The sequence below is a fragment of the Thamnophis elegans genome, chromosome 12, assembly GCF_009769535.1.
Source record: "Thamnophis elegans isolate rThaEle1 chromosome 12, rThaEle1.pri, whole genome shotgun sequence".
NCBI lineage: Eukaryota > Metazoa > Chordata > Lepidosauria > Squamata > Colubridae > Thamnophis > Thamnophis elegans.
Genome location: NC_045552.1, coordinates 2,248,056 through 2,318,325, shown reverse-complemented (window position 1 = coordinate 2,318,325; position 70,270 = coordinate 2,248,056). Strand labels below are relative to the sequence as shown.

The window sequence follows — 70,270 nt, the reverse complement described above, 5'->3', positions numbered from 1 at the left end:
ACCAGGCTCAAGGTTGACCCAGCCTTCCATCCTTCCGAAGTGGGTAAAATGAGGACCCAGATTGTTGGGCGCAAGAGGCCGAAGCTGTAAACCACTTAGGGAGGACTGTAAAGCACTGCAAAGTGGTATATAAGTCTAAGTGCTATTCAGGAGTGGGATGCTGCCGGTTTTACTACCACTTCGCAACCTGTGCATGTCAGGCGTGTGCGCTGTTCAATGTAAATTGTGGGCATGCGCAGAACAATTTACAGTGAACTGTGCATGCGCAGTCACTGAAATCCAAAATGGCGGCGAGGGAACTGGCTAGAGAACCAGTTCGGGGGCGTGGCGGGCCTGGGTTGCTGCTGGTTCTGCAACCCAGGCCTGACTTCCACTATTGGTTCAGCTGAACCAGGCTAAACCAGCAGCATCCCACCTCTGGTGCTATTGCTACATAGAGATGCTTCTTCAGATGCAAGAAGAAATTGAAGGAAGAAATGAAACAAGATACATCAAGGCTACTTACTGCCAATTCAGCCAGAGCGCCTTGTTTGATGAATGCCTTCTGCAAAGGAAAGAAAAGGCCTCAGTTCTATTCTAATAAGACAACGATCACTAACTATATACCATCACAGATAACTTCAATAGCATATATCAAACTCATCTATATATTTCATTTTCCACCTAGAAGCTGTGCCTTTATCATCAGAAACGGAGTGGTAAATCCTAAAAGACATATGAATTAGCAATAGCAATAGCAGTTAGACTTATATACCGCTTCATAGGGCTTTCAGCCCTCTCTAAGCGGTTTACAGAGTCAGCATATTGCCCCCAACAACAATCCGGGTCCTCATTTTACCCACCTCGGAAGGATGGAAGGCTGAGTCAACCCTGAGCCGGTGAGATTTGAACAGCCGAACTGCAGAACTGCAGTCAGCTGAAGTGGCCTGCAGTGCTGCATTTAACCACTGCGCCACCTCGGCTCTATTAATAACATTATTAATAGCATTAATTAATTATTAATTAATTAATAACATTATGAGGCTTGCTATTATAAACGAAGAGTTTTTGGTGATTTTTTTTTTCATAAAAGGCACATGATTGTGCAGCAGTTCTAAAGGTTTCTTGATATCCTGTTTTAAGCTTTTCTCCTAAGCCAGAGGGAAGACCTATGAAGCCGGAGACTTTCAACTTCCGATAATAGTCAAAATATGCTCTCCTTTAAATATTCCCAAGAGCTAATAGCTTCCTGCTGGAATTATTCCGAATTGTCTGGAGATCCTTTGGGGAGAGTAAGGCTCAAGTATGCTGCTCTCGAAGTAATGAGAGAAGGTAAGTGTGTGTCTACTTACCATCAATTGAGATATCAGTTTATCACCATGTGATAGTCCCTTAAGGACATTTAACATCTTCTGCATGAGATCCTACAAGGAAGGAGAAAAAACATTATCCTCTTTTATGGATTCCTTCATAGCTTATATGTTGTTCCAGTGAATGATATGAGCATCGGGATACGACTTGCCTGGGCCACTGCAATCCATTAAAATGAACTGGTTGGGGACCATAGAAGTTATTGATGTGAATGGCCTTACAACATTAAGGAAGTTACAAAAAGCCACATCAGCCCCTTTGAGGTAGGCAAGGGCAAGAAAAGCCATGGCAGGGATTCCAGGAATGCCACTATGTTGTTGTCGGATTTAGTAGCAGAATCTTCAAAGTCCATCCAAAGCCTTCATTATTCCCTTTTTAAGGACAAGAAAGTTAAGATGGGGCTAGTCTGACTCCCTTTCTCACCCCTTCTACTTACACAGAGCTGAACAACCATTTTCTTCTCCTTCCCTTTCTCAATAGCAATAGCAATAGCAATAGCAGTTAGACTTATATACTGCTTCATAGGGCTTTCAGCCCTCTCTAAGCGGTTTTACAGAGTCAGCATATTGCCCCCAACAATAATCCGGGTCCTCATTTTACCCACCTCGGAAGGATGGAAGGCTGAGTCAACCCTGAGCCGGTGAGATTTGAACAGTCGAACTGCAGAACTGCAGTCAGCTGAAGTAGCCTGCAGTGCTGCATTTAACCACTGCGCCACCTCGGCTCAAGGCCAGAGCTGATTTTCCCTAGAAGCCCTAACCCAAGCTGAATATTAAAACCCTCTTTTTGCCACTCAGTCTTCAATTTGAGTCCAGTATCAACTTCATTGTTGAGTTAAAAGCATCTGGCATTTTGCACAAACAAAAATCACAAAGCAGAGAAAAGAAAATTTGTAGGGACCCTTCCCATGCCAAACATTTCCCCAAGGGATAGTTTCCAAAATGGGTGTATTTAAAGTGGTAAAGCAGGGAGCCAAGCTGCTTTATAAAAACTGGTCCAAAATTTTACCCTTGCCTTCTTCTTGATGCTCTGGGGGACAATGGCCATAGGGGGAGCTGATCACATGCAAGGAGAATATTTCACAAGGGAAGAACAGAGGATGAACAAAGAGATGCTTACCAGGAAATCATCCACTTCACAATTGCTATGTATACATTCCTGAAAAGAAAAGAAAATATCTTACTTCTATTCTGACATGACATCTTCTCTAAAATGGATTCTCCTTCATAACATGGACAACTATAAAAGTCTCTGAAACCAAGAAATAACCATGCCATTATTAGAAAGTTATATGCCGCCTTTGATAACATACATGAGAATCGCTCCATGCTACAGATGAGACACGTGAATTTCTTATCAGAACAGATAGGGTGAAAAAGGCACACGTGGATGAATTGTGTTCTGAAACACAATTTGTTTCGTTCCCTTTTCAATATTCTTCCATTTTCACACAACCAAAAATCTGGAATAACCCTTGTGCTGAATTTCTCTCTCAGAAGGTAAGATAAGCTTTCTGTTAACAGAAAGAGCAGTTAGAGGTTTAAACTGTTTGGGCATTCAATCTCCAAATTTCATATTTGTAGTCCTTGACTTATGACCAATCGCTTTACAACTGTGTGAAGTTGCAACTGACCTTCCTGGTGTACTTACAACTCAGTTCCAACAACTGCCCCCCACCCCCGCCCTGCTTTCACCTCCTCACTTGTTGAATAGCCAGGAACTGGCTGGCCCACATTTATGACTGTATCATGAAATTTGTGCAACACTAAAAGTGTGGACTAATATTTAGGCTGCATTATATTTTGGGGTTTGTTGGGAAAATTGTCCACACATACAACCAATTGAAGTAGATTTGGGTTTGGGATCAGTGTTATTGTAAGATCGGGATGCTTCATTGAAAGCACGAAGTGTATTACTCAACGAAAAGGCGAAGATGAAGAAAGAGCGACTTACCGTTAATTTGTCAAGATCAGATTCGTTCAAAGATTCCTACAAAAAAAGGAAGCACATAAAATTCTATCCTAACAGGATTTAGGATTTTAGGATTTTATTGTCATTTATAGGCTGCCCTTTTCCCTGAGGGGACTCAGGGCGGCTTACAATTCGTGGGAAGGGAGTGCAAGACAGAACATGAAATAATATGTGAATAAAAATAAAACAATAAAACACAACATTCATTCAGCATTCGGGTGGGGCGAATGAAAATCTTATCCCCAGGCCTGACGGGATAGCCAGATCTTAAGGGCTGTGCGGAAGGTCTGGACGGTGGTGAGGGTGCGAATCTCTACGGGGAGATCGTTCCAAAGGGTCGGAGCTGCTACTGAGAAGGCTCTCCTCCGCGTAGTCGCCAGTCGGCACTGACTGGCAGATGGAACTCGGAGGAGGCCCACTCTGTGCGATCTGATGGGGCGAAAGGAGGTAATCGGCAGAAGGCGGTCTCTCAAGTACTCAGATCCACTACCATGGAGGGCTTTATGGATGGTGAGTAGCACCTTGAAGCGCACCCGGAGATCAACAGGTAGCCAGCGCAGCTCGCGGAGGATAGGTGTTATGTGGGCGAACCGAGGTGCGCCCACTATCACTCGCGCGGCCACATTCTGGACTAGCTGAAGTCGCCGGATGCTCTTCAAGGGCAGCCCCATGTAGAGCACATTGCAGTATTCCAGCCTAGAGATCACAACAGAAGACACCCAGGACCTGTCTCTCCATGCCATCACTACAATCTTAGATATAATTTACCATACATGAATTGCTGCTTTCCTCCTTTTAGGAAAAACACATCTGTTATTATAATAGGGAGTCGTAAGATTATAAAAACAAAAATGAATTAACCATGTTCAGCGTCTTTTCTTTTCAATCTCTTTGAAGATCTTCGAGATCTAAAAATCTCTTTTCCAATTTAGTATATCCTGAGTCTAAAAAAACCTTATTTAAGTACTCAAAATACCACTCCCATTCCCCCAAACTTTGGGAATTTTATTTTCCCCTTCTCATCTTTTAATGTTATTTTTCACTGTCGTTATTTTTCTCTTTGTTATTTTAATTTGCAGTAGTTTTTAATGTTTTTAAGCCAGAGTTATGTCTGGACAAGATGGGTGGCGCAGAAATTAAATGAATAAATAAATGAATAAATAAATCCCAAGGAAAGGGGAGATGATGGTAAAAAAATGCTTACCATTACTTTTGTTAACATTTCATCACCAATTCCATTCTAAAAGGGAAACAAAGAGTAGCTATACTTGTACTCAGATACACACTTCTGGTCAGATGCTCTCACAATGAGTAACTTTGAATTCAGTGAGTATTGATTTGGTGTTTAGCAATAGCAATAGCACCTCAGACTTATATACCGCTTCATAGGGCTTTCAGCCCTCTCTAAGAGGTTTACAGAGTCAGCATATTGCCCCCCAACAACAATCTGGGTCCTCATTTTACCCACCTCGGAAGGATGGAAGGCTGAGTCAACCCTGAGCCGGTGAGATTTGAACCGCTGAACTGCTGATCTAGCAGTAGCCTGCAGTGCTGCATTTAACCACTGCGCCACCTTGGCTCTGTTTATTGAATGTGGGTGGAAAAAAGAATCCATAGGTTGATTATAAGTTGTTTTTCACCCTCCAGGACCTGAATAATTGGGACAGTGGTGGGATTTAGAACTACCGGTTCTGTGGGCGTGGCATGGCTTGGTGGGCGTGGCAGGGGAAAGATACTGTAAAATCCCCATTTCCTCTCCATTCCAGGGGAAGGTTATTGCAAAATCCCCATTTCCTCCTGATCAGCTGGGATTCGGGAGGCAGAGAATAGGGTGGGGGGGGGGCATTCAGAGGTGGTATTTACCGGTTTTCCGAACTACTCAAAATTGATCAGAACCTGCTGAATGCCACCTCTGGATTGGGATTACCCAAGTGGAAAGCACAAGAGAAACCAAGAACTACTTACCATAAATTTTGCCATCATTCCACTGCCGCTTTTCTACAAGGGAAATGAAGGGTATCAGTATCAGTCTGATCCTTACATGTTAACATATATGACTTCTCCAACTTGTCCATCTCTGGATAGCAGACATACAAATGACTGCCTTCTCCAAAGGGGAAACACATATTTCTTACTATAAGCAGGAGTGATAAGACCAAAAACCCCAAACATGAATGATTATCTTTCGTTCCTTTTTCCAATTATTCTTCACACTGCCACAACATGCATAAATCAATCTGAGATTTCAGGACACCCAGGATCTCTCTACTGTAGCCATGCTACTATCACTGTCAACTTAGTATCATATACACGAATTATTATTTCCCTCCAGTTAGGAAATACATATTTCTTATCACAAGAGGGACTGCTAGGGCCAAAAGAACAAATCCAAATTAACAGTGTTCTCAAACTTTATTTATTTTTACTTCTTTTTTATTTATTGCATTTATTTATATAATATCGATACTATTATTTCTTTTCATTTTTCTTTTATTTTTTATACATCTATTATGAATTTCTAATATATATATCATGTATCATGTATCATGTATCATATATCATATATCAATCATATATCATATACATGCATATGGGTATATGATGTAAGATACAGGAGAGAATATCTCTTAAGTCTTTCTCCTAAGCCTGTGAAAACCTGTGAAGCTGGATACTTTCAACTTCCAACAATAATCAACACAACACCCTCCTTTCAATGTTCCCAAGACTTTATAGCTTCCTGCTGGAATTTTTCCTGAAAAGTCTGGAGATCCTTTGTGGGGAGTGAAGCTCAAAAGAGTTGCTGAGGTCATAACTAAGAAGGATAACATAAAAGACACGTAAGAAATGAGAGAACTCAACCTTGTAACTTACCATCCATTGATATATCAGAATATCATCCTGAAGCGTTTTCTTAAGAATAGATAACATGTTCTGCATGAGGTCCTGCAAGGAAGGAGAAAAAATCATTTTCTTCTCTTTCCCATTTCTTAAAGCCAGAAATGAATTTCTCTACAAATCATATCCCAGCCTGAATATTAAAACCCTCTTTTTACCACTCAGTGTTCTATTTGAGTGCAATTTGGATCCTAGTTGAAACCATTTGGCGTTTTGCAGAAAGAAAAACCACAAAGCAGAGAAAAGAAAATTTGTAGGACTCTTCCCATGCCAAATAATTCCTCCAGGGAGTTTCCAAAAGGTCTTGATCATACATGCCACGAAATGGAGTTAAGGTTAGGAATCAGAGTTGTATGATTATTACAGCTATAATTTATTAGCCCACCAAGAGAGTACCGTATTTCTCACCTTTGACAACTTTAAGATGTGTGCACTTCAATTCCCAGAATTTGACAGCTACATGCAAAAGGCAGGTGTACTTGAATCAGCTTACATCCTGCGATGATAGCTTTGACACTGTCAAACACTCATGTCTACTTATCCCACGTCCTTGGGAAGGACTTTATCGGTGGATAAAAGTGTCAATTCCAGTCTAAACATCTGGTTGATTGTGTGACCAACCATAACAATAATATTTCCAACATCAGTTAAAGAACAGATTCACATTGTTTTGTACAATATAAATAATGGTATGATAATATATTACATTTATGCACTGCCTGATTTCCAGAGTGCCTAGGAGGTTGGTATGAATTTGTTGGTTGTGTCAGTGCTGTGGATCTCTATCTTAATTTATGGATGTGGTTATTTGGATGGCGGATTGCAAGATAGATGCTAGGTTAAAGATTCTGTGTTGTAAATATACAACCTGTGGGGTCCTTGGTGCTCTCTGAGCTTGGTTGCTTCGCTGCTGACGGTACTATGAATAATAATAGCAATAACAACAATAATGGGTTTATTGGGTCTAATGGGTCTAATAAAGGGTCTCATTGATCCTTCCTCACTTCTGGATACCCTGCTTTACAGCAGTGCAGGCAGTGGGAGTATTTTAGGGAGGAAAGAGGTGACTCAAGCTCCTTCATCAAAACTAGCCCAAGCCCTTTCTCTCTTTTTTGATGCTTTGGGAACAATGGACGCTGAGTTGGAGCAGACTCACAAAAGAGGGACTCCTTCATTACATGGAAGGAGACTATTTCACAAGGAAAGAAGGAACAAAGAAGTACTTACCACAAAATCATTCATTTCACAAACACTCTGTATACATTCCTGCAAAAAAAAAACCTCCAAAAGTATTACTTTTATTCTGACATGACATCAAAATATGACTTCTCTAAGCCGGATAGTGCTGCATAAAATGGGCAGTGTTGTTCTAACACAAGGCAGCTTCATTGCAGGCAAGAACTGCATTACTCAAAAAAAGATGAAGAGCGAGCTACTTACTGTTAATTTGTCCAGATAGTCATCATTCAAAGAGTCCTACAAAGGATCGAAGCAATCAAATTCTGTTCTGACAGGAAGATACCCAGGATCTCTCTAGCCATGCCATCGCTACCATCTTAGATACCTTGTGTTCCCCTCTTCCCCATCTTTTAATAGTATTTATTACAGTTATTTTTTTTCTTTACGATTTTAATGTGTAGTAGCTTTAATGTTTTTAAGCCGCCCAGAGACATCTTTGGACAGGATGGGGTGGGACAATAGATGATAGCTAGATAGTTAGATAGTTAGATAGCTGGATAGCTAGATAGCTAGATAGCTAGATAGCTAGATAGCTAGATAGCTAGATAGCTAGATAGCTAGATAGATAGATAGATAGATAGATAGATAGATAGATAGATAGATAGATAGATAAACAGACAGAGAGATGAGAGCTAATGAGAGATAGATAGATAGATAGATAGATAGATAGATAGATAGATAGATAGATAGATAGATAGATAGATAGATAGATAGATAGATAGATAGATAGATAGATAGATAAACAGACAGAGAGATGAGAGGTAATGAGAGATAGATAGATAGATAGATAGATAGATAGATAGATAGATAGATAGATAGATAGATAGATAGATAGATAGATAGATAGATAGATAAACAGACAGAGAGATGAGAGCTAATGAGAGATAGATAGATAGATAGATAGATAGATAGATAGATAGATAAATAGATAGATAGATATATAGATAGATAGATAGATAGATAGATAGATAAACAGACAGAGAGATGAGAGCTAATGAGAGATATAGATAGATAGATAGATAGATAGATAGATAGATAGATAGATAGATAGATAGATAAACAGACAGAGAGATGAGAGCTAATGAGAGATAGATAGATAGATAGATGATAGATAGATAGATAGATAGATAGATAGATAGATAAACAGACAGAGAGATGAGAGCTAATGAGAGATATAGATAGATAGATGATAGATAGATAGATAGATAGATAGATAGATAGATAGATAGATAGATAGATGGATGATAGATATAGACAGACAGACAGACAGACAGACAACAAAGAAAGGGAAGAAGAGGATGACAGAGCTACTTACTGTTAATTTTGTTAGAGCGTCCTCACCAATTCCACTCTACAGGGGAAACAAAGGGTATCTTCTTACACGGGAACATATATGACTTATCCAACAGAGCTATTTCCTACATGATAAAAGCGATCCCTTTCCTCTTCATAGGCTTTTAAGAAGAAATTGGTCAGTCATTTATCCAAAATGGATCTGCTCAAACAAGGAATTGGACCTGAAGACTTCCCTCCCAATTCTGTTATTTCGTACTTACTATAACTTTTTTCATCATTTCTCTGCCATTTTCCTACAAGGGAAATGAAAGGTATCAGCCTGATCCTCACTTAACAGCATATGTGACTTCTCCGGTTGTTTTATCACTACATCCCACACATACGAATGGCTATATTCTCCAAATAGGGAAAGCTATTTCTTACTAAAAGTATGAGTGACAGGACCAAAAAACCCAAACTTGAATTAATTTTGCTCTGAGACAGGATTAAGTAACTTACTTACTGCAGACTCTGCATCAGTGTCGTTCTTGTTATCCTGAAAACAAAACGAACAACAAAACCTTTGCGGTTAGGATTCACCCCCTTAGATGTTTATAGGTAACTAGCAGATAACCCAGCATTGTCCAGGTATTTATTTATAGGGGGGAAATGTCCAGACCAAACATAATTTCTAATATTGCATTTTCCCCCTTACCAGAGGGAGCCCCCTTGTGGAGTACTGTGAAGCTGTTACCACGGCAACTCCACTGCGCTGTACTGTAGAAGCCATTTTATGGCAGTACAGTAGAACCATTTTAAGGCACAACAGGCTGCATCTTAACAGAGCCAAGGTGGCGCAGTGGTTAAATGCAGCACTGCAGGCTACTGCTAGATCAGCAGTTCAGCGGTTCAAATCTCACCGGCTCAGGGTTGACTCAGCCTTCCATCCTTCCGAGGTGGGTAAAATGAGGACCCAGATTGTTGGGGGCAATATGCTGACTCTCTGTAAACCGCTTAGAGAGGGCTGAAAGCCCTATGAAGCGGTATATAAGTCTACTGCCATTGCTATTGCTAACAGAACACACACCCCGAGGGGTGTTAGAGATATCTTACCCCCACAGTAGTTTTTCCAGAGAATAAGTCATCTATGTACCAAGTTTGGTTGAAATTCCAGAGAGTAAGTCATCTATGTACCAAGTTTGGTTGAAATTGCTTGAGGCGTTCCAGAGTTATGCTGGAACACACACACACACACATACACACACACACACACACACGACATACATACATACACACACCTGGATGGATGGATGGATGGATGGATGGAGATAGAGATAGATAGAGATATAGCAAGATATGATATGCAGCTTAAGTACCAATGAACCTCTGAATTTTGCTCTCTCCTTTATTTCTATTTATCTCAAACGTCTCATACCAACCAAAGAAATGTTCAGCCTTCTTTACTGGTCCATTTCAGTAGGTCCAACAAGAGGTTATCTCTCTAATAATTTTTATGCTAAGGTGAACCCCGAGAAATCTAATGCAGAGAACAGGAAGCCAACCTGAATACAGAAACACTGATACAGTTGAATTCCCGGTGATTAAAAGGCTGAGTACTCAAAGCCCCCTGCCTGAGTTTTCAAACCCTTGATGAAGAAATGTGCAAATAAAAGCGTGGGAAGGAGCTCAACATTTCTGCAGGCACCCCAGCTGAAAGGCCATTGCAACCCACAAAATTTAGCCTTACCTGCTGTGCAAAAAGAGTAAAACTCAAAGCAAAGATTAAAAGGAGATGCATCTCCTTTGTTGCTTTTCACCTCTTCTGGTCCTTGCTGTCCTTCTAAGTGACTTTAATCAGCTCCACTGCCACGTTTTAATATCTTAATCCTTATAGGCTTCATTGCCCAAACCCAATGCCTTTATTGTTATTTTATTTACAAGGAAATGTTGAGCTTCCATTTGCCTCGTGCACAATTATTCTATTGTCCATGCTCAAACAGAAGCTAGAATGCACCCTCTGTGAAGACCTAACCCCATTCAGGTATCATACCTTCCTGAAATTTTTTCATACATACAAAATTGATTGAGAACGACTGAGCCAAAGTCACTTATGGAAACTACATGGCCAAAAGTGCCCCATGACCTCTTCTCGCCTGATTCTACTCCAAGATTTAACAATTCAGTCTGTCTAAAAATAGAGAAAGCCCCCTCCCTCAAAGAATGAAGAGTGTGGGGGGGGTCCATGACTAAATGTAATATGTGTATTTTTCAGCCCTGAAAGTTTAAGAGAAGATGGACCGGGATAGACCCGTGATGGGGAAACCTATGGCATGCGTGCCACAAGTGGCAACCGGAGTCCTTTCTGCAATCATTTGAGCCATCGCCCAGCTAAGCTCCACCAAGCATACACATGCTTTCAGGCCTCTGCAAAACATTATACAAGCCATGGAGAATATAATTATATACATCCAACAGGAACAGAAAGTGCCCCACAGAAGCAGATAGAGGTTCATCCCAGAGAGGTAGGAAATGCATCACTGAACAATGGAGATGAATGCTAGAGAGGAATAAAGATGCATACAAGGCCCACATAACATCTGTAACAGCATAGGCATGCAGTGGGGAGTGGGGGGGGTTGCCCCAGTGCCCCTTTTTTTTGTCCCAGGAGGCTTCAGGGAGGCCTGCTAGATCCAAAACAGGGTCCGCGGGGGGGGGGGGGGGGTTTGCACGCACATGCACAGAGGGGTGGGGCGCACACGCACTGTATTATGGGTGTGCACACACTTTTGCCACACAAGGACCAAAAGGTTAGCTATCCCTGGGATAGACAACGTTGCTAAACAGTGAGGTGTGTTTCAGCTACTTCAGCTGAACTCCTGGTTGCTTCGGGGACATGTTGAATTGTTGAATTGTTAGGTCCTTTGAGCCTGCTTTTCTTCTTGCACAGGTTTCATTCCCAAAACAGCCAATGAAATGTCTGCCAGAAAAGCAAGGAAGTTCGCCCATTCAAAAGAGATCAAGGCTGGTTCCTCTATTTCCAAGCATTTTTTTTTTAAATTTTTTTCCCTTTCAAATTCAGTCATAGATATACAATCTTATAATTGCTATTTAACATTTATGTATTCATCATTAATCTCTATACATGATAGCAGTGTTCCAATATCTCAGGGGTTGCCACAAAGAAGAGGGAGTCAAGCTATTCTCCAAGGCACCTGAGGGCAGAACAAGAAGCAATGGGTGGAAACTAATCAAGGCGAGAAGCAACTTAGAAGTGAGGAGGAATTTCCTGACAGTGAGAACAATTAATCAGTGGAACAGAAGTTGCCTCCAGAAGTTGTAAACACTGGAAGTCTTTAAGAAGATGTTGGATAGCCATTTGTCTGAAACGGTATAGGGTTTCCTGCCTAGGCAGGGGGTTGGACTAGAAGACCTCCAAGGTCCCTTCCAACTCTGATATTGTATTGTATACACATTTGTACACACACATACACAATTCAATTTGGGTTATTTTCTTCCTACGCTCTTCCTCCATCTTATTTTGCAACAACCTTACTCCTTCTATCTTCTCAACCTCCCTTCTCTGCCTTCTTCTTTCCTCCTCTCCTTCCTCCTTTCTTTTCTCCTCCCTTTCCTCCTTTCTTTTCCCCTCCCTTTTCCCCCCTCTCCTCTTCCCTTCTCTTTCTTACCCTCCCTCCTACTCTTAGTTCCTCTATTTTCAAATTGCAAGACTTTCAAGGACTGTTTGCTGAGCAGCATCTGAGATCCTAAAGGGAATCGGAGGCCTTATCGATCCACTTGGATCGTTGCTCCTAAAAACCCCTGAAGAATTCTCCGTCCTTTTCACATCCTTGGGTTTACAGGCTGGGGGATTCTGGGAGTTGAAGTCCACGGGACTTGAAAGTCGCCAAGGTTGAGAAACACTGAGTTTAAAGAACGCATTTAAACAATGGAATTTCTCAGCATATTTGAAAGATTATTCAGATGAGAAACACGAGTTGGAATGGAGAGGATGGATGGACTACATTCAAAATAAATATTGGACTGAGAAATTTCAATTAGCTTACGAACGAACAAGGAATGTTATAATTTACCTAAATTTAGCTTAATAAAAGGGGAGTTAAAGCACAAGAGGGAGGCAGGATGTTATAGTTAAGTTAGTTTATGTTAGTGTATGATTGTTAAATGTTTATACCCTGTATTTTGCTCTGGGAGGTTGGGGGAGGGAGGGCTGGAGGGGGGGAAGGGGAAACATTTGTAAAACTTATTAAAACTTTTCAATAGAAAAAAAAACAATGAAATAAAACAGCCCATTGTGGTTTAGGCAGCCAGGGAAACATGGCTCTTTATTTTGTCACTTATATGTTAACTGCTGATCCAAAAAAAGCCAAGTTAATTTAAGCATTGAAATCTTTATTAAAATCTTTATGTGGAATATATCAATCCAGCAGGACTCGGGAATCGCCTGGCAGACCTCAAGAGAGAGAGAGAAATGGAGGGTCTCTGCCAGCGCTGCCCTCTCCACCCCCTCCCCATGCTTAACATTGGATATAAGAAAGGACCACGTCTCCATCGATATGCAGGGTGTTGATCTGTGGGAAATTGTGGTAACGATGGGCATAGTTGAAGAAAGGCTGGCCGTTGACATAAACCTTGAATCGGTGGTTGCCGCAACGGATAGAGAGCTGGAAAGAGAAGGAAGATGTTAGTGCGGTTGAAGCGGCACATCTGGGTCAACATCGGTCCTGGAGCCTGCATCAAAATCAGAAGAGACCCCCAACACATAAGGAACTTTATTAATATGGGGGGGGGATTTTCTCCTCTCTCCCTAATGCACCAAGAGCAACCGCAAAGAAGTGTAAAAAAGTACAAGGGACTTATTATCACATATGATGGACCTGCCCGGAAACACAAAAATATTGGACAGAAATTTGGAAATGGGTGCAAGAAATTACAGGAGAACAGATAAAATACAAACCCGAAATCTTTCTACTGGGAATAATCAAAGGGAAATATACAAAGAAAATTAAGTACATATTAACGCATCTGCTAACTACAGCTAGAATAGCATTTGCCCAATGCTGGAAATAAAATAATACCCCCTCGGATGAATTAGTGATAAAAAAAACTTTGGATTGTGCAGAGATGGACAAATTAACACTCAAATTAAAAGATAAAGAGGAGTCGGAATATTATGAAATTTGAAACAATTGGTGCAAATGGCTGCAAAACAAGAATAAAATTAATTAAGCCAAAAAAACTATATATAAATATATATCGAACTGTGTATAAAGGTGTATAAATATAGAAGCGAAATATTATATACATCTACAGGTATGATGACACAACAATGTTGATGTAATGACTGTAAGGTGTTGTAGAAGGGAAAAAATAATTTGCTAAAAAAAAAAAAAGAGCAATCACAAGGACAATTTTCCAGGAGATAAATAAAAACGGGATTCTGAATGGCTTTTTGGAGAGGCAGTTCCACTCTTATCCACAATTACAGATTAACAGAGTTGGAAGGGACCTTGTAGGTCATCTAGTCAAACCCCCTGGCCAAAGAAGAGACCCTACGCCATTTCTAACAGATGGCATCCAGTCTCTTCTTGAAAGCTTCCAGGGATGAAGCTCCCACAACTTCCGGAAGCAACTTCTCTTCCATGGGTTGATTGTTCTCACCGTCAGGAAATTCCTCCTCCTTTCTAGGTTGAATCTCTCCTTGGCCAGTTTCCATCCATTATTCCTTGTCCGGCATTCAGGTGCTTTGGAGAATAGCTTGACCCCATTCCTCTCTGGGGCAAGCCCTCAAATATTGGAAGGCTGCTATCCTGCCTCCCCTGGTCCTTCTCTTCACTAAACCAGCCATCCCCAATTCCTTCGTCGTATGTTTTAGCCTCCGGTCCCTTCATCATCCTAGTTGCTCTTCTCTGCATTCTTTCTAGAGTCTCAACATCTTTTTTGATAGTGTGGTGAGCAAAACCACCCTATATTGGGTGATTCATTCCAACATCCTTCCAGAGGTTCAGATTTCAATTCTTCACAGCTGTTGTTTGCTGGGAATTATGGGAGATGGCATCCCACTGGATCTTCTCTACACTCCCCATTGCCTGCCTGCCTTCTCGCTTGTCTGGCTCTTTTCCAAAATCCAGAGATATCTCCATGAGCCAGATAAAATAGGAACCAGGCATCATTTGCCTAGCTGTGGCCGCCATGTTGACTTTTTTGACCTCTCTGCTTGATGAAGACCCCTGGAATCAAAGCCAACTCACCTCAAAGTACTGTCCAGGTTGGAAAGGGTTAAAGGGCACATCCCTTTCCTCAGGACCCCAGCTGCCATTCAGAAAACTGTTGCGCACGACAGTTTGCTCTTGCATGCGTGGATTGATGTGCAGAGCGATATCCTGGCCAGCCTTAAGATTGATGCAGAACCTTGGAAAGAGAGAGGGGGGAAAAAGCGAGCATAAAGACTATTGAATGAAATTAAGGGAAATCTGATTATTCCCCCCTCCCCCTTATCCAGTAAGATGCTTCCATGGGTAAGAGGGGGGGAAAACAGCTCTTGTTCTCCTTTGCAAATATTATTTATTTTTAGACTGCTGCTTTATGTGTAAGTTCATTTAGCATTTTTTGGTATTTATTCATTGTATTTAGCTCCTGCCTCACCCAAATCAACTCTCGTTGGGCTATAAACAAAGCACGCAAATATAGGGGTGGGGGAGAATCTTGCAGTGAACAGCATTCTTCTGATAAACAACAGCCGATTTCTGCTTAATGACAATTCAAGACCTAATCATTCTTTAATGGGGCCTGCAAATTCTTCAGCTTTATCTATCTCCAGCTTGTCTATCTCTTCGTGAAGTTTGAGGTTCTCCACGTAGGGAGCCCTGCCATAAAGTTAGCAGCCCTTGCTTCTCCTTGTGGCAATGAATTCCACAGACGTATGTGTGAAATTGTGCTTTTATTACCCTTAGTCTCCTTCTCCTCTGGGCTGTCCCTGCAGGGGTGGGGAGATGGGAAAACCAGAGAAAGGAGCCGTTGGGCCTGCAGCCATCTTTTCTGTTTGATCTTTGGCCTGCCACAATTTACTCTGCATTTTCTATGGTGGGGAAATGGGAGTTGGGGATTGTACGGAGTTAGATGATGTGTAGCCATAACAACATTCTTTCTAGAAAGCCAAGGTCATCCTTTGTCTCTGCACCTGACCGGAACTGGATGGGTGGAAGCTGCCAGTATGACAACGGGAGATTGGACCATGGGGATGGACTTGTGGGTGTTGTGGGGGGCAGGATCTTGAACTTTCAACTGGGTGGAGAAAACCGTGAAGCCTTCCGATTCGGGTATTCCCAGATGTGCCAAAATGACTCTCTTAATAAGTTGGAACTTTGAGCAATACATTGCCTTGGACTCTGATTTAATTTTGGATGACAGGAGATGAACTGGGAAAAGTCTACGAGGGGCACTAACATTGGTGTTTTGTTGTGCCAAAGCAGAATCCTGGTGTCTTATTTGCAGGCCGGGGGCAAGTTGATGCCAGGGACGCACTGACAGAGTGAGGCCGGTGGCCCTGATTGCAGAAAGGCAGTGATGCCCAATTGTGAGAACAGTTCCATTCCACTGCCCGAATCCCCAACTGCACGCCCAAAAAGAGAGCAGAGACCTGTTGAAGTTCATCGGAACAGAGCCTCGTACGACAATGGTCCTCTTGGCTCCCAGACCCCCAGAGATGTTGCCTGTGTAGGGCACCGTCTGAAATAGACACAAATCCAGGTTACACTCAATGCCCCACACAACCGACCGACTGGCTCTTGGCCCCTGCTAGCAGGGGATCAAGGTAGCTGCAATCCTTCATGTGGTGCAGGAGGCAGCTTGCAGAATCTTGTCATGGATGGGATTATTCCTTGCATCTCTTCCTTCAAACCAGACCAGTAATTTTTGGCCTCAGAGGTAAGGCATGTTCAAATGGTTTGTTTGCTCACCATGGTGAGGTCAATATAAACCAAGATGGCAGCCATCAAAGCCCAACCTATTGGGCAACAATACTTATAGCAACCGGAATACCCGTTGTTGGGCAGAGTTATTTAACTACCTTTGTTGGGCACAGCAGAGTAAACAGTGGGGCAAAATAATTTAACTACCTTTGTTGGGCATAGCAGAGTCAACAGTAGGGCAAAATAATTTAACTACCTTTGTTGGGCATAGCAGAGTAAACAGTAGGGCAAAATAATTTAACTACCTTTGTTGGGCATAGCAGAGTAAACAGTTGGGCAAAATAATTTAACTACCTTTGTTGGGCATAGCCAAGTATACACTTGGGCAAAATAATTTAACTACCTTTGTTGGCGCATAGAAGAGTAAACAGTTGGGCAAAATAATTTAACTACCTTTGTTGGGCATAGCAGAATAAACAGTTGGGCAAAATAATTTAACTACCTTTGTTGGGCATAGCAGAGTAAACAGTTGGGCAAAATAATTTAACTACCTTTGTTGGGCACAGCAAAGTAAACAGTTGGGCAAAATAATTTAACTACCTTTGTTGGGCACAGCAGAGTAAACAGTTGGGCAGTCATTTGAACTGCCTCGTTGGGCACGTACTAGTGTAGTACGATAACTTTGAAATTGGACAAGTATGTATATAAATATAAAGGAACTAATTAAGCTTAGCTGCACACCTGCCTTGCTTTTTGTCCAAATAACACAAAAGCGCTGGGGAAACTCGCATTTTGAGTGGCTTGAACCCAATTTTATGCCAGCGCTCCAAGCTAAACAGCAGGCAATACGAGCCTCCTTCAACTCCACCTCAACACAGGCAGCCCTCAACTTACGACCACAAGTTTAGGTTGCCAAGCGAGACATCTGTCAAGTGAGTTTTGCCCCTTTCACCTTCCTCGCCACAGTTGTTAAGGCAGTGTTTCTCAACTTTGGCGACTTTTAAGTCCTGTGGACTTCAACTCCCAGAATCCCCCAGCCAGCTATGCTGGCTGGGGGATTCTGGGAGTTGAAGTCCACAGGACTTAAAGTCACCAAGGTTGAGAAACACTGTGTTAAGGGAATCCCTGCAGCTGTGAAGTTAGCATATAGCACAATGGTTATAAGTGAATCTGGCTTCCCCATTAATTTTGCTTGTCGAGAAAGTCTTATCACATGACCCCGGGACACGGGTCTCCTTTTTCAGTGCCACCGAACTTTGAATGGTAAGCGAACTGTTGTAAGTCAAGAACTGCCTGTACACAAGACACAGACAGACAGACACACACACACACCAACTAACTCTCCATCTCCTGGTTTCTGCCCCATCCTGCAAATTCAGGCTAAGATAAGGAGAAATAGGCTGGGTTAGAAAGTCTCCTGGTACTTACAGGGTGATAGAGGGCAGGGGATTGCATCATCTGGAGGGAGAGAAATCCAAAGAGGTTTTTGTTAACTCCGTGTTTTTCTCCTAAAATCCCCAGCCTTGAATTTCCTTGCTGCTCCCCTTCCACCCCCCACCCCCCACCTTCTGAGTACTTACGGGAAGATTTTGCGGTGCCCCACATCCAGGATTTGGCATCGTGCCCTAGTGGATAGGAAGACAACAAGGGTGTCAGACTTGGGTGGGTTCTGGAGAGATGCATCTTCTAAGCCCTTCTTGGGAGTTGAGGCCACGCAACGCGAAATAGCCACGTTTTGAGAAATTCTCGTTTTATGGACCTCTGCAAAGGGGGGAAGCGCAGGACCTTGGAGAAATTCTCTCCGTGTGCAGTTGCTGGCCCCAGAGCCGAGGTGGCACAGTGGTTAGGGTGCAGCACTGCAGGCCACTTCAGCTGACTGCTATCTGCAGCTCGGCGGTTCAAATCTCACCGCCTCAAGGTTGACTCAGCCTTCCATCTTTCCGAGGTGGGTAAAATGAGGACCCAGATTGTGGGGGCAATGTGCTGACTCTGTAAACCGCTTAGAGAGGGCTGAAAGCCCTATGAAGCGTTATATAAGTCTAACAAGAGCCGAGGTGGTGCAGTGGTTAGGGTGCAGCACTGCAGGCCACTTCAGCTGACTGCTATCTGCAGCTCGGCGGTTCAAATCTCACCGCCTCAAGGTTGACTCAGCCTTCCATCCTTCCGAGGTGGGTAAAATGAGGACCCGGATTGTTGGGGGCGATATGCTGACTCTGTAAACCGCTTAGAGAGGGCTGAAAGTCCTATGAAGCGGTATATAAGTCTAACTGCTATTGCTATTGCTATTGCTAACTGCTATTGCTATTGCTATTTGTGGATCAGGGGTCTCCAACCGTGGCAACTTTAAGCCTGGCGGACTTCAACTCCCAGAATTCCCCAGCCTGGGGAATTCTGGGAGTTGAAGTCTGCCAGGCTTAAAGTTGCCAAGGTTAGAGACCCCCGCCTTGCATGGTTATCTCTGCTAGCATGTAGAGATGTAAGCCACTCCAGGACCCAGAGAGGCAGCCATTCCTAGGGGGGGGGGGAGAGTGACTGGTGGGGGGAGAGAGAATCTGGGCTCGAACCAACCCAGAATCAATTCCCGAAACGAGATCAAGGATCCGAAGTTGACGACTCGACCATACCAAACCCTTACCATGTTCCCCATCATCGGTCCTCCTAACACGGTGAGAGACTGCAGCTCCAGGTCTCCCTCAGCGCTCACGACCTGCACGCTTTGCGGGGGCATTCTGTGCCCGTAGCTGCAGAACGGGTTCCCGTTCACCACGATCTGTCAATCAGAGGGCAAAGCCAAAGGGATCAATGCTCAATTGGGATCATCCATTTTCTTTGCAGGAAAAAAAACTTGTTTGTTCTTGCCAGGAACACCCCACCCCCACCCCAAAGCTGAGCAAAGTGGCCCAAAGGGGATTAAAAAGATCAACATGTGGACGTTTGATAAAAAAGGGGGCAGCTCTTTATTTCGCCGACAACCTTTTCTTCCCCTAGACCAAAATGTTTTCCTTCAGCTTCAGGTTGTCTCCATTTAGTAACTATTTGCAGGTAGGACACTGATGAAATAGTAGCTCCGCCATCAATCCTGTGGTTAAGAACCTTCACAGGTCTGTAAAGCGTAAGAAAAGCTAGGGTCTGTCTGATCACAAACAGTCATATTTTCACTTAGCGACCTGTTCTGACCCGCCCTTCTGCAAAATCCCCATTCCCTCTCCACTCCTGGGGGAAGGATACTGCAAAATCCCCATTCCCTCCCCACTCCAGGGGAAGGATACTGCAAAATCCCCATTCCCTCTGCGCTCCAGGGGAAGGATACTGCAAAATCCCCATTCCCTCTGCACTCCAGGGGAAGGATACTGCAAAATCCCCATTCCCTCCCCACTCCAGGGGAAGGATACTGCAAAATCCCCATTCCCTCTGCGCTCCAGGGGAAGGATACTGCAAAATCCCCATTCCCTCTGTACTCCAGGGGAAGGATACTGCAAAATCCTCATTCCCTCCCCACTCTGTGGCCAGCCAAAAGTGGTATTTGCCAGTTACTCAAAATTTCTGCTACCGGTTCTCTAGAACCTGCTGAATTTCACCCTTGGTTTGAGGATGAAACCACAGAGTCGAGTAGAGCATTCCAGGCGTTAACCACTCCGTTTCTGAAGTCGTATTTTCTGCCATCGAATTTAGAGGGGTTTACCTTGAGTTTGTATCGATTGTTTGCCCCTGTGTTATTTGTGGTTGAAGCTGAAGGAGTCGCTGACAGTTAGGACATTGTAGCAGACAATTTTGTGTACTACACTTAGGTCATTCCAGGCAAAGGGTGAATTCTGGGGGGGGGGGCAGGGAAGGAAGAGGCCCCCGTGGGCTCCAATGGAGCCTCGGCCAGGTATACCAACCTGGTATCCGGCATCATTGACAACGAAGATGACTTCGAAATGCTCGCCCTTCCGGAAGGGCATCTTGTGAATCTCTTCGTGTCCCCACTTGCCGCCCTGACGGGTGTTGAGCACAATTTTGTCCTTCCCATCAAAGCGAGGGTTGAAGTGGAAGGGAATGTCAGTCCCCTCATGCTGGCTGCAGGCAAGGTTCAGCCGGAATCTGGTACAGAACGAAGGGGGGAAAAAAGGAGAATTAAGAGAAAATCAAGGAACCTCAAGAGCAGAGTTTTGCCCTTCTTTCCCATGAAGCTAGAATCCACATAAAGCCAGGTTTTTTTTGCCTGAAGAGAAGAATCAAGTTTCTAGTCCTCAGGGCTTAGGAACTCCCCGAGGAGTTGGAAGAATCTGCAGAATTAAGAAAGGTCAGAATGAAAACTTTACCCAAGACCCTTGGGTCACATGAGCAGAAAAATGTCCCATTTCTTTGTCTGCAAATGCATCCGTGCCATAGTTTTGGGACAATCTTGGTATCGAATTTGGATTATAAAAACTCCCCATCACAAAATGATATTTTGTTATAGCAATAGCAATAGCAGTTAGACTTATATACCGCTTCATAGGGCTTTCAGCCCTCTCTAAGCGGTTTAGAGAGTCAGCATATCGCCCCCAACAACAATCCGGGTCCTCATTTCACCCACCTCGGAAGGATGGAAGGCTGAGTCAACCCTGAGCCGGTGAGATTAGAACCACCGAACTGCAGATAACAGTCAGCTGAAGTGGCCTGCAATACTGCACCCTAACCACTGCGCCACCTCTGCTCTTATATATATTGTATACTTTTAACAAATATTTTTTTTTAGTTGAGAATTTTGAAAAAAAAAAAAACTTTTACAAATATTTACTTCCCTCCCTCTCCCAACTCCCCCCCAACCTTCCCCCCGTCCGACTTCCAGAACCAATACAGGATATAAATCTTTAACAAAAACATTCTAAAATAAACTTAAAAAAAAGTTAATATCATCTTTCATTTGAGCTTTAACTCCTCTTTGCTAGGCTAGCTCTAAACAGATTGTATCATTCCTTGTTTCTTCAGTCATAAACTATCTGGAATTTCTTAGTCCGATATTTATTTTGAGTATAGTCAATCCATCTTCTCCACTCCAGTTTATATTTCTCGTCTGAATGGTCCTTGAGATATGCTGATATTTTAGCCATCTCTGCTAGGCTTGTTACTTTCAATGTCCATTCTTGAATAGTAGGCAAATCTTCCTTCTTCCGGTATTGCGCCACCAGCAGTCTTGCTGCGGTTATTAAATGCAAAATCATATTTTGAGTAACTTCTTGCCCTTCCCGCGAGACTCCAAAACACATTACCTGTTGGTATGTTTCGGCACCGTGCCTTGCACATATACGGACATCCCTGGACGGAGTCCACCAGGGACAGGTTGATGGTAAGGGAGTTTCTGGAAGACAGAAAAGGATGAGCCAAACCAGGGTAAACTTTATTGCAAATAGCAGTTAGCAATAGCAGTTAGACTTATATACCGCTTCATAGGGCTTTCAGCCCTCTCTAAGCGGTTTACAGAGTCAGCATATTGCCCCCAACAACAATCCGGGTCCTCATTTTACCCACCTCGGAAGGATGGAAGGCTGAGTCAACCCTGAGCCAGTGAGATTTGAACAGCCGAACTGCCGAACTGCAGTCAGCTGAAGTAGCCTGCAGTGCTGCATTTAACCACTGCGCCACCTCGGCTCTTTAGTTAGCAATAGCAATAGCAGTTACACTTATATACCGCTTCATAGGGCTTTCAGCCCTCTCTAAGCGGTTTACAGAGTCAGCATATCGTCCCCAACAATCCGGGTCCTCATTTCACCCACCTCGGAAGGATGGAAGGCGGAGTCAACCTTGAGCCGGTGAGATTAGAACCGGTGAACTGCAGATAAGAGTCAGCTGAAGTGGCCTGCAGTACTGCACCCTACCCACTGCGCCACCTCGGCACAACTGTGACTTTTGGATCAAGCAACCACAACTTGTGTGTTGTATCAGCTTCTCCATGAGGTTCTGAGTCAAATAAAGACCTCCTGGGAGGGCCTCTGCTAAGGATTAATCCTCCCCAACGTGGCAGGGGAAAGAAGGCGTGGAGGAAGCACCATGGACCGGTGCTCTGTTAACTCTATGGGTGCTCAGTGGATTGAACAAGACTGGCTCAATCCAGCCTCTTTATCAGATCTCTCCATGCACCGGAAGAACCCCGAAGGCAAAGAGTAACATTGCCAAGTGCCAACTGGGTCAGGCTGGCGAGGCCAAGAGAGACACTGCCTTTCCCTCTGCGTTTCTGGAGCCTTTTTATAGCAGAACTGTGTTTCAACTGCAGATGGGTGAGAGGCTACTGCGTTGGTGGGAGGAATTGTATTGAAAAGAGGAACATTTGAGTTTTAGGATGTTCGGCCAATGTATTTTGAGAAATAACAGACAAATGTTTTCATTTCTTCCAATAGAACAGTGGTTCCCAAACTTGGCCACTTTAAGACTGGTGGACTTCAACTCCCAGAGCTGGCTGGAGAATTCCGAGAGTTGAAGTCCACCAGTCTTAAAGTTGCCATGTTTGGGAACCACTGCAATAGAAGAGAAGATCTGAAGCTCAGGATTTCAACTGTGGAGTTCTGGGTAGTGTCTGAACCTTTGGAGTTTGCTTGGTGATATCCGCAAGATTGTCTCATTATAAGAAAGAGGTCTTCAAACGTGGCCACTTTAAGACTTGTGGACTTCAACTCCCATAGCTGGCTGGAGAATTCCGGGAGTTGAAGTCCACAAGTCTTAAAGTGACCACGTTTGAGGACCTCTGCTATAAGAAACAGTATTTCTTCAGTTTCCTAGTCTGGTCTACTTCGAAGGGCTGACCTCCGTCTTCCCAGTCTGAATGCGTTTCCCCCTCCCTTCCTTTTTTTCTACTAGAGGAGGAGGAAGCAGCTTGGCTCAGCCGGTTTCTCACATTAAATTTCTACCGCAAACTCACATTTATTTTATCCCCTTATTTTTCAAGACAAAACTGGAAAAAAAAACACAGAAAAGTGAGGGAAAAGACAAAAAGGAAAAGGAAAAATGAGCAGGGGGGGGGGAAAGGAAAAAAGGTGGTTAAATAAGGGATTTTCCCACCTTCTATAGGAGTTTCAAACCAACCTATTATCCCACGAGAAGAAAATATATGTAGCTCAGGGTTCAACTCAACTCTTGGTGGAAGGAAACCACCAAGTTCAGAAACCACCCCAAACTCCGCCAATTGATTCTCTCTCCTCCTCCTCCTCCTTTAATATTATGTGACAATATCCCACATTCGAGCCATTTTTCAATCAGCAAATCCAGATGTCCTTTCCTCTCGTCCGTTTTTAGCAAAAAGTCCACGTAACACACGTCCAGTCTTTTACAAAAAGTAGAACTTACCGTTTTATATCCCTGATTCAGACAGGTCAGTTCCTCCACCTCTATTATCTCCATAGAAATTTTTTATTTTTATTTTCCATTTTCATAGCATATAATCACATGTATACTATTACATAGTCAATATCATGTTGTATTATTAAGTAATTACATCAATTCATCTTACCATCAACCACCAAAGGGGGGAAAAAAACAGTTATTGGCTCTTCTGCTCTCCATACACCGTATTTATACCTTATCCGACACTTTCTTCCCCCTCTCTCCTCCCCCTTTCTACATCCTTTCTTCCCTCCATCATTTTCTACTCTACTTCCCCTTCCTTTCTTCCTCTCCTCTCTCCCCTTACCACTCCTCCTTATAGACCTCATCTTCCCCCTTCACCCTCTCTCCTATCCCTCTCTTCCTATCTTTCTTCTCTCCTCTGCTTCCAACTCTTCTACATCCTTTCTTCCCTCCATCATTTTCTACTCTACTTCCCCTTCCTTTCTTCCTCTCCTCTCTCCCCTTACCACTCCTCCTTATACACCTCATCTTCCCCCTTCACCCTCTCTCCTATCCCTCTCTTCCTATCTTTCTTCTCTCCTCTGCTTCCCACTCTTCTACATCCTTTCTTCCTTCCATCATTTTCTACTCTACTTCCCCTTCCTTTCTCCTTCTCCTCTCTCCCCTTACCACTCCTCCTTATACTCATCTTCCCCCTTCCCCCTCTCTCCTGTCCCTCTCTTCCTATCTTTCTTCTCTCCTCTGCTTCCCACTCTTCTACATCCTGTCTTCCCTCCATCATTTTCTACTCTACTTCCCCTTCCTTTCTCCTTCTCCTCTCTCCCCTTACCACTCCTCCTTATAGACCTCATTTTCCCCCTTCACCCTCTCTTCTGTCCCTCTCTTCCTATCTTTCTTCTCTCCTCTGCTTCCCACTCTTCTACCTCCTTTCTTCCCTCCATCATTTTCTACTCTACTTCCCCTTCCTTTCTCCTTATCCTCTCTCCCCTTACCACTCCTCCTTATACACCTCATCTTCCCCCCTCACCCTCACTCCTGTCCCTCTCTTCCTATCTTTCTTCTCTCCTCTGCTTCCCACTCTTCCTCTAATTCACTTGGTGTATTTCAGCTTCTGAGCAAACTCCCTTTCGTGTTGATGGTATTTATAATTCCATTTCAATATACATAAAAAAGAAAAAAAATAGCAGTATACATGTACAATCATACCACCTTAAAATCCAACACCCGTCCTCCAACTTAGTAAACTCTGCTCCCTCCCCCCCAACCCCCCCAACCTTCCCCCACCCCGACTTCCCAGAACCAATACAAGGTGTAAATCTTTAACAAAAACAGTTCAAAATATACTTAAAGAAAAAGTAGAAAATTAATAACGTCTTTGAATTGAGCCTCTATTATCCATTGCTCCAATTTTCAGCATTTCTCCATCCGGGGGGGTGTATAATGGCTTTCGTTGCGAAGGTGTATAGTGAGAGTAAGACCAGGTGGGCGAGATACTTACCGGGTTATAAGTAGGCATGTATCCGGGTGCTGGGAAGTAAGTCATGCTGATCCTGTTTGAAGGCGCTGGTCCAGATCAATGCCCAAATAAGAAGCGAAGCAACCGAATCTATTGCTTTTATAAAAGAAGGAAGAATGGGTGGAGCACAAGGGAGGTGGCACCCAGTCCACCTCTCCCAACAAATAAGAGGCCACTGCTTTGGTAGCTCTGCGTATCCAGGGCGAGGCAGGAAAAATCTCATGGACCTTTCCCGCAATGGGAGGGAGAAAGGACTGTATGGAGTTAGATGCTATGTAGCCATAACAACATTCTTTCTACAAAGTCAAGGTCATCCTTTGTCTCTGCACCTCTGCACCAGACCAGAACTGGATGGATGGAAGCTGCCAGCATGGCAGTGGGAGATTGGAACCTGTGATGGACTTGTGGGTGTGGGGACAAGATCTTGAAGTTTCAACTGGGTGGGGCAAAACCGGGAAGCTTTCAGCTTCGGGTTTTCACAGACGTGCCTAGAGAATGCAGTGTCAACAATAGAGGGTTCCACCACAAAACCGCGGTAGACTAAAGCACACTCGACGAAAGCGCGTACCTGACGTCATCACAGCGCGACGAAAACATCACGCTGTGAGCGGTAAAGTTAAAATTAACGCGAAAACCTTACCCTAACCCCCCAAAACCTAACCCTAAACCTAACCCTTAATCTAACCCTAAACCTAACCCTAAACCTAACGCTAAACCTAACGCTAACCCTTAACCTAACCCTAAACCTAACCCTAACGCTTAACTTAACCCTAACCCTAACCCTAACCCTAACCCTAACCCTAACCCTAAACCTAACCCTAAACCTAACCCTAAACCTAACCCTTACCTTTACGTGAATTGGCTTGCTTTAAAAGCGCTTTTTAAAGCGCCCTTTTTTCTCCGCGGTCGTATTTGTCGCGCTGCTGATGACGTCAGGTACGCGCTTTAATCGGGCGTGCTTTAGTGGACCGCGGTTTTGTCGTGCCACGCAATAGAGACCTTCAGGTTTCTAAGTTCCGTCCTATCTCAAGACTTAAAATGGACACGTCATTGAAAAAAGCACCACAAAGAATGTTCTTCCTGCGCCAACTCAGGGAGCTCAAACTGCCCCAGGAGCTGCTGATTCTGCTCTACGGAGGAACGATTTGTCATCTGCACCACCTTTACTGTCTGGGGTTTGGTTCTGCAACCCAACAAGACAGACACGGCCTTCAGAGGAGAATCAGAACTGCAGGAAAAACAATAGCAATAGCAGTTAGACTTATATACCGCTTCATAGGGCTTTCAGCCCTCTCTAAGCGGTTTACAGAGTCAGCATATCGCCCCCAACAACAATCCGGGTCCTCATTTTACCCACCTCGGAAGGATGGAAGGCTGAGTCAACCTTGAGCCGGTGAGATTTGAACCGCTGAACTGCAGAACTGCAGTCAGCTGAAGTGGCTGCAGTACAGCACTCTAGCAATAGCAATAGCAGTTAGACTTATATACCGCTTCCTAGGGCTTTCAGCCCTCTCTAAGCGGTTTACAGAGTCAGCATATCGCCCCCACAGTCTGGGTCCTCATTTCACCCACCTCGGAAGGATGGAAGGCTGAGTCAACCTTGAGCCGGTGAGATTTGAACCGCTGAACTGCAGAACTGCAGTCAGCTGAAGTGGCTGCAGTACAGCACTCTAGCAATAGCAATAGCAGTTAGACTTATATACCGCTTCCTAGGGCTTTCAGCCCTCTCTAAGCGGTTTACAGAGTCAGCATATCACCCCCACAGTCTGGGTCCTCATTTCACCCACCTCGGAAGGATGGAAGGCTGAGTCAACCTTGAGCCGGTGAGATTTGAACCGCTGAACTGCAGAACTGCAGTCAGCTGAAGTGGCTGCAGTACAGCACTCTAGCAATAGCAATAGCAGTTAGACTTATATACCGCTTCCTAGGGCTTTCAGCCCTCTCTAAGCGGTTTACAGAGTCAGCATATCACCCCCACAGTCTGGGTCCTCATTTCACCCACCTCGGAAGGATGGAAGGCTGAGTCAACCTTGAGCCGGTGAGATTTGAACCGCCGAACTGCAGATAGCAGTCAGCTGAAGTGGCCTGCAGTACTGCACCCTAACCACTGCGCCAACCTGCCTTCCATCTAAAACCTGTACACTGCACGAGTCAAAAAGAGGGCCGTGAAAATATCTACCGATCTGTGGTGGGTTGCCAATTATTATTTTTTTACTACCGGTTCGGGTGGGGAATTCTGGGAGTTGAAGTCCGCCAGGCTTAAAGTTGCCAAGGTTGGAGGCCCCTGGACTCGTCTGCAGCCTTTCCTCCTGTGTCTCGGGATCAGGCCCACATCGTTACAGAAGAGCCACGTCAAGGCAATGGTCAGTGAAGAAGGGGCTTGAGCCCCTCACCCCGGGAAGTCATGAGAAAAGCATCTCAGACAAACCCCACCTAGTTCAGCAAAGAAAAAAATGGAGGGGGAAGCCAATTCGGATGTACAAGATTCCACTTACACCTTTTTTAAGTTGTAATTTTACTCAATATAAAGAGCAATAGCAGTTAGACTTATATACCGCTTCATAGGGCTTTCAGCCCTCTCTAAGCGGTTTACAGAGTCAGCATATCGCCCCCACAGTCTGGGTCCTCATTTTACCCACCTCGGAAGGATGGAAGGCTGAGTCAACCCTGAGCCGGTGAGATTAGAACCGCCGAACTGCAGATAGCAGTCAGCTGAAGTGGCCTGCAGTACTGCACCCTAACCACTCCGCCACTTCAAGATTGATTGATTTCGTTTCTTCGTTCAATCTATCCGATTGGGTTGACTTCCTTCTTGGTTTCCATCCCGGTTTTCCCCGCCAACTGTGAAGGCGACCGAGGGCTTTTTCGGCATCACTTGCATTTCTTCCTGAATCTTCTATGGAGATTCTCAGCCATTCCAGGTCTGAGTTGTCCCCACAGGTGATTTTTTTTCAGGAGGCAACTAGGCCAGAAAACACCCCACAGCCAAGAAGGTTCCACCCCCATTTTCACCACTCAAATGACCCCCGACGATACAGATGAACCTCCAAGGGGCCTCAACGACCCTCTCGAAAAGGATGCAAATGAAGTCTAAATCCTTCCCTTCCCCACCATCCAGTCAGAGTGAGAGTTCTTGGGTGAGAAGCGAAACATCTTCCAACGGGGGAAAAAATAAGAAAGTCCCGTTGCCTCCTGAAAAAGCCGTGACCCGTCAAAACCGTGCTGGACTAAGCCGCGCCCGATTAAACTGCGTCGCTGACATCATCAACAGGGCGACAACAGCGAGCGCGGAGAAAGAAATAGCGCTTTGAAAGCAAGCCGATTCAAAGGTAAGGGTTAGGTTTAGGGTTAGGTTTAGGGTTAGGTTAAGATTTAGGATTAGGTTTAGGGTTAGGTTAAGGGTTAGGATTAGGTTTAGGGTTAGGTTAAGGGTTAAGTTTAGGTTTAGGGTTAGGTTAAGGGTTAGGATTAGGTTTAGGGTTAGGTTTAGGGTTAGGGTTAGGTTTAGGTTTAGGGTTAGGTTTAGGGTTAGGGTTAGGTTTAGGGTTAGGTTAAGGGTTAGGGTTAGGGTTAGGTTTAGGGTTAGGTTAAGGGTTAGGATTAGGTTTAGGGTTAGGTTTAGGTTTAGGTTAAGGGTTAGGTTTAGGGTTAGGTTTAGGGTTAGGGTTAGGTTTAGGGTTAGGATTAGGTTTAGGGGGGTTAGGTTTAGGTTTGGGTGTTAATTTTAGGTTTAGCGTTTACAGAGTGCTTCTGTCTCCGCGCTGTTGTCGCCCTGTTGATGACGTCAGCTACGCGGTTTAGTCGGACGCGGTTTAGTCGAGCGCGGTTTTGTGGTGGAACCGAAAAAGCACCTTTGGCACAACCATGACCTGGATGACTGAGAATCTCCCCAGACATTTAGCTATACAATTTGAGACAAACATCCTTTGAAAGGTGTGGGAGCAGGAATGGATTCCCAGAGGGGAAAAAATCACAGGCTACAGGAATCAGGAGCACCATTCGGGTGACCTTGAGGACACAGATAAATCTCCAAGTGGCCTCAACGACTCTCTAAAAGGATGCAAATGACCAGCTTTTTGCAAGAAGCATAAATCCTTCCATTCCCCACCATCCAGTCCCGGTTGAAGAAGCTTCTGGGATGAGAAGCGAAAATGTCTTCGAAGAAAAAATAAGAAAGTCCTGTTGCCTCCTGAATAAAGCACCTTTCGCACAACCATGACCTGGAGGAATCTCTACAGACTTTTTAGCTATACAATTTGGGACGAAGACCCTTGGAATGGTGTGGGAGCAGGAAGGGATTCCCAGAGGGGAAAAAATCACAGACTACAGGAATCAGGAGCACCGTTCGGGTGACCTTGAGGACACAGATAAATCTCCAAGTGGCCTCAACGACTCTCTAAAACAGTGTTTCTCAACCTTGGCAACTTGAAGATGTCTGGACTTCAAGTCCCAGAATTCCCCAGCCAGCATTCGCTGGCTGGGGAATTCTGGGACTTGAAGTCCAGACATCTTCAAGTTGACAAGGTTGAGAAACACTGCTCTAAAAGGATGCAAATGACCAGCTCTTTGCAAGAAGCATAAATCCTTCCGTTCCCCGCCATCCAGTCCCGGTTGAAGAAGCTTCTGGGATGAGAAGCGAAAATGTCTTCGAAGAAAAAATAAGAAAGTCCTGTTGCCTCCTGAATAAAGCACCTTTCGCACAACCATGACCTGGAGGAATCTCTACAGACTTTTTAGCTATACAATTTGGGACGAAGACCCTTGGAATGGTGTGGGAGCAGGAAGGGATTCCCAGAGGGGAAAAAAATCACAGACTACAGGAATCAGGAGCACCGTTCGGGTGACCTTGAGGACACAGATAAATCTCCAAGTGGCCTCAACGACTCTCTAAAACAGTGTTTCTCAACCTTGGCAACTTGAAGATGTCTGGACTTCAAGTCCCAGAATTCCCCAGCCAGCATTCGCTGGCTGGGGAATTCTGGGACTTGAAGTCCAGACATCTTCAAGTTGACAAGGTTGAGAAACACTGCTCTAAAAGGATGCAAATGACCAGCTCTTTGCAAGAAGCATAAATCCTTCCGTTCCCCGCCATCCAGTCCCGGTTGAAGAAGCTTCTGGGATGAGAAGCGAAAATGTCTTCGAAGAAAAAATAAGAAAGTCCTGTTGCCTCCTGAATAAAGCACCTTTCGCACAACCATGACCTGGAGGAATCTCTACAGACTTTTAGCTATACAATTTGGGACGAAGACCCTTGGAATGGTGTGGGAGCAGGAAGGGATTCCCAGAGGGGAAAAAATCACAGACTACAGGAATCAGGAGCACCGTTCGGGTGACCTTGAGGACACAGATAAATCTCCAAGTGGCCTCAACGACTCTCTAAAACAGTGTTTCTCAACCTTGGCAACTTGAAGATGTCTGGACTTCAAGTCCCAGAATTCCCCAGCCAGCGAATGCTGGCTGGGGAATTCTGGGACTTGAAGTCCAGACATCTTCAAGTTGACAAGGTTGAGAAACACTGCTCTAAAAGGATGCAAATGACCAGCTCTTTGCAAGAAACATAAATCCTTCCGTTCCCCGCCATCCAGTCCCGGTTGAAGAAGCTTCTGGGATGAGAAGCGGAAATGTCTTCGAAGAAAAAATAAGGAAGCCCACTTGCCTCCTGAAGAAAGCACCTTTGGGACATTTCTTCCTGAACTTTTACCAAGCAACGGCCATTTGGTGGGCACCGACAGCTGTGCCCTGCAAACCTCTGAGCCCTATCCAGTTTGTTAAGTCAGCCCCATAAAAACTCAAAACTGGGTTAGGGTGAACGGGTGGCTTCTGTGGTTTGCAGAGGCCGAGGCAGGGAGCGGCGCTGGAGGGAGAGGTCAGCAAACAACTTTGTAGGGTTTAGAAGAGTCAAGGATACGCTTGACTAAACAAGGAGGACAGTTTTATGGAGTGTAATGTGGGAGACAGAGGGCTGGGCAGCTTGATGAATTGGGAGAGAGGGCAGGATGAGAAGTGAAGCCATAAAAAGATGCAACTACGCCCTGCCAGTTGGACTCTGGCCCACCTTTGTGCCCAGAGGACAGGAGGAGGAGGAGGTGGCAAGATGGAAGAAGATATCGCGAGCCTGTGTCCACCCCAGCTACAAAGCGCTTAATTTCTCCAATGCCCCCCAGATTATTCTTCAATTGAACTACAGGACCATTAAACACTTGTATTTGTATTTGTATTGTATTTAATAGATTTATAGGCCGCCCAATCCCGAAGCGTGGCACGACAAAACCGCGCTCGACTAAAGCGCGCCCGATTAAACCGCGTCGCTGACGTCATCAACAGGGCGACAACAGCGAGCACGGAGAAAGAAGGGCGCTTTAAATAGCGCTTTGAAAGCAAGCCGATTCAAGTTAAGGTAAGGGTTAGGTTTAGGGTTAGGTTTAGGGTTAGGTTTAGGGTTAGGTTAAGGGTTAGGGTTAGGTTTAGGTTTAGGGTTAGGTTTAGCGTTAGGTTAAGGGTTAGATTTAGGGTTAGGTTTAGGGTTAGGTTAAGGATTAGGTTTAGGATTAGGTTTAGGGGGGTTAGGTTTAGGTTTAGGGGTTAATTTTAGGTTTAGCGTTTACAGTGTGCTTCTGTCTCCGCGCTGTTGTCGCCCTGTGATGACGTCAGCTACGCGGTTTCGTCGAGTGCGCTTTAGTCGAACGCGGTTTTGTGGTGGAACCATCCCAAAGGACTCCGGGCGGCTTTCAGCAAAGAACAAATCATTAAAAAAACAAAAGAGTTAAAAACAAAGGAGACAGATTAAAAACCTCATCATGCACCCAATCTGGTCGGGGCTGGACCTCAATCATGAGGTCAACAGCCCCGGGCCTGCCGGAATAGCCAGGTTTTGATAGCCTTTCGGAAGGCCATGAGAGTGGGCAGGGTCCGGATCTCTGGGGGTAGTTCATTCCATAGGGTCGGAGCAGCTACAGGCATTTACTCTGTTCTCCCAATCACAATTGTGCCCCCCTCCCCCGTAGGTCTGGGCTCCATTCCTAAAGTTAGCCCCAAGCCCCAAAACCCCCATGTTTCCCTCCTGCTCTCTAATAAAGCAGCAGCAGCAGCAGATAAATGGCCACGAATTAGAATCGCTTTAGTCATAGGATGAAATAACTGTTGCAAAATAAAAAACCAAAACAGACCACGTCGCATAACGAAAACAGGATTTAATCTTTGTTAAAAATCAGCTTTTTCGGCATCTACATTCATCTGCTCTTCTGCTCCTAACCTGCGTGCTTGAGGAAACACTCCCCCCCATTTAAAAAAAAGGGGAGGGGGTTCTCGCTTCGCAGCACCCCAAAAGAAATCGGCAGGTAAGCCAGAAGGGAACAGGTAGACGGTGGGTGATTCAAAGGCACTCCATGTTGCTGTCCTGCTTGGCCTCTGCAAAGCCACTGTGTGTGACCCCCCCCCCTCATCTCCCCTTGCTTCGGGGCAGGTTGCCACCTACAGTTTCGAAAAGACCACCTCCTTGGGGGTCTTCTTCTCCATCGCAGCTTGGGCGGATTTGATGATGTCCTCCGTTTGAAGCATGCCCATATTCCATGCGGCCTAAAGGGGAGTCAGAAGGCAGGCAGGAGTCAGAGGAAGTGACTTTCGCTTCCGTGCCCCAGAATCTCAAAAGCGTGAGGGACGCGTTCACCCCTCACCCGGGAAAACAGCCTCTTCCTGACTCCGCAAAGCCAGGGAAAATCCATACATTAGAAATTACGTTTGGTCCGGACATTTTCCCCTTATAAACAAATGCCCAGGCAATGCCAGGTTATCAGCTAATAGAATAACATAGAAGATCAGAATGGAATGGAATGGGATAGAATAGGAAATAGAATAGGAAATAGAATAGGAAATAGAAAATAGAATAGAAAATAGAATAGAAAATAGAATAGGAAACAGAATAGGAAATAGAATAGGAAATAGAATAGAAAGAATAGGAAATAGAATAGGAAATAGAAAATAGAAAATAGAATAGAAAATAGAATAGGAAACAGAATAGGAAATAGAATAGAAAGAATAGGAAATAGAATGGGAAATAGAATGGGAAATAGAATGGGAAATAGAATAGGAAAAATAGGAAATAGAATAGGAAATAGAATAGAAATAGAATAGAAATAGAATAGGAAATAGAATAGGAAATAGAATAGAAAGAATAGGAAATAGAATAGGAAATAGAATAGAAAATAGAATAGGAAACAGAATAGGAAATAGAATAGAAAGAATAGGAAATAGAATAGGAAATAGAATGGGAAATAGAATAGGAAATAGAATAGGAAAAAATAGGAAATAGAATAGGAAATAGAATAGAAATAGAATAGGAAATAGAATAGAAAATAGAAAATAGAATAGGAAATAGAATAGGAAATAATAAAATGGGAAAATAGAATAGAAATGAACGGAATAGGATAGGGATAGGATAGGAATAGGATGGAATAGGATAGGACAGGAATAGGAATAGGAATAGTATTGTGGCCCAGCAGGTGCCGTTGGAGCTGCCACCAGACTCCGACAGCGAGGGGCCCTATGAGTCGGCTCTGGAAGATGTGGAGGACCCTGGACAGGGTTCCGACTCCGAGCAGAGTGCACAGAGGCTGGTTGGCCACCAGGAGGTGCCTGAGCCTTGGACCAGTGGGGAGGAGACAAGGGAGAGTGAGCCGGAAGCCAGTAGTGAGTTGTTCCTGGATGCACGCCATCGAAGAGCTACCAGGCGTCAGGAATAATTACACAATTACAGGAGGTAATTGCGCTCAGCTGGTGGTCATTAGGCTCTGCTCCAGACTATAAAAAGGCTACTTGTGCACACGGCCCTCTTTGCAGAAGTCAACACAGAATCGAATGTCGGAGAACTTTGTATGAGCTTGGCAGGCTGGATTGCTGCCAAGCCTTATCTGTGTTTATTGCTGCCCAAGCTTGTCTGTGCTGGGTTGCTGTCAAAGACCTGTCTGTCTGTTAATTAAATGCTGTAATTTATCTCTGACTCAGAGTGTGCTTTGGTGTGGAACGAGGTGGGTCAGAATAGGATGGGATGGAATAGAAGAGCAGAGAAGGAAGGGACTAGAAGACCTCCGAGGTCCCTTCCAACTCTGTTATTCCCAAATGCCCAAGACGTTCCGATACACAGTCCACCAGCTGCACGTATAAAGACGCCCACCACTCACCATGTATTTCAAGCCATCGGGCACCGAGTGGTCTCTGGAGTAAACCAAGTTCATTTTTGTCCCCTGCACCGCGACCGGGCTCTTGCTGGCAATTTCGGTGGCCAAATCAAAGGCGCTCTGCAGCATCGTCTCGTGATCGCGGAACACCCGGCTGGGAAAGGAAGGCAGAGGGATTTCTGAGATTTTTGGACGCTTCCTCCAGCCCAAGCCTTGGATTTGAGGGAAGAGTCTAAATAAACTTTAAAGGCCCCCCAGGCAGGGAAGGGCTGCCAATCCTCCTTTTCTTTCTCAGTCCGAGGGAAGTCGGAGAAAAAAATTTACGCTCTCGCTCGAGAATCTACTTCAGCTCATTGTTTCTGAAACTTGGCAACTTTTAAGAGGGATGGACTTCAACTCCCAGAATTTCCCAGCCAGCAAAGCTGGTGGAATTAATTATATTTCTCCTGTTTGCAGTTGTTGAGAAGATGATGGTGTTCGCTCAACTTTGCTTGGTCTGGAAAGCTAAGCCTGTTTAGTTCCTGGATGGGGAGAATAGCAATAGCAGTCAGACTTACATACCGCTTCATAGGGCTTTCAGCCCTCTCTAAGCGGTTTACAGAGTCGGCATATCGCCCCCAACAACAATCCGGGTCCTCATTTTACCCACCTCGGAAGGATGGAAGGCTGAGTCAACCTAGAGCTGGTGAGATTAGAACTGCTGAACTGCAGATAGCAGTCAGCTGAAGTGGCCTGCAGTACTGCACCCTAACCACTGCACCAAAAAACAGCCAGGAAATCTTCTACAGAAAAGACGGGGAATGCCAGACAATTGTGGGAGAATGAAAAGCACACAGCTCTGGGGGCGCCTCTGTGAAAACATCTAGAAAACATCGTGGCAGGAGGTGAGGATCTTTTGCAACTGGGCAAGGAAGACTCAAGATAATATTTAGGATTTCATTTTTTTAAAAAGATGGGGGCTAACTAATTGGAAACTAATCAAGGAGAGAAGCAACCTAGAACTAAGAGCGGAGGTGGCGCGAGTGGTTAGAGTGCAGCACTGCAGGCCACTTCAGCTGACTGCTATCTGCAGTTCGGCGGTTCAAATCTCACCGGCTCAAGGTTGACTCAGCCTTCCATCCTTCCGAGGTGGGTGAAATGAGGACCCAGACTGTGGGGGCGATATGCTGACTCTGTAAACCGCTTAGAGAGGGCTGAAAGCCCTATGAAGCGGTATGTAAGTCTAACTGCTATTGCTAACTAAGGAGAAATTTCTTGCCAGTGAGAACAATTAATCAGTGGAACAGAAGTTGCCTCCAGAAGTTTTGGCTGCTCCAACACTGGAGGTCTTTAAGAAGACGTTGGATAGCCATTTGTCTGAAGTGGTGTAGGGTTTCCTGCCTAAGCAAGGGGGTTGGACTAGAAGACCTCCAAGGCCCCTTCCAACTCCGCTATTCTGTTTCTGTTTCAATTTTATTCTATTGGAGAAAATATTTCCCAGTTTCCTGCCCCAACGAGATGGGAAAATCAGGGAGCTGGTTCTGACAAGGGGGCTCTCCGAGTGGGAACTACAAGACTGAGAAACATCCACAGCCCCCAGACTCGGCTTCAAGGCAAACCCACCTGACAAGGCCACAGCTCTCCGCTTCTGGAGCCATCAGTTTCCTGGCAGTGAAAGCCAGCTCGTTCACTAGGCTGGAAAGAGATGGTCAACAGTGGGTTAAAAGAGACCTCGGTCACGTCTTAACGGAAAAAGAACTGGAGGGGGAAAAAAAGAACTTTGTCAACTATATAGGTTGACAGCAGCAAGACTGCTGAATCCACAAAAATGGAGAGACACTTCGATTCCTAACGTAGATGAATGGTTGCAGAAGTTGATGGATGGCAAAATCGGCCACTTTGATTAAAGAGAAGAACATAAATACTTGTGTTTCCACACGGAAACCACTTCTGAACCTCGTGCTTTCGAAACCACTTCTGAACTTTGATCTTGGGTTTTACCGATTGCTAAGAGCTTTACAGAAATGGCTCGTTCATATTATGATGAAAAAGCAAAAAGTTACACGATCAGCAGCACTTAAAGAAAATATATACAAAATGTTTTATCGTTGGCATTTGTCACCAACAAGATTGGCTAAACATGAAGCCGACCTGCTGGAAGTGTAAAAAAGGACAAGGGACTTATTATCACATATGGTGGACCTGCCCGGAAACACAAAAATATTGGGCAAAAATTTGGAAATGGGTGCAAGAAATTACAGGGGAACAGATAAAATACAAACCCAAAATCTTTCTACTGGGAATAATCAAAGGGAAATATACAAAGAAAATTAAGTACATATTAACACATCTGCTAACTACAGCTAGAATAGCATTTGCCCAATGCTGGAAACAAAATAATACCCCCTCGGACGAATCAGTGATTAAAAAAAACTTTGGATTGTGCAGAAATGGACAAATTAACACTGAAATTAAAAGATAAAGAAGAGTCGGAATATTATGAAATTTGGAACAATTGGTACAAATGGCTGCAAAACAAGAATAAAATTAATTAAGCCAAAAAAACTATATGTAAATATATATAGAACTGTGTATAAAGGTGTGTAAATATAGAAGCAAAATATTATATACATCTACAGGTATAAAAAAAACTTTGGATTGTGCAGAGATGGACAAATTAACACTGAAATTAAAAGATAAAGAAGAGTCGGAATATTATGAAATTTGGAACAATTGGTACAAATGGCTGCAAAACAAGAATAAAATTAATTAAGCCAAAAAACTATATATAGAACTGTGTATAAAGGTGTGTAAATATAGAAGCAAAATATTATATACATGTACAGGTATGATGACATGACAGTTGATGTAATGACTGTAAGGTGTTGTAGAAAGGGGAAAAAATCTGCAAAATAGGAAAAGGAAAAGCAGAAAGTTGCGATTTGATGTTAACGCCTTATTTTACTGCAACAGAGTCGGATAGCGAATGCTTCTTTTTCTTTTTTCCTAATCCTTCTACACTTCTCTTCCCTCTCTTCCTCCCCACCTTCTTCCTGTTTACTTTGGCATTTTTTATATCTTGTAATATTTTATAACTCAATAAAAATGTTAAACCAGGGAGAACTGAGTCACAAGCAGGCAGGGTTTGTTTGGACAGAAGGAACCGCGGAGACCCGATTGTTTGCCCATCCCCAGACTATATTTGGGGAATTGACCTCTGACCCCCACTTCCAGCACACGTAGCGGGCTTCCCTTGATGTGCTGAGGTGGCGGTTCATAGGGGGCTTCCAAAATACCCCAAATCTCAGATGCAGATCATCTGCGCAAATGATGGGCTCGATGTGCCTGGCTCTTTTAGGCCAGAGAAAAATTCCAACGGCCCCTTTCCAAAGTAGGGGAAGACACACTTCCTGTCCTGCAAAACCCGGAAGACGGCCGAGCCGACAGGAAGCGAAGGCCTCACCTCCGATTTCCAATGATGCGTGGCAAACGCTGCAATGTACCAACGTCGGCTGCCAGCCCGACATCCACTTCCTGAAGAAAGGAGACACAAGGAGGTGGTGATTCCGTGACCCGTCAAAACCGCGCTCGACTTAAGCCGCGCCCGATTAAACCGCGTCGCTGACCTCATCGACAGGGCGACAACAGCCAGCGCGGAGAAAGAAGGGCGCTTTAAATAGCGCTTTGAAAGCGAGCCGATTCAACTTAAGGTAAGGGTTAGGTTTAGGGTTAGGTTAAGGGTTAGGGTTAGCTTTAGGGTTAGTTTAAGAGCCAAGGTGGCGCAGTGGTTAAATGCAGCACTGCAGGCTACTGCTAGATCAGCAGTTCAGCGGTTCAAATCTCACCGGCTCAGGGTTGACTCAGCCTTCCATCCTTCCGAGGTGGGTAAAATGAGGACCCGGATTGTTGGGGGCAATATGCTGACTCTCTGTAAACCGCTTAGAGAGGGCTGAAAGCCCTATGAAGTGGTATATAAGTCTACTGCTATTGCTATTGCTATTAAGGGTTAGGGTTAGGTTTAGGGTTAGATTAAGGGTTAGGATTAGGTTTAGGGTTAGGTTAAGGGTTAGGTTAAGGGTTAGGTTTAGGGTTAGGTTTAGGTTTAGGGGTTAATTTTAGGTTTAGCGTTTACAGCGTGCTTCTGTCTCCGCACTGTTGTCGCCCTGTTGATGACGTCAGCTACGTGGTTTCGTCGAGCGCGGTTTTGTGGTGGAACCAGTGATTCATCCGCTGATTTACTCCCAAGGGTGATGTGGACATCCACCCCGGCCCTTATAATACCCAGGTGCCACTTTGCAATGCCAGCCCAAAGGGTGAAATCGGCTGTTTTTCCCATCTGAATAAACCCGTATCTGGTAAGCCTGTGGCCTGGAATAAACATACGTGTATTCATGTATGTTCTTTGTGTGTACGAGAAGAAAAAGACAAGAGACCGAGGAAGGGAATCCAGCAGATTGGGCAAACCGGTAGTAGCAGCGGCAGGAGGCTCTGCCTCCCTGCCCGGACGCTTCTGCGCATGCGCATTCTTCTGAATGCGCAGAAGCATTGTGTGCGCACAACAGCGCACCAGTAGGAAGCAATTTGGAAACCCAGCAGTCTTTTGAGTTACCGCTCATTTCGGGACGATTCGAAGTTACAACGGAGTAAGGGAGTTATGACACATTTTTCACACTTGGCCTCATTCCCCCCCCATCATGTGATCAACATTCAGACGCTTGGCAACTGGTTCATACTTATGACCGTCGTTGTGTCCCCAAAGTCACGTGATCCCCTTTTACGACCTTCTAACGAGCTAAGACAACGGGGAATCCAGATTCACTTAACGACTGGTTTACTAAGTTATCAACCGCAGGGACTCCCTTAACAACGTAGGCAAGAAAGGTCGTCAAATAGCAATAGCAATAGCAGTTAGACTTATATACCGCTTCATAGGGCTTTCGGCCCTCTCTAAGCGGTTTACAGTCAGCATATCGCCCCCCACAGTCTGAGTCCTCATTTCACCCACCTCGGAAGGATGGAAGGCTGAGTCAACCCTGAGCCGGTGAGATTTGAACCGCTGAACTGCTGAACTAGCAGTCAGCTGAAGTGGCTGCAGTACTGCACTCTACCCACTGCGCCACCTCGGCTCTACCCACCTCTGGGCCGCAACTCGCTTAACCAATGTCTCACTTAAGAACAGAGATGTTAGGCTCAGCTGTCGTCCCAAGTTGAGGACCGGCTGTATATCTGTGCCTTGTTAGCGTCATTGGTGCTTATCAACCAGACGTTTCTAAACTGTGCCTGGGGCAAACCCACCTTCACCTGGAACCAAGCGTCTTGTGTGCAGTAGCGAATATCGCAGGCCGAGATGAGATCCACACCTGGGAAGGAACAAGAGCCAGAGTTCGTTTTCCACTTTTCTATCCCCTCTTTCTTCCCCTCCCCCCCCCAGCAACACAAGGCGAAGGAGGGGCCAGGCTCAGGGCCCACCCAGCCCACCTTCCAGGAAGATCCCGCATCACCTGTCCTCTGCCTACCCCCAGGGACTCAAGTGCGGTGACAGCTTGGAAGAAGACTCAGTAGCCCATAATGCTGCAGCATCAAAATGGCCCGAGTTGCAGGGCATTCGCCTTTTTGGGAAACTGCTTTTAAAAAGCCGAGGTTCATAGCAATAGCAATAGCAGTTAGACTTATATACCGCTTCATAGGGCTTCCAGCCCTCTCTAAGCGGTTTACAGAGTCAGCATATCGCCCCCAACAATACGGGTCCTCATTTCACCCACCTCGGAAGGATGGAAGACTGAGTCAACCTTGAGCCGGTGAGATTTGAACCGCCGAACTGCAGATAGCAGTCAGCTGAAGTGGCCTGCAGTACTGCACTCTAACCACTGCGCCACCTCGGCTCATGACGAAGGAGGAGGCAGGGGTGAAATTCAGCAGGTTCTGGAGAACCGGCAGCGGAAATTTTGAGTAGTTCGGAGAACCGGCAAATGCCACCCGTGGCTGGCCCCGCCCCCATCTATTCTCTGCCTCCCAAGCCCCAGCTGATTGGGAGGGGATGGGAATTTTGCAGGATCCTTCCCCTGCCACGCCCACCAAGCCACGCCCACAATTTTTTCAAAAAAAAATTGAATTTCACCCCTGGGTAGTGGGGTATCTAAGAGGCAGCGTTCCTTTCTTCCGTGAGCAGGAAGAATAAAACACCTATTAAAACCCCACATCCCCGATGCGTCAGCCAGGAAAAAAACCAACATCCTTCTCCTTCCAGAATTCCAATTTTACTCATAGATTAAATGAGAGCAGAATTCCAGCAAGGCCGACACTAAAATCACACAAACATTCTTAGTGTTGGCCTGGCAAAGAGATAACAAGATGAGGCTTTATATTCTTCCCAACAAGGATAATTGTAATTTTTTCCCAATTTTTCATCTCTCTCTATATGCTACGCCATAGTGGCTCATAATCATACTTATATAGTTCCCCATTTGAGATTGAGATGTAGACTCCTAGATATTTAACCTTTTTAAATATCTCACATCCTGTCATTACTTCTAATTCTTCCCTTTGATTAGTATTCATATTTTTAACTAGTATCTTTGTTTTCCCTAAATTTATTTTAAATCCAGACACTTGGCCATCTTGATTAATCATATTCATGTTTTAAAAAGGAGCAAGGTTAAGAAACACTGAATTAATGGCACCAGTTTAAGACCTGCACCCCTTGTGCAAAGCAAGATCCTACTGTTTAGCTCCTGGAATTCAAACAGTGCAGAATCTGGAGTTTGGCCGATTCCGCAGCCCCGTGACCCGTCAAAACCGCGCTCGACTAAACCGCGCTCGACTAAACCGCGTCGCTGACGTCATCAAGAGGGCGACAACAGCCAGCGCGGAGAAAGAAGGGCGCTTTAAATAGTGCTTTGAAAGCAAGCCAATTCAACTTAAGGTAAGGGTTAAGTTTAGGGTTAGGTTAAGGGTTAGGTTTAGGTTAAGGGTTATGATTAGGTTTAGGGTTAGGTTAAGGGTTAGGATTAGGTTTAGGGTTAGGTTAAGGTTTAGGTTTAGGGTTAGGTTTAGGGTTAGGTTAAGGGTTAGGTTTAGGGTTAGGGTTAGGTTTAGGGTTAGGTTTAGGGTTAGGTTTAGGGGGGTTAGGTTTAGGTTTAGGGGTTAATTTTAGGTTTAGGGTTTACAGCGTGCTTCTGTCTCCGCGCTGTTGTCGCCCTGTTGATGACGTCAGCGACGCGGTTCAGTCGGGCACGGTTTTGTCGGTGAACCCCGCAGCCCACCTCTGCAGCCCAATTCCAGGAACTGAAGCGACTTGAAGTTCCAGGTTCAGACACGCCCTGACTGAGGTAGGGGGCTCACCTCCTCCGATGCAGGCCCCGTGGACGGCCGCAATGATGGGCTTGGGACACTGCAAAGCAGAGGGGACAGTAAGTCCGGGTGGAAGCGGTTTTCTGGCACACCGGCCCAACCCCAGCCCCTCAACCCAGGCACCTTCTCCAGGACCGTGAAGGACTCTTGGTAGTCACGGATCTGCTTGTGGATGTTCCAAGCCTTCCGAGCCACGTCGTCACCTTCTGCCATCAGAAAAACGCTGCCCATCTCCATGAGGTCGATGCCTGTGGAGGGGCAGGGATGGAGAACAACAGGAGTGGCTCTATGTTGTGGCTCACCAGCGGCCAATGGAGCTAGCGGCAGATTCGGACAGTGGGGAGGTTGGGGAGGAAGATGGGCCAGTCCTGGAGTCTGGGGAAGGCTCGGATGAGGGCTCTGTGTCGGAGGCAGAGAGGGGGCCAGGGCCGTCTGACAGTTATCAGCTGCCTTCGGAGTCGGACATCAGTGGGGCAGAAGAACAGCTGGAGCCTGTTCCCAGTGTGCCCATGCGCAGAGTGACTAGACAAAGGGAACAGCTTAAGAACAGGGGTCGACTTGGGAGTAAGGCCACAGGTGGACGGTGAATGGCCCCTCCCAGAGGAAATAAAAGAGGAGCAAAAGGGGAGTGGCGTTTGCAGGAGACCATTAGTTCTCTTCATTGGTTCGTGACTCTCCAAGACTCCTTGCCAAGTTTTGCAGATATCGGCCTGGCAGCTCTCCAAGCCAGATAAGGTCTGTGACTGTAAATCCTCCCAAGCCAGATAAGGTCTGTGACTGTAAATCCTCCCTTGAAAGACTTTGCTGGATGTGAATGCGCAGAATTCACAATCAATTAATAAAAGGGACAAGGAGTTTGCTTCATGCTCTTGGGAAGCCTCGGTCAGAACACTCTAGACTTCTAGCTCAATCACTGAACACCTGCCTATTCACACTCTAAGCCATGTTTACCTGGCAGCCCTCAGCTAATTAAGCCCCCACGGACTGCGTTATTTGTTAAATGCATTCCTCAACTCCCCAAAACGAGGCTGCAAAACTTTGGGACCTATCTGGGAGATCATTGGACCCTGGAAGTTTCTCCAAAGCTGGTGGGACCAAATTTTGCATCCAATTTTGCTACTTATTGGACTCACTCAGCAGCACAAGCAAAATTGTGACTGTATCTTGCAGGTGTTTATTAAAGTACTCACATTTCTCCTTAAAACTCGGGATTGCCTTCCCCACCCTCTCTCTTTAAACTTTGGAAAGAATCCCTAAATGTGATTTGCAGTATAAACTGCAACTTCCCAATACGCAGAACTGAGCTAAAGGATCACTTAAGAGTCATTGTGTAAATTGAATTCTGATAGCATTTAAAGTTTGATCTGAAACGGCTAGGGCAGTGTTTCTCAACCTTGGCAACTTGAAGATGTCCGGACTTCAACTCCCAGAATTCCCCAGCCAGCGAATGCTGGCTGGGGAATTCTGGGAGTTGAAGTCCAGACATCTTCAAGTTGCCAAGGTTGAGAAACACTGGTCTAGGGGGATTCTCAGCCCTCCAGGTCAATGGCTGCCCCAATGGTGCTTTTATTTTCAACTGGACTTTCTTGTTCTTTCTTCTGAAGATGTTTCGCTTCTCATCCGAGAAGCTTCTTCAGCTCCGACGGGATGGTGGGGAAGGGAAGGATTCATTCTCCTTGCAGACAGAAATCCTTTCCAAGAGAAAGACCCCAAGAGGTCTACCCCAGGGAGCTCCTTGCTAGATTTTCCTGATCTAAGGAGGAGGGCTCGCTCGGATGTAACGCCTCCGTCCTTCTTACCTGAAGTAAACATTTTCCCAGCTCCCGAGATCACCACTGCATGGCATTCAGAATCCTGGGCAATCTTGTTGAAGCACTCCACCATCTCTCTATGACAAGAGGAGAGCACGTCGGACTGAGAACCTTGGAGGTAGAGGGCTGGCTTAGATTTTTCACAAATACAGACTTATGGCCGCAACATTTCTGTTGCCGAGTGAGAAATCTGTTAGGAGAGTTTTGCCCCGTCGTACGGCTTTTGTGAAGCGAATTGCCACACTTGTAAAATTAGTAATGGCAGCTACTGAGGATTTAATAGCTGCCAGCTGATGTAAGGTTATAAGCTGTAAACCGGAAGCTGATGCAATGAGGGTGATTCAGCAATATAGGTATCACCAGTTTAAGGCTCTGATGGGGTCCACACAAGTCATTTCCCTTTTAAGAGGCGTCTATATATATAGGTGGCCATTAGAGGGCGTTTCTTTCTCGTCGTGTATCTCGTTTCTCTCCTTGTGTCCGTAGCTGAGTGGTAAGGGATTTATCTACCGTATGTATGTCTGTATATATGTACTGTATATATAAACCACTATTAATTGTCTAAAGGCTGTGTGTTGTATTGTGCTCCTGGGCTTATCTCATATAATAGTCACGCTGCCAAAACTCTGACATTGTTGTTAAGTGAATCTGGCCTCCCTTTTGACTTTGAAGGTCGCAAAAAGGAGATCACGTAACGCCGGGGACACGGCAACCGTCATAAATATGAACCAATGGTGAAGCATCCAAATGTCAATCACCATGGGGATGATGATGCATGGTCGTAAGGGTGAAAAACAGCCATAAATCACTTTTTTCAGTGCCTCTGTAAGTTCGAACGGTCACTAGGTGAATTGTTGTAAATCGAGGACTACCTGGACTTGAAACAGTGTAGTGACCAAAGGCGTTTATCTGGGACACTGAAGGCCCAGGACCAATGGGGCAGAGCAATCGTGCCTTAGTCTTCCCCGATTAATCCTCATTAAAAAAAAAGAAGTACCACCACAGGTAGTCCTCACTGAGTACAGTTCATTTAGTGACCAAAGTTACAACGGCACTGAAAAAAGGGACTTATGAGCATTTTTCACACTTACGACCATCGCAGCACCCGCGTGGTCACATGATTTACATTCGGATGCTTGACTGATTCATATGACTGATTCCTATTTATGACGGTTGCAGCGTCCCGGGGTCATGTGATCAATCTTTGCGACCTTCTGACAAGCACAGTCAACGGGTAAGCCGGATTCACTTAATGACCGTGTCACTAACTTAACAACCCGCGGGGATTCCCTGAACCCCTGCGGCAAGCAAAGTCATCAAATGGGATCAACCTCACGTCACCCATTTCTCGCTTAGCGACATAAAATTCCGGGCTCCATTGCGGTCGTAAGTCGAGGACCACCTGTGCCTCATTTTCGGTTTGGCTACTCCGAGCACGATAAGGATGGCGGGTTAAAAGCCAGGCCAGACGCCTCCGAGGCTTCTCCCGCCGTGCCTCCCTCCGTCCCAGAACTCCTGTCAGCGCCGCAACGAAATCCGATTTCCCGTTACCTCCAAAAGGCGACATTCATGGCGTTCCTTTTCTCCGGCCGGTTGATCTCTACGTGCAGCACTTTCTCGCGGACCCGTTCCAACTTCAAGGTCTCGTAGGCGGGCAAGGAATTAGGCGGCGGCTGTTGCTGCTGCTGCTGCTGCGGCTTTGAGGCCATGATTCTGAAGCCGCGGCAGGAAGCAGGATGAACGGAGAGATCTGGGAAGATAGCAATAGCAATAGCAGTTAGACTTATATACCGCTTCATAGGGCTTTCAGCCCTCTCTAAGCGGTTTACAGAGTCAGCATATCGCCCCCAACAACAATCCAGGTCCTCATTTCACCCACCTCGGAAGGATGGAAGGCTGAGTCAACCCTGAGCCGGTGAGATTTGAACCGCCGAACTGCAAATAACAGTCAGCTGTAGTGGCCTTCAGTACTGCACCCTAACCACTGCACCACCTCGGCTGCAGTGGCGGGGGGGGAATGGACAGTGGGTGAATGGACGGTGAAAAAAGCAACTGAGGGCCGAGCTTCGTCCCGAAAGGAAGGTCCTCGAAGGAATCCACCTGTACTCAGGTGCAAACTCCATGCGTGCAGGCAGAACGGTGGGGTCAGGTTGAGTTTTGGCTGCCCAATAAACCAGTGTCATCTAGACTGGGGGGGGGGTCTCCAACCTTGGCAACTTTATGACTCGTGGGCTTTGCTGGCTGAGGAATTCTGGGTGTCAGCCTCTGCTTTGCTGTTGCTTCGACTGCCATGAAACGGGGAGGGAGGGCATGGTATTTGGGAGGGGTTACTCTTTGTGCTGGAGGAAGGTTCTGGAGTTCAGCTGCCTGTCGGACTACGCCTGCGTAGGAGATTCCCGCCAGGACTAACGGCACCGACATTCCATCTTCGTGATGCCTTTTGAAGTTATCTCACACCTGACACTTGAGAGAATTATGATTGGACTGTAACTGTGATGCCAAGGGGTGGGGAATGGGCTATTCTATATATCCATCGCTTTCGCGCCTAAATACTCAGACTTCGCTTCGCTATGCCTTTAATCATTTATAATTAGTAAAAGTACACTTGATTTCTACTCATGGAGTCTCGTGGTCTTTCTTTCCTAATTATCTAATGGAGAGGATCTGACACTGGGAGTTAAAGTCCAGAAGTCGTAAAGTTGCCAAGGTTGGAGACCCCCCCCAATCTAGTGCGAGAATGAGGAGCAAAGCTGGCCTGAGGAATTCTGGGAGTTGAAGTCCACAAGTCGTAAAGTAGCCAAGGTTGGAGACCCCAGGGTAGAGGAACCCTTTCATAACTTGTGGACTTCAACTCCCAGAATTCCAGAGCCAGCCATGCTTGCTGATGGATTTAAAAAAACACACACTCGCACACACACAGAACTTGCTGGCTGGCTCAGGAATCCTGGGAGTTGAAGTCCACAAGTCAGAAAAGGGCCCCTGATCTAGCGGGACCTCTGGAAAGGGCTGGCCCCAGAGATCCAGGGGCTTAAAATCCCGTGTCCTTCGGGAAGCTCCTTCCTGAGGACTTGGCTCTCCTCCCAGGCTCGGGGTCAGGATGATGGTTGAGCTTAAAATGGATGGATGTTTCGTTTATATTGTCGTCCCTGGGAGCCTCCTGACTTCCTTTCTACTGCTGGATTATTCAACACCTGGGAATAATTAAGACTTAGGCAACCTCTAAATCTCGGTTTCTCAACCTTGGCAAGTTTGAAGATCGCTGAAGTTGAGAAACATCGATTTACAGGTTTGGCATCTTCTACCTGCCAAAGGTGAGAATCAGGGCTCTCTACTGGTATCGCAAACCAACAAAATAACTCCCTGGTGAATCCAGTGGGGCTGAAACCCTGAAATGCGGGAGGTCTGACTTACCGTATTTTTCGGAGTATAACCTTTTTCCCCCCAAAAAAGAGGGTGAAAATATGGGTTATGTCTTATACACTGAATACAGCATTTTTGGCCTTCCGAAATCCTGCCCCCTTTGCAAAAATGGACGTGCAGAAGCTTTGGGAGGCTTGCAAAGTGCTCCTGGGGCATCAGGAGAGCAAAAATGGGCAAAAAAACCGGGCTGGTTTTGCCTGTTTTTGCCCACCACACCCCCTCCGCCAGCCCCCAGGAGCACTCTACAAGCCTCCCAAAGCTTCTGCATCCCCCCCCCCCTTGGTTTTTTTTGCAAAAAATGAGGCGTGTAGAGGATTTGGGAGGCCTGCAGAGTTAAAAAAAACTTTTTTTAAAAATTACCTCTTCAAAATCGTGGTGCATCTTATACTCCGAAAAATACGGTATGTCGTGGTCATATGAAGACCCCACTTCCCTGCCTCCAAGCCTTGATTCTATCTAAGCCCCTCTTCCCCCCCTCACCCCCTGCTCAGCCACAGAAACTCCCTGGGAGATTTCCAAGAATCCTAAAGCCTTAAGATTCTTCCCCGCAGGAGCACGAGGGACCTACCTACAGGGAGTCCTCGAGTTACGACCACAATTGAGTCCCAAAATTTATGCCAAGCGAAACCGTTGAGCGAATTTTGCTAAGCGGAACAGTTGCGAAGTGAATTTATTTATTTTTTTGCCCCGTTTTGCAACTTTTCTTGCCACTGCTGTTTGGTGAATGCCTGCCGTTGGTAAATGAGTCCCACAATTGTTGTTTAATGAATCTGGATTCCTCCATTGATTTTGCTGGTCAGAAAGTGACCCCCGGGGACGTTGCGACTGTCATAAATACGAGAAAGTTGCCAAGCATCTGAATTCGGATCGTGTGAGTGTGGATGCCGCAACAGTCTTCCGTGGGAAAAACAGTCGTTAAGTCTCTCTTGTCTGTGACGTTGTAACTTTGAACGGTCATTAACGGGGGCAATATGCTGACTCTCTGTAAACCGCTTAGAGAGGCCTGAAGGCCTATGAAGCGGTATATAAGTCTACTGCTATTGCTATTGCTATTGCTATTAAATCATGTCTCTTCTGTCTGTGATGTTGTAACTTTGTACGGTCATTAAATGAACTGTTGTAAGTCGAGGACTAGCTGTACCTTTCTGTTCTCTTCAAGACACACTGCTGTGGCCGGGACACCCCAAAGGAGAGATGGGACCACATCTAGAAACCAAAGAATTCTTCAGGAAAGTTCCAGCACAAGGGATTGGGCTGAAGAGCCGAGGTGGCGCAGTGGTTAGGGTGCAGTACTGCAGGCCACTTCAGCTGACTGTTATCTGCAGTTCGGCGGTTCAAATCTCACCGGCTCAAAGGTTGACTCAGCCTTCCATCCTTCCGAGGTGGGTGAAATGAGGACCCAGACTGTGGGGGGCGATATGCTGACTCTGTAAACCGCTTAGAGAGGGCTGAAAGCCCTATGAAGCGGTATATAAGTCTAACTGCTATTGCAAACCTCGCTGAGGAGGAGGAGGAGGGAAGGGGCTTTTTCCCTGCAGAATAAGAAGAGTTTCTGGCGAAGGAGGAGATCCCAGGGAAGGGCAGACCCTGATGGCTCTTAAGCCCACCCACTCGCATTCCCAGCCTCCCTCCCTTCGCAGGCGCCCATGCACTTTTTTTTCCCTGGGAAAACATCCTGCCTGTCCTGTTCCATGTTGCAATTCCACCACAGGCAAAAGAGATAAACAGAGCAGCCTGATTCCTCACAAGGGAGAGAAGCTGCAGGTTGCACGTAGGCAGAAAAATATATATATGGGGGTGGGAAGAAGAGCAGGGTGGGGCAGCAATGGAAGCAGGAAGGAGCAGAAGGGGGTGGGGGGGGCATCAGCTCCAAAAAGGCTGCAAATTCAGAGGGGTTCAAACAGCAAGGTCAGCTGGTCCTCGACCTACGACCCCAACCGAGCCCAACACTTCCGTTGCTAAGCGAGGCATTTGTTAAAGGGAGTTTCGCCCTGTTTTCCGAGGCACCGTCGTTAAGCGAAACCTTTCACCACCATCGTTAAGCAAATCACTGATTTGCTGATTCAGTCAGTCACACGGTGAAGTTGGAAGTGAATCCAGATGCCTCATTCGACTCGTCAGAAAGTCGCCAGAAGGGGAATCGCCTGACCCAGGGTGACTGCGACCGTCATAAAGAGGAGCCAAGTGTCTGAAGGTTGACCATGGGGGGGGGGAAGCCGCAACGGTCAGACGTCTTTAAAAGAGCGATATCCCTTTGTTTTTCAGGTGCTGGAAAACGGTCACTAAACGAATGGTTGTAAGTCGAGGACTACCTGGAGAGAGGAGGACCCTCTCCTGGGAATTCCTGGGAGGGGGGGGGCTCAAAGACACCTGCTGGGGATTTTGGGGGGGTATGGGAGGGGGGGGGCAGAAGGAGCCAGCCAACATGGCTTGCAGAGAAGGTAAGGGAGGAACCCCCCCCACCCTGCCCACTGCCCCACTTCCAGAAGCTGCAAAACCCCTGGCAAGCTGTGCAGGGGCCCCTCCAGAGCAAGCTGGCTTCTCCCTGGCCGGCTGAGGATGATGGGCACTGAGGTCCAAGGCCTTGGGAGGCTGAGTTGGGGTGAGGAGGGGGGAGAGGGGCAGGGAGGGTTTGGGGGGGGGTCAGCAAGAGAAGCAGGGGAGTGGGTGATGGGACACCCCCCCCCAGGGGGCAGGGGGAAGAAGGGTCTGAAAGCGCAGGAAAGGAGCGGGGAGGGACCGGGGAGAACAAGCCCACTCACGCCTCCGAAGCAGCCCCCCGAGGACCCCCGACGCCGCCACCGCCATGGCTCTCGGCTCTCTCCTACCGCAGGCGAGGGCAGAGGGACGGGCGCCACCAGTGAGCGGCTGCGGCTAGACGGGCTCCGTTCTCCTCTCCGCAAGGAGGCGCCGCTTCCGCGCTCCGCCTCTGTAGCCGGATAGGGAAGGAGCCGATCCTCCTCGGCCGCCCCCTCGTGGCCGAAAGTAGGAAAGCCGCGTCCGCAGACTTCTGTCAAGCGTGGCTGGCAGGGAGGCTGCTGGGAGTTGTAGTCCCATTTAAAAAAAAAAAAAAAACAAGTGGCGCAGAGACACACCCCCTCCCCGCCTCCTATCCCATGAACCTCAGCGATTTTAAGATGGGTGGCCTTCAACTCCCAGAATTCCCTTATCTCAGAAGGCTGGAAATTATTTTTCGATCTAAAAATGGCTTAAATCTAACCCAAAAAATTGGAAACTCCATGGAGGAAAATAATCTTCCCTTGTAAAAAAAGGCCTTTAGACTAGTGGTTCCCAAACTTGGCAACTTTAAGACTTGTGGACTTCAACTCCCAGAATTCTCCATCTAGCTCTTCTGGCTGGAGAATTCTGGGAGTTAAAGTCCACAAGTCTTAAAGTTGCCAAGTTTGGGAACCACTGCTTTAGACAAAACTTCCACTCATGCAAAAATGTTTAGATAAAAAGGTCCAAAAACGGCAGCCAGAGACACACGACCACATCCTTCCTCTTTGGAAGCATTTTTACCCTCTTCCCCCTTGGCATAAGCATTGGCAGCTCTCAGACGTTCAGGAGTTTTTTTTGCCATTCCCAAAATGTTTTAAATGCTGGTTTTGAAGGAAGTCAGTGTAGGGTGTTTTTATTTTTAAATAAAGGTAGCAAAGATGCTCGGCCTTACATTCCGTGGAGATTCTCTGTCATCCAGGCCAGGGTGGTCTCAAAAGGTGCTTTTTTCAGGAGGCAACTGGACTTATAGACATAATCCTAGCCCAGTGGTTCCCAAACTTGGCAACTTTAAGACTTGTGGACTTCAACTCCTGGAATTCTCCAGCCAGCTCTGCTGGCTGGAGAATTCCGGGAGTTGAAGTCCACAAGTCTTAAAGTTGCCAAGTTTGGGAACCACTGCAATCGAAGAGAAGGTCTGAAGCTCAGGATTTCAACTGTGAAGTTCTGGGTAGTGTCTGAACCTTTGGAGTTTGCTTGGTGATGTCCGCAAGGTTGTCTCATTATAAGACAAGAGGTCTTCAAACGTGGCCACTTTAAGACTTGTGGACTTCAACTCCCACAGCTGGCTGGAAAATTCCGGGAGTTGAAGTCCACAAGTCTTAAAGTTGCCAAGTTTGGGAACCACTGCCCTAGCCCTATCCTGTCAGAGCTGAACAGAAGCTTCTTGGATGAGAAGTGAAACACCTTCAAAGAAAAAACAAGGAAGTCCAGTTGCCTCCTGAAAAAAGCACCTTTGGGACTTCGTTCTTTAAGCCCAGAAAAGCTAAAACTAAGCATGAACGCTGCAGTAGCGTTCGACACTGCATTGCATAATGTGGCATATATTTAGTAACATCTCCCTGCTCCCTTCTTTAAATTATAAAGCCGCCCAGCAGACAATGAAGCCGGGAAAAGAATAAAAGGTTTGCATTCAACAACGGTTAAACGGTACCTCCCTTTTTTAAATTTAGCCTGGGCTTCCATGGGAACAAGGTAAGGGATACCCAGACCCACGTAATTCCCTTCAAGAAAAAATGAGCCTCAATGCGGACTTGACTGCCCCACTTCTACAAAAAAACAAATCACACAAACACTTCCCGAAGGGGTTTCCAGGTTCAGTTTTTACAACAATTTATTGTCCAAACAGCTTTATTAAATGTGCCAACTAAGCACAGGCAGCACACATTGTATGAATGGGGGTGGGTGGGGGTGGGAGAACATATCACAGGTACGAGCTTTTTTAAAATTCGATGTCCTCAGGATGGCCACGGGGCTTCTCTCTTCCCAGCTGACCCAGCTGCAGGCAGCCTCTAATTAAGCTTTTTTTTTTTTAATTGGTTTCTTTTTTTACAAAAAAAAAAACACAAAGGGAGACCGGAGCTTTGCCAAACGACAACCAAAAAGAAAAAAAAATAGATCACACACACAAGTAAGTTAACGGAGCAGTCTTCTTCTTGGTCGGGAAGCGAAGAGCGATTAGGAAGCGTGCTGGGCGGTTGAGAAGCAGAGTTTCAGGGTGTAGGGGTAGGGCCCATCTAGGAGAAAGCCAGACTATTTACTCGAAAACCGAAACGTCATCATCCACAGGGGGGGAAAAAAACCCCATTTCTCCAGCTTTCCCCCAACGTCTCCCACGGTGATTCACTTTGGGCTGAATAGTCCAGAAAACGAGTCTGAACAAATGAACCTCTCACAGAATTCAGATTTAGAGCAAAAAACATAGATTGTGGGGGCAATAGGCTGACTCTATAATCCGCTTAGAGCATCGTGAAGCGGTTATATAAGTCTAAGGCAGTGTTTCTCAACCTTGGCATCTTGAAGATGTCCGGACTTCAACTCCCAGAATTCCCCAGCCAGCATTCGCTGGCTGGGGAATTCTAGGAGTTGAAGTCCGGACATCTTCAAGTCGCCAAGGTTGAGAAACACTGGTCCTAAGGGCTATTGCTATTATAAGTAACCCTCAATTTATGAGCTCACAACTTGAGCCTCACATTTCTGTGGCTAAGCAAAGACAATTGGGTTTTGCTCCATTTTAAGACCATTTTGCCCCCGTTGTTAAGTGAACCCCTGCTGTTGTTAAGTGAATCTGGGAGATGAACTCCGCAGGCCTTAAAGAGTTACCAAGGTCTGATGAGCCACAGAGTTCAGAACGTGCCCATGGCTGCTTTTTCCTTCCAAACCGATTCATTTAGCCAGGTCTCCAACACGGTCAAAATCGGTTGGTGTTTTTAAGACCTACTAGCGTCTCTTCCCTACCACCACTGACATTAAGCCAGAGGAAGGGGAAAGAGCAGGGAGACCCCCAAATCCTATCGTCATCAAGGCCTCCCCTCCTCCTTCAGCACCTACAAAAGGCGACAGGGGCTTACTTGGGTTTTTCATCTGATAATGGTTGAGGAAAGCCAGAGTCTCCAGTGCATCCCCTTTGGTTTCCCACTCCAGTAGTCCCGACGAGCTCCTTTCACCTGCAGGCGTTTCAAGCAAGACACGGGTTAAGCTGGAGCAGGCCCACTTCATTGGAACACGGGCGGGCCAACTCTCGAGGGACGGACTACAGTTCCAGTCCCCCTGAGCCACTCTGCATGGCCCTCGGTCCCTGCTTTCCAAGCAGCAGCGTCCTCAAGACAAGAGGGATACTTACTCTTCCCTGAAAACACCTTGACGGACGCCGGTCTCTTCACTCCCAGCTCATCGCATATCTGAAAAATGCCACATGAGTAATAGGAGCGTTAAGCCACTATCCTGATCCCAACAATGTATACTTTAGGATTCGCCTCTTTGGTCAAGTCCCATTCCCAGGGGCTCCTGCAGACGCCACCGCCTTCCCCGTACAATTTTCAGCCATTGTGGAACTGTGTTTTACGTATATCTCTGTGCTGGGTTGAATATATATTGGTAGGAGTCCAAAGGAGAGGGGCTTCTAAGCATTATCAGACAGCAAAGGTGCTCATTTAAATGGTTGGGTCAGTGGGAAAATAATGAACAAGTCACTGTTGTTTGGGGCCAAATGTTTGTTAGAATCACTTCACAGATGCTGCTTCTTATTCGCACTTCTGTCAAAAAGGAGCATTAATCCAGAAAATATACTTATGTTCATTATTATCCTTGTACTTCATACGTTCAAACAGAGATCTTATTCCTTCATTTTTCAATAAAACGTCACTACATATATATATACCAGTTTTCAATTATTCCCTTATTAAAATGCTATATGTAATGATGGTTTTTTCACGGCGTTGTGTGTGTGTGTGTGGTTTTTTTGTGTGTGTGTTTTTTTAATTGTTGTGCGTATTATATATATATATAAAACGGAGAGATATGGGGTGTGTGTGTGGGGGGGGAAATGTAGTTGGGATGGATTGCCACAGGTAGGGGAATAAGAAATGATACTAAATTATAACTTATTAAATGAAATAATAAATGTATAAGAATGATAAATGTTAAAACACCTGTAACCAATCGACATGCTGTATGTGATGATGGTTTTTTTTTTCTTTTTTGTGTTTTTTTTTCTCTTTTTCTTTTTTGTTTTTGTTTTTCCATTGTTGTGTGTATATGTTGTCTATGTAATAAAAAAAAAATCTTATTAAAAAAAAAAGAGCGTTAATCCGTTCTCATCTTCTAGGGCCAAATGAAGAGCAGCTCAGGACCCGAGAGGGGCCCACTGAGGGGGACCAGCAAAGGGGCCCAACTGGGTCCAATCCAGTTGCTACTTCTAGGCACACCAGAACCTCTGCTAGTATCATGTTAAAGCCTGTTTCCCCTCCCACCTTTAACATTACTGCTTCCTGCTTTTTGGAATGGAAGCTACATTTGGGAGAGAGACGCTGTCTGAATCCATTAAAGCAGAATTCCGGGAGTTGAAGTCCGCCAGGCTTAAAGCTGCCAAGGTTGGAGACCCCTGCATTAAAGTCATCATCATCACGTCATACATTAAGGATAGCAAGTTTTGCTTATCCTCCGATTCTTCCTAAACCTTCTAAGGAAGAATGAGCGCTTAAGAAACACAAAATATAAACAAATAAGCAAACTATTGAATTATTCCGCCCTCCCTCCTAATTATGGCCAACTCCAGGTCCCCATCCTCACCTCGTAGAAGTTGTCTTCCGTCACTTCCAGAGGCGCGTTGAAGAAATGGAGCACGTTGCTGGGATGCTGGATTCGGTTCTTGGCGGCTTGCTCCGGGGTGGAGAACCGATTGTTCCGGGAGCCGCTGAAATCTTTGTAGCTGCAGGAGCCGTCCTCGAGACCGTAAGACTGGCCGGGCATGATGGCTTGTTGCTTGGACACGCTGCGGGCAAAGCGAGGCAGGCTTGCTCAGTCGCGCCCTCCTGGCTTTAACCCGAATGCCTCAAGGCGGCCTGGGAGTAAAGCAGGGGGAACTCACCAGACGTTCAACTTCTGATCAAACATGAAGTTATTGTTGAGGTGGGTGATGGCTCGGTCCACCGCGTAGCCGTCTGCCATCTCCACCATGGCTGCCCCGGGCTTGCTTTTCATGAACTTCACCTGAAACAAAAAAAAAGGATTATTATTAGATTATTCAGAAAATAATGGAATGTGCTGAAATGAGTAAATCGACATTTGGAATTAGAGAACAAGCAGATAAACAATATTACAAGATATGGGATTTATTTTATCAGTGGTTAAGATAAAAAAACATGGAAATGAAAGACACGAGAGAATTTTATAATGTAAGAATTATAGAATGATACAGAATACAATATAAAGATACATTATTATTGGATAGATTTAAGATGATGTAATGAATTGTTATAAATGAATCCAGTATCTAGAATATCTCGTTTAAATTGATGGAATAAGTTATAGTCAAATAAATGACGTACAATGATAATATGCATACATATATATTTGATTGATAATATGTGATTTCATAGAAGTTGTGAGGACTAAGGAAAGGATGCACAAAAATCTTGTAACCAATTGACACGCTGTACGTAAGTGAAGATGGTCCTATATTTTATGTTTTATTTGTCTGTCTTTCTAAAAATAAAAATTCTTTAAAAAAACCAAAAAAGGATTTGATTCAAACCACAAAAGAGGGCAGAAGAGCCAAAAGGCAGGTATCCAGAGATGGTACCTGGGCTTTCCAAACAACGGATGGGAGGATCTCAGCAGCACCTTGGCCAAAGGAAGCAAAACTCTCTCTGTTTGTGTGGGGGTGACTGCGGGAGGGGTTCGAGGCTGGGATTCTACGAAGGCCAAACTGGGCTCACCAGAAGCTCTGCCACCACCAGAACCGGCCCCTCCCTCAGTTGCTCACCTTCTCCACGTTTCCATAGAGGCAGAAGACGTTGAAAACACGATCGCAGTTCATCTTAGACTGGTCCAGGCCGTAGACCATCAAAACGGGGCTGTCGGCGTGGGGGCCGTACTCCGGAGGGGGTGGCGGAGGTGGGGGGTGCCCATACTGAGGCCCGTAGCGGCTGGGTCCTCTGTGGCGGCCCCCCACGGGCGGCCCCATCCGCCTCCCTTCGTAATGAGGAGGAGGAGGGCCGTAGCCCTCGTCGTGGTAGTGGCCGTGGTAGCCCCCGTGAGGTCCTCCTGCAGGCGGAAGCCAAAGTCAGCCGAGGCAAAGTAAGACGAGGGCCAGAGATGCCCCACCCACCGACCGGGCCTCACCGTATTCCGCAGGATGATCCCCGAGGAGAGGAGGCTGCCTCTGGCGCTTGTTTGGATTCCCGCCCGGCTCCCCTGTCAAAAGCAGACCAACGTTAGAAGCTCCTGGAAAAGGCTCAGTCGCCTTGATTTCTGGGGCTGGCACCGGGGTTGGGAGACCTTGGTTAGGCCATGAAGCCGGCCCGAGGCATTCTCCATATTAAAAAGTCCAGATTCCTCAGAATGTGTCTCTTTTCTTTCCACCACGGGAGAAAGGGGAGGGGGGCAGTTTTAAAAACACTTCCTTTTCAGGGGCACACTGTACGACCCACTCTCCTCCCAGTCCACCCAGTTAGCCGAGTGCCGGAAGAGGCCCTTTGGGACAGATCCTGACACTACCTCGAACTGACGTGTCTTCCGGATGTTTATTTAAGCAGCAAACCTGATGAACTAGAACTCTCTTGCACGCCAAGCCTTGCTCTCAACCATCTACCTGGCTTAACAAAGGTTCTCCTCCATCTTATCTTAAAGCCTGCCCCCCTTTCCTCCCGAAAATTTAACCCTGTAGCAGGGAAGGCTTAAAAATATATATATATATATATATATATACAAGAATCAACAGAAGTCAATTTCACCACCAGTTCGAACATTAGGGCAGCGGGGAAGAGGAAACGAAAGTCCTTGCCAGCCCACTCCCCACCTCTAGCAGAGCTCAAAAGATTAAAACAAGACCAAGAAGATGGCAAAGCAAAGCAAAATTTGTCCAAGTTTTAAACACAAATCGATCTACAAAAGACAGAAGAATTTAAAGCAAGTCATACAAATCTTCCCATATTTTTTTTAAAAACAAAAAAAAAGTAAAAGAGCTTCGCAGTTTATTTCAACAGGCATTTTTTACAAAGATTGAAAAGGGCTACTTACAGCAGGAGTTTACAGTACAACTGTCCCTTGTCACAAATATATTCTGCATTTCTCTTACCATTGGACGCTTCAACAGTGTGTAAGCACAGTTCTGAAAGATGGCGTCCCATCAAACATACACTGCGACCCTGCGTTACATGGTTTCAGAGTCAAAGTCACGTCAAAAGGCACCAAACTGACACAAATCAAATTTCTTTTTAAAAAAAATGTAAATGAAAAAGGGCTCACAGATTTTTGTTTTTGTTTTTTGTCTTCAGATGGTATCAAGGAAAAAAAGGACATGACAAAAGGTGTGAATGCGTGTCCCTTCCGTGTTGCGTCTCCTGATGTTTTTTTTGTCATGTGCTGTTAACAGGTTTTGATTATTTTTTTTTTTGGTGCTTCTGGCTGTGTAGGTCTCCCGTGTGCGTGTCTCTCTCTCTCTCTCTCTCTCGCCTCTGTTAATGGAGTGTGCCTTGAATCTCAAGTGCCCCTGAAGCGGAAAAACACGCCCAGTCTCTAGGGAACTGGGGGCTCTCGGGGACTTGGGGGTTTTTTTGGTCTGGGGTTTTGAATCTCTCTCTCTCCGCTTGGCGCTGATAAAAATGTCGGCAGCCGAGGACTGCAAGAAAAGAGTAAATGGGAGGCCCTCCCAAACCAAACCAAGTTGATATGGAGAGCGTCTTATGTCTTGAAGGGTCTCGGGGATCTACTCCGTTCTCCGTTAAGACCGCTGGCGCGCTTTGTCTGAGACCCCTCGGGTGTTTTTTTTTCCTAGTTTCTGTGTTCCCTTCTTGGGTTCAAGGTTTTTTTTTGTCTGTTTTTGTTTTTGTAAGCATGTCGTGGCCTGGTGAGCCTCTCTCTGTCTCTCTCTCTGTCTCTCTTTTTCTCTGTCTCCCTCTGTGCTTGTAGATGTCTCTCGGATGGCGGTGTTGTGTTCTTGATGTGAGGACATGAACTCAATCTGTTGCCTTTCGGGTGACACTTAAGATGCTGCGTGTTTTCTCCAGGAAGAGCTAATGCAAAGTTGAGCTTTGTTTTTTTTGTTTTTTTGCTCCTACACTGTGTAGTGTTGTTAAAGAGAGTGTCTAGCAGAAGGCAGATCCCAGGCAATTCAGAACTTCCACGGCAGCTGCGCGCGAGTCCCCCGGGGTCATGTGGGAAATCGGTTCAGAGCTGGGGAAAGGCCAGATATATCGCCCCTCCTCTTGTGCCCAGCCCGAGGGAGAGGGCAGAGAGCCGGGAGGCAGCTTCTGAACTGCCCAGCCCTGCCAACTTAAGCCACTGCCAATCTGCACAGCGCCTAAGTATGTACCTTGGAGGAGAAAGTGAGTCATGTTCATGTCAAGTCATGTAATGCCATTGCTTGCTTCGCCAGGAGGGTGGGGTCAAAAGTGACCTCTGTTAAGAGCCTCACCCGCCTGCCCCCACCCACCCACCCACCCCCACCCGTAATCCAACCGCTTCCCCAGGATTGTTTGGTCCATGGAGCCAAGCAACTCAACCGCCAAGCCCGCAGGCAACACCTGCTGTCAAAGCCCAGCCTGGTTTTAAGCTGCAGTCGTGCTTGGAGGGGCAGCGCTGCCCCCACCTCACAGAAGGAATGTGCTTTTTTTCTGCACATGTGCAGTAAACAGGGCAGATAGCGACCCCCCCTCCTCAGTCCCCCTCAAGGAAATGGCATTGGAGACCCCCCTTTAGCCCCCAAGCCCAAGAGTCTGCATGCAGAAAACATTTCCCTTGAAGCGCTTTTCCCTCTGCCCACCACCCCACCCCAGCCATGGAGTGGAAGAAATGCAGTATCTGCTCCAGACCCACAAGGGAGGTGGCTAGATTAGCGCCAGAGCCAAAGGCTGCACAAGGCCTAAGACTGGCGGGAATTGTCATCTCTGGACCTTCCAGGAGTTAAAGCTCCCCAGCATCCATCCTGGGATCCCCCAGAACGTAAAATCAGAGCGCAGCCTGCTTTTCGACTCCTCTCTCCGCTGCATCCCCAACCCTCCTAGTAGCTGCAATACACACACACACCCTAGAGATGCAATACTGGGAGGGGAATACTTGACCAGATGCAACCAGGGAGACGGAGCTGCCCCAATTCCCTCGCGGCTGTTCTCGACCCACCCACCCCCACTGTGCCTCCAGTCAGGAGGCTCGGGAAGCCCCCTGTGCTGAAGCCAGGATGCGGCTGCCCTGCCCCTCCAGGCTTCCCCAAATCAGGCCCCATGTTGGACAGCAGGCAAATGGCATTACATCACACAATTCAGCTGGAGGAAGTGTGCTCTTCAACAGGAAAAGAAAGGGTTTGTGTCTAGCTTGAGAGCAGGCGATCAAGGTTACCTTGCCCACTGAGGTTGGGGTTGGTATAGTCCCAGGTATCCTGGTCATTCTTGAAGACATTCAGGCGAGTCGGCTAAAACAGAGCACAAGTGTTCAGAAAACAATAGAGGGAGATCAAGAGAGGGAGAGGGAGAAAGAGAGCAACAAGGCCACACGGTGTGATTATACGGGCCTGTGGTTATAAACCTAACTGGCTTATAACCATAGACATCTCATTATCTGTTCCAGTTTAGCCCATAATATATGAGACTTAGCACAACTGTTATTAAAGCAGAAGTAAATTAAGCTACGGGCTCAGTCTTGATCCGCTTCCTATTAAGGATGCTGGACTTACAACTTTTGTAACATCTCATTTACGTTTTTGCTGGCAACCAGAAGTCCTGGAATTTGCTTAACGACTACTGCACGACAGATTGTCAAATCGGGTTGGTCACGTAATGACCCAACTGGGAAGACTTACAACTGGAACGTGCCGGCTCTATTATCCCCATTAACTGAGGACTAGATGTATTTTACAGATTAGCTGCCCTACTGGTAGGAATTCCTGCCATTCTGTAACTTAACAGAGAGGAAATGCCAGACAGGTTTTCCCAATTTTTCAACCCATACCAGATGCCTTGTCTCTACTCGCAGGGTTATCTTACGCAAAGGAGTAACGTCAAACAGCTACAATTGTGCTGTTTGGTATCAGGACTATTGTTGGGAAGAGCCAGTAACCTTCGGAACAAGGATATGTAGCTAATTAGGGGGAATCTGTGTGAAGCAATTTCGTTGGGGCGGTTTGTAAATCCCTTCTGATTCAGAAAAGAAGCATTTGCTGATTTTCTTTGGGAGTGGGTGGAGGCCGCAGACTCTCCTGTGCAACCCAGGGCCCCGCCCTCTCTACTGCAACCCCCACTCACCTTGGCATATTCAATCTTCAGTGTACAGCAGCCAGAGTAAATATCAGCCCCGTTCAAAGAAGCTTTTGCCCTCTGAGCACTTTGCACAGAGTCAAATGTTTGCAGAATTAAGGAAACCTTGGCTGGGTGTTTCCTAGTCAATGCTCTCCAAACTATGAGCCTTCCTTCTTCCTTTACCCCAGGAGCTTTCTAGCCCCCCCCCCCAAAAAAAGTGCTCCATCTCCCCTAGCCCATGCCGAGGCAGACGGTTCTGTTTCGTTCTGCTCAGCTATCAAAAAGAAAGGATATTCCACCATAGCTTGGACCCCATTTTTTCTAAAGATAACAATGCGCTGGACTGGACCACACGGGTTGCAGATGGTATACAGGACATCCTACAAGACAAAGACTGTAAAGCCAACAGGGCCTCACCAGAACGGCCCCTGCGAGTCTCCTAGCAGCCCTGCCCGCCACAGACTCCAATGCCCAGTTTATTGAGACAAGGAGGCAGACCCGCAAACCATTCAGACATGATCTTAACCCTCGGTCTGCTCTTCCTGCCTGGTCTAAAGCATGCTTGGAGGCCCAAGCCGGAACTGCCATGTCCTAGATTTGGTCCCCCACAATAAAGCCGCCTCGTAAACGCACCGTCGTAATGGAGTAGATGGGGTTCAGAATGGTGAAGAGCAAGACGTTGTTTACTCCTCGCGAATCATCCGAGTCTCCGGGTCGTGAAATCTTCTGGCTGGTAGAATAGTTGACAAAGGCCGGATGCCCAGCAATGTAGATCTGATTGTCCGCTGCATAATTCACAGCATTGCATGCTCCGAGTATGTCCTCAAACTCTACTAGAGCCTGCCTCTTTTTGGGCATCACCACCACATAGCTTTGGAGGGGGGGGGGGGTGAAATGGGGGGAGAGAGAGACAAGAACTAAGTCACTGAACCTGCACGATCTGTCATGATATCCACCCCTCTGGATGTTCTGGCTGCCCCTTCCTCACCTGATAGGGCCAAATTCTTGCAAGGCCTCCACCAGATCAGCTTCCACCACACCATCAATCAGACCCCGGATATGGACCACAGGAGAAGCTGCCGGCTTGTGCGGATCATCATAGTTCTCCTGCGAGAGAAGAGGAGGTCATGTGACACTTCCCTGGGAAAATTCTAGTGCAAAAGCAAGTGAATGGAGTCTTTCACAAAAAGGTGTTTCTGGGGGACTGCAGACTGTTAGGCAACTTAGCAGGACGCTGTTCACATGGAATTCCCCGTCATCAGAGGTAATTAAGCTATTCCTTTATTCTTCTAGTGGGTCTAGGGAAATTAACCAGGAAAAGATCATTCTTGGCTACTTTTATACGTTGATGGGAAGCAACAGAAGCAGCCATTGGTTGAATCCACCCCAGCTCTTCTGCTCCCAGCTTATGTTAAAAGAGCACCAGTTACATTTCTTTGGCCAATTCATGCTCAAAATCCCCCCCCCCCCTAAATCTATGCAAATGCTTCTTGTTCAAGAGAGAAATATATGCCACATATCCTTTGACTGTTCCAGTAAATTTGACCCCACAATCTAGATGTTCTGGGATCGACAGTTAAATTCAGTAATTGGTTTATTGAATTTATACGCGGCCCATCTCATTATGCAAAGCGACTCTTGCTTTACAATTAAACCACGCTACCCAGGGAAACCGCTACCGAAACCCTGCAAGATGCACACACCCAAACTGGGGGGGGGGGGGGGGGAGGCAGGCAGCTAAGAAACCATTTTCTCCCCAAAAGGAAAAAGGGCTCGGCCACACATCCCAACCCTTAAACAAGATTAAACGACTCTCCCTGCAGACGGAATTGGATGCTGCAGAATGAGTTGCTTTGATCCTGATCCTGGCCCTTAATCTGGGCACCAGAACCAGAGTGTGATAAATCATAATTAAGCACGCAAACAAACCACTCCTCCCCAAAACTAAGGAGCTTTGTTCACAAGGTAAATACACCCAGCCTTTCCGTTCCAGGGAATGTGAAAGTAATGACTTCCCTGGGCTGAGCCTCGGAGGCTTTGTGGATCCATAAGGCTCTGCTAGTCAAGGGCATCCTTTCCTTGTCCTGACTCGAACCCAGGGCAAACCTAAGTCTGCCCCCCTTTTAAAGGACCGCTCAAGGCGGTCATGTTAAGGTTATGGATGGGCATTGATCTGGGGACTTCAACTCCCAGAATTCCTGGCTCAGAATCCCTTCCTGGAATTCTGGGAGTCGAAGTCCCCAAGGTCATAAAAGGGGCCTTAGGGGCCCAGCCATGTTAAGGCATCACAGCACAAGGAAGGCATCAGCAAAACAGGCCCATTGTCCTTCCTCGCAGCAGGCTGGTAGAGAAAGCAAGCTCTGCAGGAAGTCCTCGACTTACAACAGTTCGTTTTAGTGACCGAAGTTGCAAAAGCACTAAACGTAACGGAGGACCATTTCTTCAGACCAGTGTTTCTCAACCTTGGCGACTTGACGTCCTGTGGACTTCAACTCCCAGAATCCCCCAGCCAGCTATAGCTGGCTGGGGGATTCTGGGAGTTGAAGTCCACAGGACTTCAAGTCGCCAAGGTTGAGAAACCACTGCTTCAGACTACACAGCATCCTCCCAGGGTCACGTGATTCAAAATCCAGACGCCTGGCAAGTGGTTCATCCTTACGACCGTCACAGTGGTCCCAAGGTCACGTGATTTCCCCCCTTTTGCGACCTTCCCACCAGCAAAAGTCAAGACCCGGGGGGGGGGGGGGGGGGGAAGAACGGGACAGGACCCGATTCACTTAACAACTGTGCTACTAAACCGCAGGGATTCCCTCGAGAACCGTGGCAAGAAAGGTCGTAAAACGAGGCAAAGGTCACGGGGACCAATGTTGGCCTCCGTTGCGGTCGTAACGTGAGGACCGCCTTTGAGGTCGTAACTTGAGGACCGCCTTTGAGGTCGTAACTTGAGGACCACCCCCCCCCACCCTCGGATGACGTCACCGCTTTGGCCCCTCCCATCCAGGGAGGGGGGGGAAAGGGGCGGGAGTCTTAACGGTAGACTGCGCCTACCCGTGGAGGCTCCACGCCGGCCCTTGTGGTCCCGTGCGTCAGGACTACAACTCCCATCTTTCCAAGCCACCACGCAGGGCCCTTTATATGAGGGACGATGGGAGTTGTAGTCCAGCGCCAGGGGCCGGAAACGCCACCCTTCTCCCCCCCCCCCACGCCCCGGGACCTTTTCTTCTCTTTTTTTTTCCCCTCAGCCCGGCGGCCGCTCTCTCACCCCGCCTCCGCCGGCCGCTCCCCCCGGCCCGTGGTCCGCGTTCTCCGTTTTCTGGCGCTTCGGGGCGCGCCCGCCTTCAGGGCCGCCCCCGTAATAACGTCCGGAGCCGCCGCCGCCGCCACCGCCCATCTTCACCATGTCCCCTCCGCGTCCCGAGCCGCCGCCGCCGCCGCCGCCTTCGCCGCTCTGCGAACCTCGCCACCTCCGCCGCGACATGGCGCCCACACTACACCAGCCCACCCTCGCTCCCACCTCAGGCACGCCTCTATTGGGCTGGCCCGACGTCGCTCAAGGCCTCTCGGCCTCTCATTGGGTCGAGGCGGTTCCTTACCTACCCTTGTCCCGCCCTCCGCCGCCATAGGGTTGACTGTCTCCCGCCTGCCGATATGATTCGCTCTCGCATCCGTTTATCAAAAGTCTTGGCCTTTTCCGTTGGCCAGCAGGAACATCCGTCCCCCCTTCCTTCAAACTCATTGGCTCAAGGCGACGTCTCTCCTCGCGGCATCCCGCCCCACCACATTGCTCCTCATGAACTTCCCTCCTTCTTCTTCATTAAAACCGTCGGGACCCCTGAAAAGCTACGGTACGACCCTGAAATCCCATTGGCTCAAGGAAGGGTCAATCTCAGCCGTTCGAAACCTGATTGCGCCAAATCTGAAACGGACGCCCCGATTGGGTCCCATAAAGGAGAAGCGTTCGCCCCAAGGAGATAAACGTATTGGCAGATTTTTATGCCCGTCACTCTTCTCTCTGGAAACCCATTGGACCGGCAACGCTCGAGCTTTATTTTAATTGGTGGACGTGACTTCGGTCCCAACCCTGCCCCTCTTCTTCTTATGAACCAATGAGAATCCCGGTTCCAGAATAGAAAAGGGGAGGGGGGGAGATTCTCCAACGGTCGTCTTGAACGTTCAACCAAGAGAAGCCCCGCCCTCCCTCCTTTAACGTCGAGACGGTGGAGAAGCAAAGGCTCATGGGAAAGGCCTGGTGCTGAGCCAACCCTGCACGGGGATTGGTCAAAAGACCTCTGGGCCGCAAAGGATCATGGGAGCTGTCTTGAACTTTAGCCAAGGAGTTGCATGCAAGGCAATGCTGGTTAAAAGATGGCTTATGGAGTGTAGGAGGTCGTGCAATGCACTAACCCTAATTTAGCCACATGAACTGGGTCAATGCAACACTAGAACCATCCTCTTAATGCAGTGGTTCCCAAACTTGGCAACTTTAAGACTTGTGGACTTCAACTCCCAGAATTCCCCAGCCAGAAGAGCTAGAGGGAGAATTCTGGGAGTTGAAGTCCACAAGTCTTAAAGTTGCCAAGTTTGGGAACCACTGTCTTAATGGTTAACCCCATGCTGGCCCAGGGGTTGTGTGAACCCAGCTTGCCTCTCTATTGCTTTACACCTAATTGCAGGGGCTTAGGAGCATCTCCCACAGATCCCAGCCAAGCAGTGGGAGATGTGCCCCCCCCCACCAGGGCCTGTTTCCGCTCCCCGACAGCTTCCCCTGGCTTGTCTAGGGCAGTGTTTCTCAACCTTGGCAACTTGAAGATGTCTGGACTTCAACTCCCAGAATTCCCCAGCCAGCAAAAAACCAAAAAACCCAGAAAGTCCAGTTGCCTCTTGGGGAAAAAAAGCACCTTTGGGGATCCCCTGGCTTGGTGTTGGTGATGGTGCTGCTGGTGCTAGAACGTGCTGGGCTCCATGCCAGCTTTTGGGCCGAGGCTGGGAAAGAAAAGCAACTTGAGAAGGTGGTTGCACGTGGCCCCCCCCCCCCCCCAAATCTCACCGTCCCTGAATCACGGCCCACCAAAGCGTTGTGTCAAATTGTGGGAAGTTATCATCCAGCCCTGTCCCAGAAAAAAATGAAATATCCTAGGAAATATTGAAAAGGCAGAATGTTTCTCTGGATGTGAAAAGAAGCATGTTTTAAAAGACAGAATAGCTGCCTGTAGCTTCCTGCCCATCCACACTTTGTCAAGAGGCCATTGAGAAGGCCAGGCTAGCCCACTTTACATAATAAAGACTTCCCCACTGCAGCTGCAGGGGGAAGGGATATTACTCAACTCTCCACATGGCATCTGAGAACTCATCTATACCTGGATTCAAAACCGCCTAGAGAGTAGCCCCCTGCATGGCACCCTCTTCTCCACCAACATTGAAGCATGTGATCACCTTTTCTGTTCAGGGCTCAAGCCATGTGGCCCTGTCCAACAATAAACCATCTTTCCAAGCAGCCTCCATGTCTCCAATGTCTTTTTTCCCCACTTGGAGCCGAACCCAGAAGGACATTTCTTTCAACAATATGAAAAGAAGACACTGAATGTATGGGGTCCTCAACTTAGCGTCCACAATGGAGCCCCAAAACGTACATTGCTAAGTGAGAAATCTGTTAAGGCAGCTTTGCCCCATTTTGCAGCTTTTCTCGCCGCCGTTGTTAAGCGAATCACTGCAGTTCTTAAACTGAGTGACGCTGGTGTTGAGTGAATCGGGCTTGCCCATTGACTTGGCTTGTCAAAAGGGGGAATCACGTGATCCCCCCCGGGGACACTGCATAGATGTGAGTCAGCAAATCAAGTGAACATGGGGAAGCTGGAACGGTCCTTAAGTGTGAGAAATGATCATAAGTTACTTTTTTCAGAGGTGTTATAACTTTGGTCACTAAATGAACTGTTGTTAAGTCAAGGACTACCTGTATTCAGATTGATTGATTGAGCAGAAGAGCCGGAAAAAACACAGTGAAGTCCCCAAGGTGATTTTTTTCAGGAGCCAACTAGACTTTCTGGTTTTTTATTCTTTGAAAACTTTTCGCTTCTCATCCAAGAAGCTTCTTCAGCTCTGACAGGATAGTGGAGAATAGAAGGATTTATATTTCCATTCCCCACTATAGCAATAGCAATAGCAGTTCGACTTATATAGCGCTTCATAGGGCTTTCAGCCCTCTCTAAGCGGTTTACAGAGTCAGCATATCGCCCCCACAGTCTGGGTCCTCATTTCACCCACCTCGGAAGGATGGAAGGCTGAGTCAACCTTGAGCCGGTGAGATTAGAACCGCCGAACTGCAGATAGCAGTCAGCAGAATTGGCCTGCAGTACTGCACTCTACCCACTGCGCCACCTCGGCTCTTGTCAAGCTATCCTGTCAAGCTATCCTATCAGAGTTGAAGAAGCTGTTTGGATAAGAAGCGAAACGCCTTCGAAGATTGATTTGATTGATTTGATTTGATTTTATTACATTTATATGCCGCCCTTTTCCCCGAAGGGGACTCAGGGCGGCTCACAATTCAAATCAGGGAAGGGGGGGGGTACAGACAGGAAATAAAAAGATGAAACATAACAATACATAATTTAAAAACACACAACAGTCATACCATTCGAGGCGGGGGGGCAACAGCTCTTTAGCCCCAGGCCTGTCGGAAGAGCCAGGTTTTAAGGGCTTTGCGGAAGGCCTGGAGGGTGGTGAGGGTTCGAATCTCCACGGGGAGTTCGTTCCAGAGGGCCGGAGCAGCCACAGAGAAGGCTCTCCTCCGGGTGGTCGCCATCCGGCACTGGCCGGCGGATGGAATTCGGAGGAGGCCTAATCTGTGGGATCTAATCGGTCTATTGGAGGTAATTGGCAGCAGGCGGTCTCTCAAGTACCCGGGTCCAATACAATGAAGAAAGAACAAAGTCCAGTTTCCTCCTGAAAAAATAGCACCTTTGGGGCAACCATCGACCAGGAGGGCTGAGAATCTCTACAGACTTTCAAACACAAGGAAGGCTACTGAAGAGGACCTTGCTCCTACACGGGGCAGGAAAGGAAAAAGAGGACAGAGTTATCATTTGCACCCACGACTGTCAGCAACATTCCTGAGTGTCAAATCAGGATTTATGGTAGCTCAGCAATTAATAACCCTGAGATGATTGCACAACAACCGTTTGCTCAGCAAAAGAAGGCAAGCTAGCCAGCTCTTCAGCTTCAGATTATTACTTTGATCCCTCCCTTCTTCCTCTCCGGAAAGGAAGGGAAAAAAAATTGCTTACCTTTTTAAAAATTCTACATCTAAAAGCATTACCCAGATGGAATCAGAGCCGGTTGGGAAAAACACTTAGCAATCCAAATTTAAATCCAATTTCTGCTCTCGCTTTTCCCAATCGTCTGGACCAGTGTTTCTCAACCTTGGCAACTTGAAGACGTCTGGACTTCAACTCCCAGAATTCCCCAGCCAGCGAATGCTGGCTGGGGAATTCTGGGAGTTGAAATCCAGACGTCTTCAAGTTGCCAAGGTTGAGAAACACTGGTCTGGACAGAATGTATTTTGTGCCGTTCTAGTGATTTTCAAGAAGCAACTGGTTGGAAAAGGGGTGGGTGGAGTAGAGTTTGGGCAAGGTGGGCATTTGGGTCTGAGGAGCAGAAATTGTAAAACTAGGATAGGAATTAAGTAAACCGCCCAGATTGTGAGCCACGCGGAGCCTCTGGCTGAGCTGGGTAGCCATAGAAATGGAAGAAACAAATAAGCAAAGATTACAGCGAAGTGGCTATTTTGCCAAGCTCTTCAGATGCATTGTGTCAGGAATTGGTCGGCTCATCTGCAATCCTCACATCCATTTTGTAGATGGGAAAATGAACAAGTCACACTGATATGGGTAAAAGAGAATTACCTGTAGCTCAGCATTGATATGAAGGGTCCTTGATGCTCTCTGAGCTTGGTGGTTTTCTTGCAGACGTTTCATAACCCAACTAGGTAACATCATCAGTGCTAGAAGAGACGGGGGTTGTGGGGAAGAGGAGGGGAGGAGGAGAATGATGAAGGGGAGGAAGAGGAGGAGGAGGAAGAGGACTGGAGCTTGGTGGTTTTCTTGCAGATGTTTCATGACCCAACTAAGTAACATCACTCGTGCTAATATGGATTGGGATTTGCTCTGTCTGTAACGCTCACCCCAACATTATTTGAATCCCAACACTGGTCAGTTGCCAGGTGCCTGAATTCTAATCGCGTGATTTTTTTATGTTGTCGTAACTTCAGACGGTCACTAAACCATAAGTCGAGGACTACCTGTTTCCCCCCCACCGGATTGTGGTCCAGACTATTCTACGTCCCTAATATCTGCATATTTTCTTTAGAGATGCCCAGACATTGGGGGGTCAAAAGAATCTGTGTTTTTCTCCATCTCAATCCCCCTTTTTTTTCACTCTCCTTTTTCAAGGGGACGGCAAATTCAGGCTCTGCAATTTAAACAAAAAAAAAATCAAAATATTAACTGAGGCAAGGAAGCCCCCACCACACCCCACCCCCCCACCCTGATTCTGGAAGGAAGCTGTGCGTACGGGGGCCGGGGAACAGCTGCGGACAGCTTGGGCTGGCTGGTTGTTAAAAGCCGGATCCTGCTGGCCTCGCGGTTGAAGTGGGAGGGAATACAGAATACTTGAAGTCTTACACGTTTTAAAAATTCATTGGCATGCCAGCTGGGGAATTCTGGGGGTTGAAGTCCACACACTTTTTGTCTTCTTTTTCTTTTTTTTAATTTTTAAATATACTTTTTTTATTCTTCACTTTCATAATATACAATCACATGTATACTATTACATAGCCAATATCCTATTGTATTAAGTAGTAATTACATCAGTTCCTCTCGTCATCAACGCCCAGAAAGATAAAAACCCATTATTAGCTCTTCTGCTCTCCATACACCTCTTTCTTCTACCTCTCTCCTACCTCCTTTCTTCCCTCCATCATCCTTTTCTACTCTACTTCCCCTTCCTTTCTCCTTCTCCTCTCTCTTCATTCCACTCCTCCTTATCCTCCTCATCTTCCCCCCTCACCCTCTCTCCTATCCCTCTCTTCCCATCTTCCTTCTCCCTTCTCTTTCCCACTCTTCCTCTCATTGGTGTATTTCAGCTTCTGAGCAAACTCCATTCTATGTTGATGGTATTTATGCTTCCATATCAATATACTTAACATATCTTAGTTTTAAAGAAAAAATAAGAAAAGACAGTATACATGTGCAACCATATTACTTTATTTACTCTCCTATCCCTCTCTTCCTATCTTTCTTCTCTCCTCTCTTTCCCACTCTTCCTCTCATTGGTGTATTTCAGCTTCTGAGCAAACTCCATTCTATGTTGATGGTATTTATGCTTCCATATCAATATACTTAACGTATCTTAGTTTTAAAGAAAAAATAAGAGAAGACAGTATACATGTGCAACCATATTACATTAAAATCTAACACCCCTCGTCAAGCCTAATATACATCCCTCCCTCCCGCCCCCCCCAGCCTTCCCTCCCCCGACTTCCCAGAACCCATACACGGTATAAATCTTTAACAGAAACAGTCTAAAATATATTGGAAAAAAGAATAAAAACCTTTTGAAAGTGGCTCAGGTTGACAAAACACTGACCTAAATGTTGGACTGGCAAACATCAGAACATAGCAATAGCAGTGAGACTTATATACCGCTTCATAGGGCTTTCAGCCCTCTCTAAGCGGTTTACAGAGTCAGCATATCGCCCCCAACAATCTGGGTCCTTATTTCACCCACCTCGGAAGGAGGGAAGGCTGAGTCAACCCTGAGCTGGTGAGATTTG

At 46.4% G+C, this 70,270-nt stretch overlaps 3 protein-coding genes across 3 annotated transcripts; all 3 read right to left on the bottom strand.

Moving 5' to 3' along the window:
• Nucleotides 1-13,141: 13,141 nt before the first annotated feature.
• Nucleotides 13,142-25,755, bottom strand: LOC116515257 (galectin-4-like). The gene is made up of 9 exons (XM_032227184.1): nt 25,462-25,755; nt 21,896-21,984; nt 20,540-20,741; nt 19,294-19,428; nt 18,239-18,283; nt 18,087-18,116; nt 16,388-16,476; nt 15,000-15,159; nt 13,142-13,412 (listed from the first exon to the last, which is right to left on the bottom strand). Exons 1-9 carry the CDS (start codon nt 25,504-25,506, stop codon nt 13,266-13,268), a joined length of 942 nt encoding a protein of 313 aa, XP_032083075.1. The 5' UTR covers nt 25,507-25,755; the 3' UTR covers nt 13,142-13,265.
• Nucleotides 25,756-32,651: 6,896 nt separating this feature from the next.
• On the bottom strand, nt 32,652-50,112 carry ECH1 (enoyl-CoA hydratase 1). The gene is made up of 10 exons (XM_032228224.1): nt 49,975-50,112; nt 45,344-45,542; nt 43,781-43,869; nt 42,105-42,229; nt 41,973-42,021; nt 39,927-39,991; nt 38,095-38,165; nt 36,255-36,326; nt 34,656-34,806; nt 32,652-33,054 (listed from the first exon to the last, which is right to left on the bottom strand). Exons 1-10 carry the CDS (start codon nt 50,018-50,020, stop codon nt 32,950-32,952), a joined length of 972 nt encoding a protein of 323 aa, XP_032084115.1. The 5' UTR covers nt 50,021-50,112; the 3' UTR covers nt 32,652-32,949.
• Nucleotides 50,113-51,802: 1,690 nt separating this feature from the next.
• On the bottom strand, nt 51,803-63,945 carry HNRNPL (heterogeneous nuclear ribonucleoprotein L). Its single transcript, XM_032227424.1, has 13 exons — nt 63,707-63,945; nt 61,433-61,551; nt 61,078-61,315; nt 60,739-60,824; nt 60,451-60,547; nt 59,549-59,621; nt 56,336-56,407; nt 55,977-56,257; nt 55,080-55,201; nt 54,782-54,983; nt 53,334-53,391; nt 53,062-53,157; nt 51,803-52,227 (listed from the first exon to the last, which is right to left on the bottom strand). Exons 1-13 carry the CDS (start codon nt 63,920-63,922, stop codon nt 52,169-52,171), a joined length of 1,719 nt encoding a protein of 572 aa, XP_032083315.1. The 5' UTR covers nt 63,923-63,945; the 3' UTR covers nt 51,803-52,168.
• Between the last annotated feature and the right edge of the window lie 6,325 nt (nt 63,946-70,270).

Bases quoted from the DNA above. Each gene is read 5' to 3' on its own strand.
- LOC116515257 (XM_032227184.1), bottom strand. From the start codon at position 25,506: ATGACTTACTTCCCAGCACCCGGATACATGCCTACTTATAACCCG. The intron at 20,742-21,895 runs GTAATGTGTTTT...GTTCTGTACCAG, and splicing joins GTGCCGAAACATACCAACAG to ATTCCGGCTGAACCTTGCCT. The intron at 18,284-19,293 runs GTAAGGGTTTGG...CCTATCCACTAG, and splicing joins GACCGATGATGGGGAACATG to GGCACGATGCCAAATCCTGG.
- ECH1 (XM_032228224.1), bottom strand. From the start codon at position 50,020: ATGGCGGTGGCGGCGTCGGGGGTCCTCGGGGGGCTGCTTCGGAGGC. The intron at 42,230-43,780 runs GTAAGAAGGACG...GCCCCTCCACAG, and splicing joins TGGGAAAATGTTTACTTCAG to GCATCGACCTCATGGAGATG. The intron at 38,166-39,926 runs GTGGGTTTGCCC...TCCTTTCTTCAG, and splicing joins ACGCTTGGTTCCAGGTGAAG to GAAGTGGATGTCGGGCTGGC.
- HNRNPL (XM_032227424.1), bottom strand. From the start codon at position 63,922: ATGTCGCGGCGGAGGTGGCGAGGTTCGCAGAGCGGCGAAGGCGGCGGC. The intron at 55,202-55,976 runs GTGAGCAACTGA...TTTTTGTTTCAG, and splicing joins TCTATGGAAACGTGGAGAAG to GTGAAGTTCATGAAAAGCAA. The intron at 52,228-53,061 runs GTAAGCCCCTGT...GCTTTCTCCTAG, and splicing joins TTATCAGATGAAAAACCCAA to ATGGGCCCTACCCCTACACC.